General features: G+C 39.8%; 1 protein-coding gene across 3 annotated transcripts; it reads left to right on the top strand.

The window, feature by feature from the left end:
* The first annotated feature begins 250 nt into the window (after positions 1 to 250).
* Positions 251 to 37,408, top strand: LOC139750226 (uncharacterized Golgi apparatus membrane protein-like protein CG5021). Of its 3 annotated transcripts, XM_071664718.1 has the most exons (8): positions 279 to 326; positions 5,913 to 5,945; positions 12,839 to 12,906; positions 27,700 to 27,854; positions 29,959 to 30,038; positions 33,336 to 33,461; positions 33,821 to 33,961; positions 36,325 to 37,408. In XM_071664718.1, exons 1-8 carry the CDS (start codon positions 315 to 317, stop codon positions 36,379 to 36,381), a joined length of 672 nt encoding a protein of 223 aa, XP_071520819.1. In that variant the 5' UTR covers positions 279 to 314; the 3' UTR covers positions 36,382 to 37,408. The 3 variants fall into 3 exon arrangements, with proteins under 3 accessions (XP_071520817.1, XP_071520818.1, XP_071520819.1); XM_071664716.1 differs by lacking the exon at positions 5,913 to 5,945 and having other exon boundaries at positions 251 to 326; XM_071664717.1 differs by lacking the exon at positions 5,913 to 5,945 and having other exon boundaries at positions 252 to 326; positions 33,348 to 33,461.
* Positions 37,409 to 72,089: the final 34,681 nt, after the last annotated feature.

The following is a 72,089-nucleotide window of genomic DNA, read 5'->3' on the forward strand; positions in this document are numbered from 1 at the left end:
CACAAATGTAATACACTTTAATGGGTAAGAAGAAAAATATGAAAGGCCTAATTTTTGTTTGTCAGACGTTGCTGAAACATTTCCCGTAAGTGGTAGATAAATAGATTTAATGGTACCATGCCATTTAGTCAGGAAAAAAATATAATACCTAAGTTACAGAAATTATGGCTTAAATCGAATAAAGCTGCGGTAGTATGATTCTATTCTGCAAAGCAGTCTTCTTTGACGAGCGTTTTAATAAATCTATAATGTCTAGTAGTAGATGGCATTACCTTTGCCATGTTGTGTTGACATCAGCAGCTGACACACCAGCCATGGCCAACAACGTAAGCAAGTAAACATTGTCCTACGATAATCTTAAGGTTTTCGATAAATGTTAATACAAAGGAGGTTTCAAGACAAGGTAGTTAGGTAAATTATTAGCTCAGCTCCACCACGTGTAGATTTGAAATGTGAATGAATTGTTTTTCATTGTTTATTGGACAGCATGATAAGAGCGGGGTGTTATATGGAACATATTTTGGTAATATGCAATGTAAATCATAGAGGGGACGTGTGTTAGGCATAGCGAAATAATGGGATTGAATAAAATTTATAATATCAGTTTAGCTTTGTATCGAAACGAGTTTTGGAAAATGTCTTCATATGTTGTATATGCATTATATACCGGTAGTTCGTTAACAGAAGTACCTGGGGAGCATTGTATTGCATTAAAGGATAAGCAAAGTGGTAATATTATACATGGGTAAATGAAAGTAAAAGTTGTCAATACACTTGTGAAAAAGAAAATCATGAGACCTTGTGAAAACCTCTTATAACCACCAAAGTATTCAAGGTTTAATTTCTCGTAATTTTCAAAATTCTAGTTGAAATGTACCAGTCTCACATGAAAGTGCAATGTCAAAGCGTAATTCACAGCAGAAGACAAATATTTAGGTGGTATATTGCCACTGTCGTTTTGACAACTAGATAGACGTAAAGTAAGGTTTTGTAGGTTCTTATGAAATTATACACATATTTCTTACTTTAAGTTAAATACCTCACATTTTTCTAGATATACGTAACTATTAGTTATCACTGATTTGATGTCAGTCTGATGTAGTGCTTCGTACCATACAGATTTTTCTCTAATTACTACGAAACGTCTAAAGCACCAAAATATAAGTAGCCATTTACAAAAACTGGGTTTGATGTAAAGCTAGAGAAATAGTTTACCTCTATGATATAGATGAAATAGTATATACCAGTGATATACTCTTCTACAATGACAGCTACAGTTATCTGCTCCATTAGTTATGATATAATGCATTTGTCATTGGAATCCATCTGTGCTAAGAAATGAATACATGGCAGGTGTGACAAGACCCAGAAATATGCCAATTTGCACCAAAATTAGCTAAAGTATACCAGACTAACATTGCAGATGCCATCCAAATTGCCAAAATTGTGTTTGAAGTAGCTGGTAAAACAATGTTTGATATGATAAAAGATTCATAAAAAAGGAAAAAGTAATTATACTGCATCAGCACTTTCACCAGATCATATTCCCAAACACCTGACATCTTAGATAGTGCAGTAATAAAGTTAGAATACCATTTTGTTTGAAATGAATTTTTTTTAATGTTGGAGGCTCTAGTCATGGACAAAAGGCCATATCGAGAATGGGCCTCAATTGAAGTATGAAGAGATTAATAAAAGGGAAAAAGAAGAGACAAAGGAAATAGTTAATGAATTTTAAAGGATTTGAAAAGCCTATCTTTTAAAAACTCCTAGTTAATGGGAAAGACATTAGAGGCTACAGTTTCAAAGCTTCAAGGTGTAGGGAAAGAAAAACAGTTATCGAAATGGCCCACCCTTAAGTTGCCAATGGCTGTACAGTAAGCATGTGACACAGCAGCTTGCTGAGTGATGTGTGGTGTAGCTAGTGATGGGGGCACACAAGCAGACAGTTCTCAGATTCAAAAACCAAAGTAATGCTTATAGAAGAGGGAAAGTTAACCAACAGTGTAGCACAGGACAAGTGAGGCAAATTTTGAAGTTGCCCTGGGACTGGGAGAGTTGATAAGTCAGACCATTTTCAGAAACTAGGTTTTGGAGGCATTAAACTTAACCAGGTTTAAGACTGCCTCTCTGAAATATCCTGTCCAAGTCAGAGTTTATTGAAGTTGTGTTAAGACGAGATGCAGATTGTCAGATAATGAGCAGAATTGAAGGATGTAGGGAAATGCAGTATTGAGTCATCAGCATATGAGTGCATTTGGTTATTTATAGAAGAAAGGAAATTGTTGATCAAAAGGAGAAAAAGTGCAGGAGACAGGACAGGACCTTGAGTGATACCCCTGAAGATTGAGAAAGGTGGAGAGGCTGATTTATCAATGAGCACAGAGATGGATCAGCCAAAGAGGAAGCTAGATATGAGGGAGCAAAATGAAGAAGGGAAGGCAAAGACATGAGACCCTGATGCCACACCCTATCAAGAGCTTTGGATAAGTCAAGGGCAACTTCATTAGATTCCCCAAAGTCTTAATGGGATGATGGCCAGACGTTAGTAAAATAGATCTTGCCTTACAGACAGAAGTCTGTGAGATTCAAGATGTATGATGGAATGGGAGTTGAGTAGGGATGGAAAGACTTTGGAAGTGGTAGATGCCAAAGCAACAGGGCAACAGTGAAAGGGGTTAGAGTGGTCACCCATCTTAGGGATGGAAGGTACCAATGTATGCTTCCAAGAATAAGGATTTGTTTTGGTTTTTAAACGTGAATTGAGCATACTAGCAAGAACAGGTACAAGTTCATGATGATAAAACAACCAAGAAACAGTTGATAAATGCTTTAACTAAACCAGGAAGAAAAAAATTATGGTAGAAGCAAGTTCTATAAACATCATGGTGTTGACATGTCTCCCCAGATGGTGGTGTTACCTCCTTGTTTCTATAGTGTTTTGGTGCACTTACTTTTTTATTAGAATAAAGTTCACTTTGTTCCACATATCTCCAGTGCTTCTGATGATGGCCTGATAGTTTCATTATGACATTTGTTGTGATATGAAATGTATTTACCTGTTTATTATTACTGATCTCAGCTCATCATTACTATAATCTTATTTGAGTGAAGATTGATTGAAGTGATCGATTTTTCATACTTGATTGCCATTTCCTGCATCAACAAGGTAGTGCCAGGAGCAGACAAAGGAAGACTGCATCCACTTGCATCCATTCTTCAGCTGTCATGTGTATTGCACTGAAACCACAGCTTCCTATCTGCAACCTGTCTCCACAGATCTTTCCATGGTCTACCCTAGAGGCTTCACATGACCTGGTTATCCCTGGGAGAGGGGAGAAAGAATTTTGACTGTTGTCTCTGCTTGACATAGAAGGTAGCTAAAGGGGGCAGGAGTCGGGGGCTGGAAACCCTTCCCTCTTTGTATTTCAGTTTCTAAAATATGGAACAGAAAAAGGAGCCAGCTGGGACTGCTCTTCTTCCTTGAAATGATCTTTATGCTAGTTGAGATGGCACAGGCAACTGAGACCCTAATCAAGGCAGTATCATGACCAATGATGGTCTGAGGTGCTGCTACTGTGGAAAGTAAAGTAAAGCTCAAAATTTAGAAACGTATTGAGTTTCACCACCTTGAGGGGATACTCTAGTTTTACTGGAGCAGCCAAGTCTCACCCCGCCTTTTCGTGGTGACCTTGTAAGTACACCCCTTAGGGATGAAACTAGATAGGGAGGCACTGCCCATTTAGGGCAATACTTTTATGTTTGGACAAACACCTGAGGTGTACTGTTACTTTTAGTTTTTGACAATTTTAGAGCCTTGCTGCCTCTGGGAACACTGTGCTGGAGTTGCCCTCTGCCAGTGACCTGTCAAGGGTGAGGCACAAAAGGCTAAGAAACGGCACTGGAGTCTACTAGATATTCCGAGGGTTAAAAGAGACGAGCAATTGAGGGTGATGGTGCTGAATGTGAATGGGATGACTGGTGAGAGTAAAAGGAAAGAGATTGTGAAGAGGTTTAAAAGTTGTAGCATGGATGTGCTGGGGATTTGGGAAACCCATATCCTTGGGTAGGGTGTGTGGAGTGAAAATGGAAATGATGAATGATTGTTATGGGAGGGCATGGAAGGAGGTGTTATGGGAGGGCATGGAAGGGGGTGTTGTATGGATGGGAATGAGTGAAAATTATCAGGGAAGAGGAAAAGAAGGACATGCAATTCTGCTATCACCAAGAGTATGGGAGGGTGTTATAGAGCATGGGTGAAATGGATCAAGAATAGTGTGGGTGGAAGGAAAGATTGGGTTTGTGAAGTATGCATGGGTATGTGTATAGGCACCTGTGAATACGAAGACTCTACTTGATAAGGATGAAATGAAGTTTTTCTGAAGAAATTTGAATGACTGTATGAATGGTTCTGAGAATGAGAGAAACGTGTAGTATTCGGTGATATGAATGTAAGTGGAATGTAATGAAATTGGTGAGATGGTTAATGGAGATGCCTTGGTAAATGGGGAGTGCCTGAAGTAAATGAGAATGGAAGCTATCTTGTGGATGTTTATGCTGATAGGGTGTTATAGAGCATGGATGAAATGGATCAAGAATAGTGTGGGTGGAAGGAAAGATTGGGTTTGTGAAGTATGCATGGGTATGTGTATAGGCACCTGTGAACATGAAGACTGTACTTGATAAGGATGAAATGAAGTTTTTCTGAAGAAATTTGAATGACTGTATGAATGGTTCTGAGAATGAGAGAAACGTGTGAATGGTTCTGAGAATGAGAGAAACGTGTTGTATTGGGTGATATGAATGTAAGTGGAATGTAATGAAATTGGTGAGATAGTTAATGGTGATGCCTTGGTGAATGGGGAGTGCCTGAAGTAAATGAGAATGGAAGGTATCTTGTGGATGTTTATGCTGATAGGAGTTTATTCCATGCAAACACCTTTTTACTTAATAGTTTTCTTCATTCTTACACTAAATAGAAAGTTGTAGATTGGTTGATCGTGTTAAATGTCCCTCTAGTGATGTTATTTATTTTCTTTTGAGATGTATCATAGACTGATTTTTTAATTACTTTTATACAATTAGGGAATTTTCGTTCCTGAATAATTTGTTGGGTTTCAAAATTGTGAAGATACAGGGACTGTACACTAGGTGTAAATTAGTAGAGTGGTACATGTAGGCATGTATCCTGGATATGGTCAAGGTTGAAGGTAACCAATTATGAAATTGACAAGATGATGAAGAAAAGTTCAGAATGCAAGTGGTATGTAATATGCACTGTATCTTAGAGAGCTTAGCATTTCCGAGGTACTCGGAGTTATTTGATTCAATCACTGATCTTCGCTAAATTCACACAAAATTGGCTTCTGTTTTACTGACTCTGGCAACCCAGTTTGAATGAAAATGAATATGTGTTATTTGATAACATGAAACAAGTAATAGCAATAATTAAGGAGGTTTGTCCAATGAAATTATTTAATTTGCTTATGCAGGTCAAGAAAATCTTATCTTAAACTTGTCAGAGTTTTGGGAAGTTGGTGAAACTTACGATTGTTTGTTTGGTCTCTAGTATGAATCACTGAAACATTCATTTGAAAATAGATGTACATATGATTTTCCTTTGGAGAAACCAGAAGTGTAGCATATATATTGATTGTCATTATTACTGTATAAGTGTATTTTAGATTCTTAGCTTAAGGGAGGGTGACTTCCGTGTCGCTCCACCCTCCAACCTTTGGATATGCTCTTGGGTGCATGATGTGACTTTTTTTGTCCCTGTTTTAAAGCTTAGATTAGCTAGCACTTACTTTTCATACAATAAACAAATGTAAGTAGATATCAGTTAACTATGTATATGGATGATTGTTATGAGAAGCCTTTACTAATACATTCCCATTTTCTTCCATTGTTAGAGTTCTATTATGTATGGTGAAGATCTTGACCAGGTAATTATTTCACTTGATTAGTACTTAAAAAGAGTTGTAGCATGCTGTTTCTTTATGCAGTGCTTCCATTTTATTCATTTCAGTCTTCCTCTGCAAGATGTATACTGCGAAAAATGAAGCAAAGTAAGGTTCTGGTTTCATTACAGATACAGCATGATATTGGTCATTTTATGAATCTAATGCTCATTTCTTATACTGTGTTTTATAGTTAACCAGATATTTCTAGAGTGAATTGTCATCACTTTTTGCTTTTATATTTTTTAATGGCACTTTAAATCTTGTCAATTATATTCATGCATCATAAAGTAGACACAGTGACTTATTGTTATTTTTTGATGGAAGTAATGTGTATCAGATCAGTGGTTGTACAGGAAAATCATAGAATTATTTCAAAATGTAAAGTTTTAGTTGATGTTAAACATTTCATTAGAGAATCATTGAGATTAAGAACTGAATAGTTCTCCTTATCTGTAATGTTGCAATGACCGAACTTTAGTTATATGATTTAGAGTATGTGCATATAAAGGTATCCTTCATTGTCATTCCCATAATATAAAAATTAAAAGAAGGCTGTATCCAAAGTGAATGCTTTTTTTTCTTTCTTTTGCACAATTAAGACAATCAGTATCATTCATGCCTTCTGCTGAGCAAGAGGATAACTCTAGCAAAATCTGTCACACACCCAACAGTTCATCATTTAAGTACTCACACAGTCAGTTTGCATCCATTCTCTCCTTGGTAATCCTTTATTTGTGTTAATCATCACTCCTTTCAAAGTACTGTCTCTTTATCTGATTTCTCATTCCTTACTCCACCATATCCTAATTCTACATGTAGTTTAAAAAGAACACATTTCATATTTTGTTCTAGTAGTCAGACCCAGCTTTCATAAGTACAATACAAGTATCTGAAAATGTACCACTTCTAAGAAGTCTCCTCACTCTTGAAGGCTCTTTTTTTCTCAATATTTTCTCTGACGCCCCATTAACTATCATGCCATTTGAAATGTACTTTGTTATCTTGGCTTCCATTCAGTCATCATTGCCAAACATACTACTGTACTTATATATTCATTTATATTTATTATACTTTGTTGCTGACTCCCGTGTTAGCAGGGTAGCGCATGGAAACAGACGAAAGAACGGCCCAACCCACCCACATACACATTTATATACATACACATCCACACATGCACATATACATACCTATACATTTCAACATACACAGACATTTACATATATACACATGTACATAATTCATACTTGCTACCTTTATTCATTCCCATTGCCACCCCATCACTTATGACATAACAACCCCCTCCCCCCGCATGTGTGGGAGGTAGCGCTAGGAAAAGACAACAAAGGCCACATTTGTTCACACTCAGTCTCTAGCTGTCATGTATAATGCACTGAAACCACAGCTCCCTTTCCACATCCAGGCCCCACAAAACTTTCCATGGTTTACCCCAGACGCTTTACAAGCCCAGGTTCAATCCATTGACAGCACATCAACCCCGGTATACCACATCATTCCAATTCGCTCTATTCCTTACATGCCTTTCACCCTCCCGTGTGTTCAGGGCCCAGTCACTCAAAATCTTTTTCGCTCCATCCTTCCACTTCCAGTTTGGTTTCCCACTTCTCCTCGTTCCCTCATCCTCTGACACATATGTCCTCTTTGTCAATCTTTCCTCACTCATTCTCTCCATGTGACCAAACCATTTCAAAACACCCTCTTCTGCTTTCTCAACCACACTCTTTTATTACCACACATGTCTCTTACCCTTTCATTACTTACTCGATCAAACCACCTCACACCACATATTATCCTCAGACATCTCATTTCCAACACATCTACCCTCCTCCACACAACCCTATCTATAGCCCACGCCTCGCAACCATATAACATTGTTGGAACCACAATTCCTTCAAACATACCCATTTTTGCTTTCTGAGATAATGTTCTCTCCTTCCTCACACTTTTCAACGCTCCTAGAACTTTTGCCCCCTCCCCCACCCTGTGACTCACTTCCGCTTCCATGGTTCCATCCGCTGCCAAATCCACTCCCAGATATCTAAAACACTTCACTTCCTCCAGTTTTTCTTCATTCATACTTACCTCCCAATTGACTTGTCCCTCAACCCTACTCTACCTAATAAGCTTGCTCTTATTCACATTTACTCTCAGCTTTCTTCTTTCACATACTGTACCAAACCCAGTCACCAGCTTCTGCAGTTTCTCACATGAATCAGCCACCAGCGCTGTATCATCAGCGAACAACACTTAACTCACTTCCCAAGCCTTCTCATCCACAACAGACTGCATACTTGCCCCTCTTTCCAAAACTCTTGCATTCACCTCCCTAACAACCCCATCCATAAACAAATTAAACAACCATGGAGACATTAGGCACCCCTGCCACAAACTGGCATTCACTGAGAACCAATCACTTTCCTCTCTTCCTACTTGTACCCATACCTTACATCCTCGATAAAAACTTTTCACTGCTTCTAGCAGCTTGCCTCCCACACCATATATTCTTAATCCTTATATTTTAATTTCCTATGCATCCATGTTTGACACTTTAAAACCCCTTTTCCAAAAACAGTTACATTACTGTTGATGGTTATCCTTTCAAACTTATGCATTTCATCACCTTTGTTTCTGAATCTGCTGTTGTGTACTGTGTGTCCTTCCAATCCCAGCCACTCTAAGTCCTCCAGAATGTGGACAATTTTGAAAGCCTGCCAGTTTTCAGGCTTTGTCTAGGTTGTAGGAGCCAAATAGATGCCATTCCAGGCAGTGGACATTCTATATGTGTTGTGATTACTGTTATGTGAATTTTCTTCTCAGAGTTGGAATACAACCCAACCCTAGGCCAAATAGCATGAGTCTGGGATAATATTATCCAAGTTTTGAAGGATATAGGTTTTTCTCAGAAAACTTTGAGTACATAGTAATCCTTACACCACCTATCTGCATTTAGGATGTTATGCAATATTTTTCACACAGCTACATCCCTAGAATTTGTATTTTTTTGCATTTTTTGTTTCATAATAGATTCCTCACTTGCCCTTGATCCACATGAGTAGTTCTTATGTAAAGCTGGTGGGTTCAAATCCTAGGTGCACAGGAGCAAAGGATGTGCATTGATTCACATAATAGGACAGGCTAGTGCCCAAGAATTTGATTCATAGCATTCTATAGCCTGAGTGGGTCAGGTTTCTATATGCTATTCAGGTCACGAGAATTGATGAGGTATCTCGTGGACCATAGAAAACAGTCTGAGATAGCTGAACAGATATACTTATGGAATGTCAAGTATTTGACCAGGGTTTGAGTCTTGAGCACATAGGGGTGAGTAGTTTATCAATTTTATGTGATAGTACATACTAGAGATTTGAATAGGTATATATATCCCTGTAGTGCCCAAGGAGTTGATTCAGAGTGTCCTGTGGCCTCAGCACATCAGGATTTCCTGTAACCTCCAGGTCAGGAGAGGTAGTTAGGGAACTCATGGACCATAGAAGATGGTTTGAGAATGGAAACTTTTATACCATCATGGCTGAAAGAGTATGCTCACAGGTTATCAAATATTTGACCCAGGTTTGAATCCTGGATGAGTAGGGATAAAGATAGGCTATAGATAGGGTTGTGTAGAGGAGGGTGGATATGTTGGAAATGAAATATTTGAGGATAATATGTGGTGTGCGGTGGTTTGAAAGTAATGAAAGGGTAAGAGAGATGTGTGGTAATAAATAGAGCATGATTGAGAGAGCAGAAGAGGGTGTATTGAAATGGTTTGGTCACATGGAGAGAATGAATGAGGAAAGATTGACAAAGAGGATGTGTGTGTCAGAGGTGAAGGGAACGAGGAGAAATGGGAGACCAAATTGGAGGTGGAAGAATGGAGTGAAAAAGATCTTGAGTGATCGGGGCCTGAACATACAGGAGGGTGAAAGGCGTGCAAGGAATAGAGTGAATTGGAATGATGTGGTATACCGGGGTTGACATGCTGTCAGTGGATTGAATCAAGGCATTTGAAGTGTCTGGGGTAAACCATGGAAAGCTGTGTAGGTATGTATATCTGCGTGTGTGGATGTATGTATATACATGTGTATGGGGGTGGGTTGGGCCATTTCTTTCGTCTGTTTCCTTGCGCTACCTCGCAAATGCGGGAGACAGCGACAAAAAAAAAAAAAAATGTATATGTTTGTGTATGTATATGTTGAAATGTATAGGTATGTATATGTGCATGTGTGGGTGTGTATGTATATACATGTGTATGTGGATGGGTTGAGCCATCCTTTCATCTGTTTCTTTGTGCTACCTCACTAACGCGGAAGACAGCGACTAAGTATGATAATGATATAATAATATATTTTTATACATTCGCCATTTCCCACAGCGAGGTAGTGTTAAGAACAGTGGACTGGGCCTAAGAGAGGAAATCCTCACTTTTGGTAATATCACACAAGGTTGGAGTGTTTAATCACAGTGTGTTTCATTGGTGGAATGATGGAAACATTAAGATGAAGCAGTAAACAAAGGGACTTTATCACTTTGGCCATGTTGTCTCCTGATTGGCCAAAATGCACATCCAGCCTTATTCCTGTTGTAGACAACTAATCTTGCATTTACCCTAGCAGCTACCTTCGACCATGTCAGGAAGCCCATCTAGATATTTAAGGAATCTTCAAGAGGGATGTATGCTACCTCAGTGGCCTTTCTTTTGCACCTATCTATGTTCTGATGCAATACATGAGCATTAATCGTTTCATGGGGATGTGAAATATCATTGGTATGTATTAATGTGGGGTTAGATGTCTTGTGTCGTTAGATGTCCATCTTTTGTTAACCCCTTTGCACCAGTCTTCGACCAGTCTCTCCAGAGTAAGTTTTTTCACATCTGCACAGTATCCTATTTATTATGCTGAGTTTTTCTTGTGCAATGCTGTTTATTACTTTCTTAATACTTGTTAGTTCACTGATCTCCCGTGATACCAACAGAGTAGGGGTGGTCATGTCCTGTAAATAATTGCTAATGACAGATGCCGTTCATGAGTTGGGAACTACCAGGAATTTCATCCTTTTTCATTGCTTTGTTGTGCATCTCAACTGCTTCTTTCCATAATTCTAATGGTCTTGTTTTTAAGGTGCATCAATATCCCCAGTGATAAGCCAGCTTTCAAAACTCCTTAATTATTTACTCAATTTCTTTGCTCAAACACTCATAATCACAGGTACTCAGCACTCTCAAGGAAGAATCCTATTACCACTCCAGACTTCACTTTCTCACTCTACATGGACAGAAATGCACACAATATCATAATTTTTCATTGTTTTTCTGTATACTGCAGATTTCACTAGTTTGCAGTACACAGTAAACCTACAAAAAATGATTTTATGCATTTTCTATTGACATGTAGTGAGAAAATAAAGTTTGAATGGTATTAGGATTTTTTTCTTAGAGCACTGAGGATCAGTAATTGTGAGGATCTGGATGAAGAAATTAGGTACATAATTGAGGCATTTCAAAAGCTGAAGGATTTCTGATGCAATTTAAAAAGAAGGCCAACAGAATTATGAAAAGAAGCAGGTTAGGTGAAGAACAAAGCACTGAAAGAGAGAAATTTATGGTAGTTCCCAGCTCACAGGGGCCAGCCAACATAAAGAACACGGACACCGATATTATTTCAGCATTAGGGAAGAAGATTGATGAGATTGGTGAATTGACAAGTATGCAAAAAGTAATGAACAGGAAGAACTTTGCATAATATACTGTGTAGCATACTTTGTTGTATATGTGATAAAAAATTGCTGGTCATGGATTGGAGCAAGAGGTAATGAGCAAAAATATCAAGGTCCAACAACACAGGACTTATAAAACTGTGGTAATACATATTGATGACGGTCCACATCTCCCTGGATGGGTTGGTACTCAGTTATTACAGTACACCATGAGAAAAGCTAATGGAGCAGTGTGCTTCCTTCTCAGAGATTCCTTAAATACCTGGATGGGCTTCCTGATATAGTTGAAGATAGTTACACAGGTAGCACTACAATGTTGTCTAGTGTGGGAACAAAGGCAAGTGTGAAGCTATGTAGATGAGGAAACACGTGATGCCTGATGGTTGAATTCTCATTGTTTACTGCTCAATCTTAATGCTTATGTCAGTCCACTGATTAAGTCCATTGTGATGAAACATTTGGATTAAAGCTACTCTCCAACCCTGTGTTTTATTACCACCCTAACTCTAACATATATCATCATGGAAGTTCCTCGGCTTTCCTTTTTGCAATAGGAATAGGTTTCTTATATGTAGCACTTCTTTCATTTCATGTTTGTGCAATATATGCTATTTAATCTGCTTTTGTGCTTGATGCTATGTGTAATGTATAACAAAAGCAATTACTCTATTTTTGCTTCATCCTTAAATTCAGGTATGCTTGATTTTTTCTTTATAGTGAAGGGTAGGAAGAAACTGCGATCATTTTCTTTTAGAAGAAACTTTTATTTTGAGAAGACTTTGATTATTATCTGTCTGTAGTTTATGAGCAGAATTTTGTAATATCCATGCACATTTTCTAATGCAAAGCTACCACACACAAAATGTTGAATATAACTAAATCTTTTTTTTTTTACAAATTATTTGCTGTTAGTAGTAAATTACTGAATGTAACAATCATTAGGGTCTTGAATTAATGACTTTCAATATGGGTTTTAACACTGTTACCCCTGCTTAAATTTGTATTTGTCAGATTTTTCATTATCTTAAAATGTATGTTTTTTTCTTTTTAAGTCTGTGTTAACTGCTTTGTATAGTACACCGAAATGTTAAACTGATATGTATGTATGCAGTTCATATTTCTGAAGCTCTGTTCTTTTGCAGGTACCTTTACTTGATAATGATGACACACTTGGTTTTGGAGAAGAAGATGAACCCAAAGGGAAGCTGAAGTTAGTATATCTTATTTGATTTTGCAGCATGTTAAATGATATATTTCATCTACGATCTGGACCAATATTCAGCTTGAATGACATCTTAACCCTTTATCTATGTAATTAGATTTCAGGCTAGTTCCCAAAAGTGTTGGTATTCTCCCAAAAAATTAAATTATAAATCTGACCTTTTCTCTTACTTTTTTGTTTTTAAGAGAAGACATATTTTCTAGACCTGACTAAAATTTCTTGAAATCCTTACTGGACAGAAAAAGATTATTTCAAAATATTCAAAAATGTGAAAATTATTCTCTCATGAATGGTATAAATGGTATAAGTCAGTAACAAGCTAAGATTATCATTTATTGTGAACAGTAGATTTGGATACCAATATGCATTATAAATACCCTCCCTAAAAAATTATTTGGCACCCTTGGCTCTGATACACCACACAGCAATCACTGGTGGGGTTGCTACCTCTCTCACTGGAAGTGTGTGTGTGTGTGTGTGTGTGATAGTAATATGATGTTTTCTGAAACCATGTTTTGTATTTAGCGGTTGATAAATGGGAATACATAGGGTGTTAGTACGAAAACCTTTGAATAGCGTAGCATTACCCTCTGTAATATAATGATCAGACCCACAGTTTGTATTACTGTATACATGACAACCAACAAATTAGGATGCCATTTATGGATTTCTTACATTATGAGATGCATTGAAATAAACCCTCATTATTGCAAAGTGTAGATGATGGAAACTGTGTAAACGTCCAAGAATATAAGACCACATGCACAAAAAACAAAGAATATTTGTGTATCATGATACTGATATAACATTGAGCACAGGTTTGGCATGATTATGAAGCAGGGAGTGAGTCATGCAATGAGATATTATATTTATTTAGTATACCACCCATGATAAGATTAGTAGGTCCCCGAGGGCGCGATTAATAGGGAAATTCACGAGATAAACAATGTTAGTGTTAGCATAAACTTTTACTACAGGAAGTTTGTTATCTGAAAACAATGTATTGAATATGTTGGAAATGGAACTGGTTTAACCTGCATTGAGTTGAACTTCGTAGCACACAGAAGGAATCATAATATTTGTTTTTGAATTATTTATTTTTATTTATTTTGCTTTGTCGCTGTCTCCCGCGTTAGCGAGGTAATGCAAGGAAACAGACGAAAGAATGGCCCAACCCACCCTCATACACATGTATATACATACACGTCCACACACGCAAATATACATACCTATACATCTCAATGTACACATATATATACACACACAGACATATAATACATATATACACATGTACATAATTCATACTGTCTACCTTTATTTATTCCCATCGCCACCTCACCACACATGGAATAACAACCCCCTCCCCCTCATGTGTGCGAGGTAGCGCTAGAAAAAGACAACAAAGGCCCCATTCGTTCACACTCAGTCTCTAGCTGTCATGTAATAATGCACCGAAACCACAGCTCCCTTTCCACATCCAGGCCCCACAGAACTTTCCATGGTTTACCCCAGACGCTTCACATGCCCTGGTTCAATCCATTGACAGCACGTCGACCCCGGTATACCACATCGATCCAATTCACTCTTATTCCTTGCACGCCTTTCACCCTCCTGCATGTTCAGGCCCCGATCACTCAAAGTCTTTTTAACTCCATCTTTCCACCTCCAATTTGGTCTCCCACTTCTCCTCGTTCCCTCCACCTCTGACACATATACCCTCTTGGTCAATCTTTCCTCACTCATCCTCTCCATGTGAACAAACCATTTCAAAACACCCTCTTCTGCTCTCTCAACCACACTTTTTATTTCCACACATCTCTCTTACCCTTACATTACTTACTCGATCAAACCACCTTACACCACATATTGCCCTCAAACATCTCATTTCCAGCACATCCACCCTCCTGCACACAACGCTATCCATAGCCCACGCCTCACAGCCATACAACATTGTTGGAACCACTATTCCTTCAAACATACCCATTTTTGCTTTCCGAGATAATGTTCTCGACTTCCACACATTCTTCAAGGCTCCCAGAACTTTCGCCCCCTCCCCCACCCTATGATTCACTTCTGCTTCCATGGTTCCATCCGCTGCCAGATCCACTCCCAGATATCTAAAACCCTTTACTTCCTCCAGTTTTTCTCCATTCAAACTTACCTTCCAATTGACTTGACCCTCAACCCTACTGTACCTAATAACCTTGCTCTTATTCACATTTACTCTTAACTTTCTTCTTTCATACACTTTACCAAACTTAGTCACCAGTTTCTGCAGTTTCTCACATGAATCAGCCACCAGCGCCGTATCATCAGCGAACAACAACTGACTCACTTCCCAAGCTCTCTCATCCACAACAGACTGCATACTTGCCCCTCTTTCCAAAACTCTTGCATTCACCTCCCTAACAACCTCATCCATAAACAAATTAAACAACCATGGAGACATCACACACCCCTGCCGCAAACCTACATTCACTGAGAACCAATCACTTTCCTCTCTTCCTACACGTACACATGCCTTACATCCTCGATAAAAACTTTTCACTGCTTCTAACAACTTGCCTCCCACACCATATATTCTAAATACCTTCCACAGAGTATCTCTATCAACTCTATCATATGCCCTCTCCAGATCCATAAATGCTACATACAAATCCATTTGCTTTTCTATGTATTTCTCACATACATTCTTCAAAGCAAACACCTGATCCACACATCCTCTACCACTTCTGAAACCACACTGCTCTTCCCCAATCTGATGCTCTGTACATGCCTTCACCCTCTCAATCAATACCCTCCCATATAATTTACCAGGAACATTCAACAAACTTATACATCTGTAATTTGAGGACTCACTCTTATCCCCTTTGCCTTTGTACAATGGCACTGTGCAAACATTCCGCCAATCCTCAGGCACCTCACCATGAATCATACTCACATTAAATAACCTTACCAACCAGTCAACAATACGGTCACCCCCTTTTTTAATAAATTCCACTGCAATACCATCCAAACCTGTTGCCTTGCCGGCTTTCATCTTCCGCAAAGCTTTTACTACCTCTTCTCTGTTTACCAAATCATTTTCCCTAACCCTCTCACTTTGCACACCACCTCGACCAAAACACCCTACATCTGCCACTCTATAATCAAACACATTCAACAAACCTTCAAAATACTCACTCCATCTCCTTCTCACATCACCACTACTTGTTATCACCTCCCCATTAGCCCCCTTCACTGAAGTTCCCATTTGCTCCCTCATCTTACGCACTTTATTTACCTCCTTCCAAAACATCTTTGCCCTCTTTTTCACCTCATGCACCTTTCTCATGACCTCCTGCCTCTTTCTTTTATACATCTCTCACTCATTTGCATTGTTACCCTGCAAAAATCGTCCTAATGCCTCTCTCTTCTCTTTCACTAATACTCTTACTTCTTCATCACACCACTCACTACCCTTTCTAATCAACCCACCTCCCACGCTTCTCATGCCACAAGCATCTTTTGCGCAAGCCATAACTGCTTCCCTAAATACATCCCATTCCTCCCCCACTCCCCTTACCTCCTTTGCTCTCACCTTTTTCCATTCTGTACTCAGTCTCTCCTGGTACTTCCTCACACAAGTCTCCTTCCCAAGCTCACTTACTCTCACTACTCTCTTCACCCCAACATTCTCTCTTCTTTTCTGAAAACCCCTACAAATCTTCACCTTTTCCTCCACAAGGTAATGATCAGACATCCATCCAGTTGCACCTCTCAGCACATTAACATCCAAAAGTCTCTCTTTCGTGCGTCTGTCAATTAAGACGTAATCCAATAACACTCTCTGGCCATCTCTCCTACTTACATACGTATACTTATGTATATCTCGCTTTTTAAACCAGGTATTCCCAATCACCAGTCCTTTTTCAGCACATAAATCTACAAGCTCTTCACCATTTCCATTTACAACACTGAACACCCCATGTATACCAATTATTCCCTCAACTGCCACATTACTCACCTTTGCATTCAAATCACCCATCACTATAACCCGGTTTTGTGCATGAAAACCACTAACACACTCATTCAGCTGCTCCCAAAACACTTGCCTCTCATGATCTTTCTTCTCATGCCCAGGTGCATATGCACCAATAATCACCCATCTCTCTCCATCAACTTTCAGTTTTACCCATATCAATCTAGAATTTACTTTCTTACACTCTATCACATACTCCCACAACTCCTGTTTCAGGAGTAGTGCTACTCCTTCCCTTGCTCCTGTCCTCTCACTAACCCCTGACTTTACTCCCAAGACATTCCCAAACCACTCTTCCCCTTTACCCTTGAGCTTCGTTTCACTCAGAGCCAAAGCATCCAGGTTCCTTTCCTCAAACATACTACCTATCTCTCCTTTTTTCTCATCTTGGTTACATCCATACACATTTAGACACCCCAATCTGAGCCTTCGAGGAGGATGAGCGCTTCCTGCGTGACTCCTTCTTCTGTTTCCCCTTTTAGAAAGTTAAAATACAAGGAGGGGAGGGTTTCTGGCCCCCCGCTCCCATCCCCTTAAGTCGCCTTCTATGACACGTGAGGAATGCGTGGAAGATGAAAACTGTGCCAGATAGGTTAAACTGTGTTTGAGCAGCAGGTGGTTCCTGCACTAACTGTTGATAGAATTAAAAGTAAAGTACTTTTGGTGAGACATGTTTATCTTTCCTATCAAACAGTTAACCTGCCTGACATATGACTGGTCAACTCTGTGACTGCAAGTCTGTTGGTAGAAAGAATAGATGCTATGGTGGTGTTACTGTGAACATTGCTGTCATGGTTAATTTGTATCATGAAGCATAATTTGGTTTGTAAAGCACGGTCTGCATGTAGAGCTGCTCTAAAATGGTATACCAATCACAAGCTACAGTTTAACAAGCAACTCAGCAGGCCAGAGATACCAGTCATGCACTGTACCTCAGGAGTCTTTTCAGTAATTGTCATGTGGTGTGTCATATCATGCCATAAGGGTGCTGAATAATTTTTCATTAAGTGCATTTCCATTGTTAGTATAAGAAGTGAAGAATGTTACAGGGAGAGTGACAAATTTCCAGTGAAAAATAAAACATGTTATTTTGCCATGTTTTGTATTCTTTAACTTATACTTTAGTGTAACTCATGGTAATGAAATTACAAAATACATTATTATGTACATTATGAATTATCACTTCTAGAATTAATCATAAACATGAACAGAAAAACACTGTTTACCTGCTTATTCCTTAATCTCACCTAAATTGGCATAAAAGAGAATGTACAGCATTATTTTAACATGTACGATGAAAGTAAAGCTTTTCATGACATCTGTCTAGATTTTCAAAAAGTATACGATAAGCTTGTTCATCAAAGGGTACTAGCAGAAACTGTCTTACGATATTGATGGGGTTTTACTTCGGTAGATAGGAGTTTGGTTAACTGGCTGTGAAGAAAAAGTTGTGATTAATGGTCGAGCCTCAGAATGGTTAGGTGTAACAAGTGATGTGACACAGGGATCAATCATGGGACCAGTTCTTTTATACATTAACGATATTGGTAATGGTCTGCATTGTACAGTACCAAAATTTGTAGATGCTACTAAGCTGGGAAGTGAATTTACAGATTAACTTGAATGTCTGCAGCTTCAAACTGACATAGGGCACATAGATGACAAATGAATTTCGATATCAATGAGTGTATAGTTTTATACCAATTGCTGTTTCCTGCGTCAGCGAGGCAGCGCCAGGAAACAGATGAATAATGGCCCATCCACTCATGTACACACACATATATATACATAAATGCCCATATGTGTAACAAGTGATGTGACACGGGGATCAATCATGGGACCAGTTCTTTTATACATTAATGATATTGGTAATGGTCTACATTGTACATTACCAAAATTTGCAGATACTACTAAGCTGGAAGTGAATTGACATTAACTTGAATGTCTGCAGCTTCAAACTGATATAGGGCTCATAGATGACAAAGGAATTTTGATATCAATGAGTGCATAGTTTTATACCAATTGCTGTTTCCTGCATCTGCGAGGCAGCACCAGGAAACAGACGAAGAATGGCCCATCCACTCATGTACACACATATATATGCATAAATGCTCATACGTGCACATACATGCATGTACACATACATATCAACATAATACATATACATACACATACACAGATATGTACATATATGCACAGGTACATATTCATACTTGCTTGCCTTCATCCATTCCTGGCACTTCCCTGCCCCACAGGAAACAGCATTGCTACTTAATCACTGTTTCCTGCATGAGTGAGATAGCGCTAGGAAACAGACAAAGAATGGCCCATCCACTCATATATACACACACACACATATATATATATATATATATATATATATATATATATATATATATATATATATATATATATATATATATATATATATTTTTTTTTTTTTTTTTTGCTGTCTCCCGCGTTTGCGAGGTAGCGCAAGGAAACAGACGAAAGAAATGGCCCAACCCCCCCCCCCATACACATGTATATACATACGTCCACACACGCAAATATACATACCTACACAGCTTTCCATGGTTTACCCCAGACGCTTCACATGCCTTGCTTCAATCCACTGACAGCACGTCAACCCCTGTATACCACATCGACTCCAATTCACTCTATTCCTTGCCCTCCTTTCACCCTCCTGCATGTTCAGGCCCCGATCACACAAAATCTTTTTCACTCCATCTTTCCACCTCCAATTTGGTCTCCCTCTTCTCCTCGTTCCCTCCACCTCCGACACATATATCCTCTTGGTCAGTCTTTCCTCACTCATTCTCTCCATGTGACCAAACCATTTCAAAACACCCTCTTCTGCTCTCTCAACCACGCTCTTTTTATTTCCACACATCTCTCTTACCCTTACGTTACTTACTCGATCAAACCACCTCACACCACACATTGTCCTCAAACATCTCATTTCCAGCACATCCATCCTCCTGCGCACAACTCTATCCATAGTCCACGCCTCGCAACCATACAACATTGTTGGAACCACTATTCCTTCAAACATACCCATTTTTGCTTTCCGAGATAATGTTCTCGACTTCCACACATTCTTCAAGGCTCCCAGAATTTTCGCCCCCTCCCCCACCCTATGATCCACTTCCGCTTCCATGTTTCCATCCGCTGCCAGATCCACTCCCAGATATCTAAAACACTTCACTTCCTCCAGTTTTTCTCCATTCAAACTCACCTCCCAGTTGACTTGACCCTCAACCCTACTGTACCTAATAACCTTGCTCTTATTCACATTTACTCTTAACTTTCTTCTTTCACACACTTTACCAAACTCAGTCACCAGCTTCTGCAGTTTCTCACATGAATCAGCCACCAGCGCTGTATCATCAGCAAACAACAACTGACTCACTTCCCAAGCTCTCTCATCCCCAACAGACTGCATACTTGCCCCTCTTTCCAAAACTCTTGCATTCACCTCCCTAACAACCCCATCCATAAACAAATTAAACAACCATGGAGACATCACACACCCCTGCTGCAAACCTACATTCACTGAAAACCAATCACTTTCCTCTCTTCCTACACGTACACATGCCTTACATCCTCGATAAAAACTTTTCACTGCTTCTAACAACTTGCCTCCCCCACCATATATTCTTAGTACCTTCCACAGAGCATCTCTTTCAACTCTATCATATGCGTTCTCCTGATCCATAAATGCTACATACAAATCCATTTGCTTTTCTGAGTATTTCTCACATACATTCTTCAAAGCAAACACCTGATCCACACATCCTCTACCACTTCTGAAACCACACTGCTCTTCTCCAATCTGATGCTCTGTACATATATACACAGGTACATATTCATATTTGCTTACCTTCATCCATTCCTGGCACTACCCTGCCCCACAGGAAACAGCATTGCTACCCTCTGCTTCAACAGGGTAGTGCCAGGAATTCAGACAGAAAATTGCCGCATTTGTTCACTCAGTCTACTCCCGACATTTTATGTATTAGTATGAAAAATGGAATGGTAAGCTGCGGTATGAATATTGTTGAACTGTAGAAGGTAAATGAGGAAGACTAGGATGTAACAATCTCTGGAGACCTACAATCAAGTAAGCAGTGCTGTGGATAGAGTTTTTGCATGTAAGCCTAGGAAAATCATCTTTACTCTTTACAATTCAATTTTACATTTTGTGTTCATTTTTGGTCATCCTACAGGTTCATGACTGACATTATTTGTACATCAGCAAGAAGACATTTTACTTTTCTCAGTTTACAATTTTTAAGTCCTTTATTTTTGGTCTTCAGATATGTCAGATGTGTATCATGTTCTTTTGATTTTTTATTGATTTGCATGCACTTTAATCTATTTTTTGGTGATCATAGGCTAACTATGCTAATCAAGAACTGTCTTGTTAACATTTTGTAGGTTTTTCTCTTTAGATTATATGTTTGCCTTCCTACATTTACCACTGTAATCTGTGAGATTCTGATATCTTTCACAATCACAAACAATCTGGAAGGGACCGAGTGGTCTGTTTCTATTTAAATTCCTGTGTATTATAGTTACATATTAGGTAATAGATAGTTGACAAATAAAGGCCTTTTAGCAGCTTATTGCAAGATGACAGAATATAACTTTATATCAGACAATAGCTACTTCAATACCGATTATACCTCTAACATAGGACTGATAACACTTGCTAATAAATCATTAAAATCAACCTCAATATATGAAAAGTGACATCAACTTGCTGCATGGTCAATCAGCTGGCTATAACATACAGACATTAAGAGTGGTATTATTCCTAGATTGTAGCATGCATTGAGGTTTGGCAACATCATCAGAAATGTAGGGAGTGTTGTTGTTTGTAGGAAAAAGGTTTTCTGAAGTCATTAGATAAGTCTGATTGTTGTTATTAATGATGTTAATTGTGCTATCAGGTATGTCTGCTTGACTCACTACAAGGTTTAAATTCATGTTCAGCCCTTTTGTTTTCTGGGAAATTTTCTTTTTTAAGCAATTCTTTCACAGAAACACTTAAAAAGTAGAAAAATTCTTGGATTTTTAGGTAGGAGTAATGGGTGATTTAAATGCAAAAGCGAGTGATGTGGCAGTTGATATAATTAGGGGGATGGGGTATTCAGTACTGTGAATGGAAGTGGTGAAGAGCTTGTGGAGTTGTGTGCTGAAAAAGAACCAGTTTTAAGAAGAGGGACATACAAAGTTATACGTATATGAATAGGAGAGATGATCATTGGGCAATATTGCATTTCAAATTAACTGATAGATGTGTGAAAGGGAACCTTTTGGATGTTAGTGTTCTGAAAGGGGCCGCTAGCGGGATGTCTGATCACTGTTTTGAGGAGGCAAGGGTGAAGATTTGTAGAGTTTTTGGGAAAGAGGAAGCAGTCTAAGTGAAAAGAGAGTAAGTGAGCTTGGAAAAGAGAGTTGTGTGAAGAAATACCAGGAAGATTGAATATGGAATGGCAAAAAGTGAGAGTGAATGAAGCAAAGGAAGTGGGTGAGAAATGGGAAATGTTCAGGAAGGCAATGCTGGCATGTGCGAGAGATGTGCAAGTGGTGGGATGAAGAAGTAAAGCTGCTAGTGAAGTAGATAGTAATTAAGTGAGGAGAAGATGGAGTGTGCATTTTGAAGGATTGTTGAATATGTTTGATCACAGGGTGGCAGATGTAGGGTGTTTGGGTTGGGATGTTATGCAAAATGAGGGTCATGGAGAGTGGTTTGGTAGAGAAAGAAAATGTGCTGAAAGCTTTACTTAAGTTGAAGAGTGGCAAGGCAGCTAGTGTATGGTACTGTAGTTGAATTTATTAAGAAAGTGGATTAGTTGGTAAAGATTTTCAGTGTATGAATGGCTCATGTTGAGGACCCTCAAGAGTAGCAGAATGCCTGTATAGTGCCAGCACATAAAGGTAAGGAGGATAAATGTGAATGTTCAAACTATAGAGGTGTAAGTATGTTGAGTGTACCTGGTAAATTGTATGGGAGGGTTTTGATTGGGAGGTGAAGGCATATTCAGAACATTATATTAGGGAGGAGCGTTGTGGTTGCAAAAGTGATAGTACTTATGTATCAGGTGTTTCTTGTAAAGAATGTGTGTGAAATATACTTAGAGAAACAGATGGATCTGTATGTGGCATTATTGGATATAGAGAAAGCACTCAGTAGGACTGATAGAGGTGCTTTGTGGAAGGTCTTAAGAGTATATGGTGTGGGAGGAAAGCTGATGCATTAAGAAGTTTTTATCAGGATATAAGGCCTGTGTATGAATAGGAAGAGTGGAGAGTAAGTGGTTCCAGGTGAAGTTTAGTCTGCAGCAGTGGTGTGTGATAGTAATTACCATGGCTGTTCAGGTAAATGTGTGGAGAAAGGGGTGAGTATGCAGTCAGTAGGGGATGAGAGGGCCTGAGAAGTGTCAGTTCTTATTTGTTGATGATGTTGCATGGGTTGCAGATTCAAGAGAAAGAAACTACAGAAGTTGTTACTGAGTTTGAAAGTGTGGGAAAGGAGGAAATTCAGAGTAGGTGTGAATGAAGGCAAGGTTATTAGGTTTATTCATACTTGCTGCCTTCATCCATTCGTGTCACCAACCAGCCACACATGAAATGGCACCCCCCTCCCCCTACGCACTAGGAAAAGACAACAAAGGCCACATTCATTCTAATTCACTCTAGCTGTCATGTGTAATGCACCGAAACCAAGCTCCCTTTCCACATCTACGCCCCACAAAACTTTCCATGGTTTACCCCAGATGCCTCACATGCCCCAGTTCAATCCATTTACATCACTTCCACCCCAGTATACCACATCGTTCCAATTCACTTTATTCCCTCCACGCCTTTCACCCTCCTATATGTTCAGGCCCCGATCGCTCAAAATCTTTCTCACTCCATCCTTCCACCTCCAATTTGGTCTCCCACTTCTCCTCGTTCTTTCCACCTCTGACACATATATCCTCTTTGTCAATCTCTCCTGACTCATTCTCTCCATGTGACCAAACCATTTCAATACACCCACTTCTGCTCTCTCAACCGCACTCTTTTTATTACCACACACCTTTCTTACCCTTTCATTAGTTACTTGATCAAACCACCTCACACCACATATTGTCCTCATACATCTCATTTCCAACACATCCACCCTCCTTTGCACAACCCTATCTATAGCCCATGCCTCACAACCATATAACATTGTTGGAACCACTATTCCTTCAAACATACCCATTTTTGCTCTCCGAGATAACATCCTTGCCTTCCACACATTCTTCAATGCTTCCAGAACCTTCACCCCCTCCCCCACCCTGTGACTCACTTCCACTTCCATGGTTCCATCCGTTGCTAAATCCACTCCCAGATATCTAAAACACTTCACTTCCTCCAGTTTTTCTCCATTAAAACTTACCTCCCAGTTGACTCATCCCTCCACCCTACTGAACCTAATAACCTTGCTCTTATTCACATTTACTCTCAGCTTTCTTCTTTCACACACTTTACCAAACTCAGTCACCAACGCCTGCAGTTTTTCACCTGAATCAGCCACCAGAGCTGTATCATCAGTGAACAACAACTGACTCACTTCCCAAGCCCTCTCATTAACAACAAACTGCATACTTGCCCCTCTCTCCAAAACTCTAGCATTCACCTCCTTCCCCATCCATAAACAAATTAAACAACCGTGGAGACATCACGCACCCCTGCCGCAAACCGACATTCACTGGGAACCAATCACTTTTCTCTCTTCCTACTCGTACAAATGCCTCACATCCTCGATAAAAACTTTTCACTGCTTCTAGCAACTTACCTCCCACACCATATACTCTTAATACCTTCCACAGGGCATCTCTATCAACTCTATCATATACCTTTTCCAGTTCCATAAATGCTACATACAAATCCATTTGTTTTTCTAAGTATTTCTCGCATACATTCTTCAAAGCAAATGCCTGATCCACACATCCTCTACCACTTCTGAAACCACACTGCTCTTCCCCAATCTGATGCTCTGTACATGCCTTCACCCTCTCAATCAGTACTCTCCCATATAATTTCCCAGGAATACTTAGCAAACTTATACCTCTGTAATTTGAATACTCACCTTTATCCCCTTTGCCTTTGTACAATGGCACTGTGCATGGATCTTGCCAATCCTCAGGCACTTCAACATGAACCATACATATATTGAATGTCCTCACCAACCAGTCAGCAACACAGTCACCCCCTATTTTAATAAATTCCACAGCAATACCATCCAAACCCGCTGCCTTGCCCGGCTTTCATCTTCTGCAAAGCTTTCACTACCTCTTCTCTGTTTACCAAACCATTCTCCCTACCCTCTCACTTCGCACACCATCTTGACCAAAACATCATTTATATGCCACTCTATCATCAAACTTTCAGCAAACCTTCAAAGTACTCACTCCATCTTCTCACTTCACCACTACTTGTTAGTACCTCCCCATTAGGCCCCTTCACCAATGTTACCATTTGTTCTCTTGACTTACACACTTTATTTACTTCTTTCTGTAACATCTTTTTACTCTCCCTAAAATTTAACGATACTCTCTCACCCCAACTCTCATTTGCCCTCTTTTTCACCTCTTGCACCTTTCTCTTGACCTCCTGCCTCTTTCTTTTATACATTTCCAGTCATCTGCACAATTTCCCTCCAAAAATTGTCCAAATGCCTCTCTCTTCTCTTTCATTAACAATCTTACTTCTTCATCCCACCACTCACTACCCTTTTTAATCTCCTCACCTCCCACCTTTCTTATGCCACAGGCATCTTTTGCACAAGCCATCACTGCTTCCCTAAGTACATCCCACTACTCCCCCACTCCCCTTACGTCATTTGCTTTCACCTTTTTCCATTCTACGCTCAATCTCTCCTGGTACTTCCTCACACAAGTCACTTGCTCTCACCACTCTTCTCACCCCAATATTCTCTCTTCTTTTCTGAAAACCTCTACAAATCTTCACTTTCACCTCCACAAGATAATGGTCAGACATCCCTCCAGTTGCCCCTCTCAGCACATTAACATCCAAAAGTCTCTTTCGTGCGCCTATCAATCAACACATAATCCAATAAAGCTCTCTGGCCATCTTTCCTACTTACATACGTATACTTACGTATATCTCTCTTTTTAAACCAGGTATTCCCAATCACCAGACCATTTTTAGCACACAAAGATTTAAGTTGTTTAATTACTTCCCCTGGGATTTGTTTCTTAGTCTGGGAATCATCTTGGTAGCTTGTCTCTGTACTCTCCCCATTCTGTTTATGTCTTTCCTCAAGTAGGGTGAACAAAATTGAACACAATATTTGAGATGGAGACACTTGAGTAAGGATGACCTCCCTGGACTTGAATTCCATTGCCTTACCCATAAATCCAAGAATTTTGTTTGCCTTAAACTGCCTCTGTGCACTGTTTACTTGCCTTCAGATCACCTGAGGTTTGCTTCCAAGTCTTTTTCCTCATTTACCCTTTGCAGCTCAACAGAATTCATGCTGTAGCATGCCTTCTCAGTTGACTACTGACATGTAAAACTTCGCACTTATCGATATTAGAATTCATTTGCCACTTATGAGACTGGTCCATCGGTTTTTCTGTTTGTTTGAAGCTATAAATGTTCAGTTTCTGTTGTAGATTTGTTTCCCAACTTAGTAACATCTGCTAATTTTGATACAGGTTCTTAAAATTATCAAAGGCTTCAATAATCTTGATCTGACGAACTACTTGGGGATAGATTCATCTGATTTCACTTGTAGTAATAGTTGCAGACTCATCGGCAGACTTATAACCTAATATTAGATAAGATACTATTTCTTCAACAGGATTGTTAACATATGGAATGAAATACAAATTAAGAGTGGTTGAAAGTAGGCAGTACCATAGATTCATTTAAGAATTGACTTGATGAATATTTCTCTTCAAATTCTTGACTAACTTATTGCACCTTCTTACCCACATGAAAAGGTGTAATATATTCCCATTTTTGATTTGTACATATACTCTTACAAACTGATCTATGATTTTCATATTTGTTCTGCTTTCACAAACAGCCTCAAAGGGATCCAGTGATCTATTGCTGTTTGAGTTCTTTTGTATTCCTTTTCATTCAACTTGTTACTTATTCTGTAGTTCTGAGATTTGAATTTTAGACATATTCAAATGATTATTTATGAAAGTGAGAAACAAAGGGTATGATAAAACTCAAAGTTTGACAACATAGTCATGCAGACAGTAGCTCAGATTAGGAAGGAAATTTGCCAGGATGCTCTCCAGCATAAATCTCTAGATCAGGATCTGCTGGTTATTTATATTTTATTTATTATACTTTGTCGCTGTCTCCCGCGTTTGCGAGGTAGCGCAAGGAAACAGACGAAAGAAATGGCCCAACCCCCCCCCCCATACACATGTATATACATACGTCCACACACGCAAATATACATACCTACACAGCTTTCCATGGTTTACCCCAGACGCTTCACATGCCTTGATTCTGCTGGTATATGCCGTTTTTCACTTTTCTCTCTGATTGATGTAAATTGTTGTGTTAATCAGTATGAAAAAGTTCATCTCTTCAGGTCATTGTATTCCATTTATATGTTCAAGCAGCTAGTTCACACTCATGTAATCAGCTGTTTGTGTTTAAAAGGTTGAAACACAGAATTTAGTTTAAAAGGTGAATGGAAAACACTTGAAAGTGAAAATTTCTTTGATTCGTAGGCATCCAGTGGTTACATTGTTCCATCTTCTGTTCCGTACGGCTGCATTAGTAGTTTATGAGTTGTGTGGGTGGTTCAGCAGTGGCTTCATCGGTTCCTTCATAACCATTGTCATACTTCTGTCAATGGACTTTTGGACTGTCAAGAATGTCACAGGTAAGAGCATATCATTTAGTGTGAAATTCTTGAAAGCTATATTTGCTTCAAGATTTGATTTAATTGGTGTAAGATGTAACTTTTTTACTTTTTTGGTACCTGTCATTATTTCCTTTCCCCAGATTGAGCCCTATAAGCATTAAAAAGAGCTGTTGTTCCATAGGGGGTCAAAACACTGTATTACCAGAAATTCACCCTCTTTGACCATCTTGTTAGATATGAGGCTAATTAAAACTCATTCATAGAGACCCAACAACCATACAGCAACCTCCTGATGACTATGATATCATTAGTTTCCAATTATGCGGTGTGGTACTGTTTTTTGTTCCTGCTTTCCTCAGTTTACAGTTTTTAAGTCCTTTGCTTTAAGTGTATCATGTTTTTTGATTTTCTTATTGATTTACATGCACTTTGATCTTATTTTTGGTGATCATAGGCAAACTAACTAAAAAGTAGTTCTGTGTTTTGGTACAGGGAATGACATAAATGCTTGTTCTACACCCTTGGTATCATTTATAATGGTACTGTATATAGATTTTTGCATAAGAATTGTTCTTTTATGTGTTTTGAGTGGAATTTTGATTAATTGTTTTCCTGTTGAATGTTTTATTATCAGTAGTTTTAGCTAGATTGGCTTGAGATTTTTTCAGTGTAATAGTAGCCATAACTCTTGTGTATGGCCCATTGGCCTCCCATTCTTACATAGCACAGGAGATACAAAGGAAGACAGACCCTGAGCCCTAAGGCTCCCGTCCCTGTATAGGTATACCCATATTACCAAAGTAGGATTGTTTGGGAAATCTGCTCAGGGAGAATCCTTGCAGTTCTTTATGGAACTGTTCCTTGTAGAATCTTGGTGGTGGTGGTGGGGGGCCACTTTGGTTATGAATAATACACAGACTCTTGGCTCACATTTTGACCAAATTTTAGAGACCCTTCGATAAATTGCCATGTACTATATAGAATTGATGGTTAAGATTGGTTCCTGAGAAACCCAGGGTAAACAGCTGTGGAACATATGAGATGGTAGAGGACATTTTATTCTAAACAAGCAGTATATGTAGTGAGTGTTGTGTACCAGCCCCACCCCATGGCAGATTAAAGCACCTACCTACTAACTGGTACCTGCAAGGTTTTCGCTGAATGTTAGGGCCAGGCTCTTTACATCAATCATGGGTTCATTTGAAGACACCTCACCTCAAATCGAGTTTCATATAAAAAAAATTTGTAGTTGTTCTATGCAGATTTATTTCTCCGGGCAGTTTATAGAACAGTTTTCTCGTATATTCTTTGTGATATCTTTTTGGTATATCCTGTAGTGCTCCACACTTTTCTCAAGGTTGTGGCATCTAAGAAGTTAAGTGGATAGTGAGTAATGAGGGTTGATGGGCATTGGTTGTCACCCACACCTCCACACCAGTGATGTTTCTGTATGCCTGTTTGGTGTCATCAAAGATAGACTCACCCTGTTTAACGGAATATAATGGTGTTTTACCCCCCGCGAGCAAATACTCTTATTTTTCCAGTAGGGCTTTGTTTTCAATAGATAACTTTTTTTGTACTTCTTCATATACATTTCTGTTTTGTGTTCCAGTAGAGTTACACAAGTAATGATTGTTAAATTGGCCTATTTATAATGAAAATTAATTAATTTTTTTCTTTTTCTCACATGACTGAGGGAAATGTACATATTTTAAGTGGTAAATTACAGATCATAAAGGGATTTATCTTTTTTTCTTCTCTCCAAGGATCCATGAACAGTCATGATGTTGTATTAGAGGCACATAAGTCACATATCTAATGCAGATGAGAGTAGATTTAGCTGAGATGTTTTAAGGATACCATCATTTACAGTTTGATTGTAAATAGCACAGTAATGTTCACCATACCATTATTAAAGAACTGGATTAGGTGCACAGAAATACTGTATACATATCAGAGCTTAATGATCTTGTTAAACTAAAGCTCTCATTCTACGCTTTACATAGGGCATCAGTCTTATTTCTGTGGGAAAAAATTTAAGAATGTATTGTGCCACATAAAAAGGCAATATAGTTTTGTAAGATTCAAGAATTAATGCTGGTCTGTACTGTTTCTATGTGAGGACGCCTGATGGTTGGGCTTCGTTGGTGGAATTACATAGATGATGAAGGCAAGAGCCATTGGGTGTTTGAAGCCCGAAAAGTAAGTAACTAGTAACTGTATGTTTTTCTCCGCAACCGTTTTAGCTAACCAGATTTAAATAGATATACATATAAAAAGGAAACTATATTTTTTTCATAACTGAGTGCCTCCTAATGCAACACCAGAAACACCAGGGCTGCATTCACTCCTTCACATCCGTTCCCTAGGTGTCATATATTCATAAATCCATTCCCAGCACCACCCCATCCCACAGGAAATAGCATCATCACCCCATAGCATCAGGAAACAGACAAAAAAAAGGCTACATCTGCTTACACTCATTCTTTAGCTGTCATGTGTAATGCGCCAAAACTGCAGCTTCCTATCTTGATTCAGGCTCCACAGAACTTTCCATGGTTTATCCCAGGCATTTTACATGGCCTGGTTCAGTCCATTGACAGCATGTTGACCCCAGTCACCACACCATGATCCACACATACCGAAAATCCTTACCAGCTGATCAACAATGCACTCGTCCCCTTTCATAAGAAATTCAACCGCAGTACCGTCCACTCCAACCACCTTGCCACATTTTATCTTACATAGGGCTTTGATCACCTCTTCTCTCTTTACCAAACCACTCTCCATGACTCTCTTACTCTGTCTGCATACCACCCCAACCCAAACACCCTACATCTGCCACCCTATTATCAAACATATTCAACAGTACTTAAGAATTCTCACTCCATCTCCTCTTAACTTCATCATTACCTGTTACCACTTCTCCGTTTGCCCCCCTTCTCTGATCCTATTTGTTCTCTTGTTCTTTGCACATTATTATCCTTCTCCCAAAAAAGAAATCTGTATTATTAATCTTATATCTGACTGCATTCAGACCTCAAAACATGTAGTGTTATCTGAGATCTCAGGAATTGCTTTTTCTTAGCAAGAAAGTGAACACCTAGAAAAATTAGGAATGTTAAAATCATTCTTGCAAAATTTAGATTTGAGTCATATGCAGAAAAATGCCATATTTTGTCCCAAAAAATTCTTATTTTGTTTCAGAATTTTTGAGAAATGAATAATTAAACTTTACCCCGAAAAGTTTATTTGAACTATATGGCAAATTAACACTCAAGTCTTGTCACCAATGCAATTCTTATGTATGTGTTAATATCTCATCTTTTATCCAGATTTTTTTTCATGCTTGCTAATCTTTTCCACTTCAGGAAAGTGATATTAGGGAAAGAAACAAAAAGAAGGTACTAATACCCCAAACCTTTCCAACTGGTCTAGAATATCAAAATTTTACTTGTGGCAGCTTACTCACAAGAGTAGATTATTAGCAGTTGCATTAGTGTCTACATCTTCTTGCATTATAAGAGCAAATTTTTACACCTATGGATAGAGATGAGTTTTGTCATTATGGATAACCTGTATTTTATGACTAACCCCTTCTTTTTCTCTACCTTTATATCCATTGGTTGGCTTAATTATTAAGGAACCTTTCTTATTCAAGTATTTTATATTATTCTTTTTTCTGTGGAAGTAAATTTTGTAAGCAGATTGTTGAGCGCAGTTATTTCATCTGTTACATTAGACTATGTTGACATGTATATTAAACATCAAGGAGACTCTGTTTCAACCAGATTCATGCACGAGAGACAGTAATTGGATTAAATAAACGATGTTATTGGCAAAAATGTTTTGTATGCTGTTGCCTTTTCATAGTCAAAAATTAATGATGGGTTGATTGAATTACTTTTAACACATTTTATTCTTAATACATGCCAAATCAGTATGCAGAATTTCTCTCAGATATGTTGAGTATTATTACTGGTTCTCAAACACTAAAAGGTATGGGTATGATTGATATGTAGGGAGATTCCACCTTTGTCTCTAACCACTTAATGTTGGAGGAGTAGCTTCTATGAAATAGGTTAATAAGTATTTCATCAAGTGCTTATTTACAAATATTATGGGTTAATTTTGTAAGCCTTTGCAAAGAAAAATAATTTGAAATAAACCTATTTAGTCATACTGGCTAAACAGTAAGAGAACCGTTCTTGGATTTATTGGCCTGGGATCAAACCCTTGTCAGGATTATTTCCTGATCATGGTTATGGTAGATATTAACCCATTCATTGCAACCTGCTGTAGATATAAAGATACACCTGTGTGAGTGGAGAGATTTCAATAAATTATAAGGGTAATTATTTCATATCTTAACTAGATATTGGTAGAGTACTTATCTTTGAGTTAAAAAAAGACATATTTCAGTAACTTCCCCAACCTGGAGGAAGGGTCAAAGCTAGCTTGTGTATGAGGGAAATTCCCATTAACGTCGCTAGACATGATTGTTCTGAGGTTTCCCTTTCCTCATATTAATTTGTTTTACTTTTATTATACTAATACATTTTGGCTCTTTAGTGTTTGCATTAATACAAATTGTTTGTATGAATACCTGTTTTTCATGCATATACATTACCATTAAAATGGAGTTTAATGAAACATCTTTCTGAGAAAATTATTTCAGACATTTACTTGTATGTCAGTTTTATATCTAGTATGATTATATTATATAGAATATGTAACCATGGGAAAAAAGTATATGTCAGAAAAATGAAAAGGCTGTACTTATTTCATAAACACTGTACACTGTTTCTATCTTCTGACAACACCAGAATCAGCTATGTTAAGCTATTTCTTTGTCTGTTTAATGCCTTTCTTCAGAGGCTTAGTTTCAGTTAAAAATTTATTTTGATTACATATGTATCCATTTCATTTTTCAGTAATTTCTTGGATAGCCACTACCAGCTGATCTCCCAAGTCCATTTTTGTTTTCTATATACATCAGGATCATGTTTCACTTTCCTCTGTTTATTCTTCACTTTGTAGCTCACTGAATTCATCAGGATCTCAAGTTCGTAAATTACCTATACCCTCGGTTTAAAGTGGGCAGACAGTGGCCAAAGCTGATTTGGCAACAAGCGGATATCGTACTCTCTCCTCCAACATTTTGATGGCTTCGAACCCTATGCTCAGAAACAATTGGCACATTGTTTGGCATCACTTTCATGTGTTGCCATTTCATAATACTATCACCATTTTACTCCTGCCAATATCTCAGGTGCAAAATTTAAGAGGGTGTTGCTATTGCTGCACCCCACAGTCAGTGTAAAAGTTATTTTGGTATTGCTCTTGTAGCACCCTGCAGTGAATGGGTTAATAGAAGGAAGCATGCCATGATTTGGAATTTTTCCAAGATAAATATTACTTTAGTAATAGTTAGGATAAGACTTTGTGAATGAGCTAGATAGAGAAGTGTATCCATAACATGACTTTGCCTGATGCTAGGGTGGTCTTCAGGGCCGAGTGTCACAAACTGAAGTGCGTACATTTTGGGTCTCCCTGGTTGCCTTCCCAGTTATCTGGTCCATGCTTCTCCTAGTTGCATTGTTTTTCTTGCAATTCAAATGGGCTGTGAGTATACTTTTCCATAGTTAGTCAAGTGCATTTTACCATATTTGTGTATTTTTCCTTAATTCTCCTTCCATGATATATCATATGTGAGTTTAACTCATCAGTGGTAGATTTTGTTATTGAAGATAACTCCCTGCAAAATGTAGATTTCTTAAGTTTATATTTCAAAGTCTACAGAATTAATAGTAAGAACATCCTTTCATTTTTTCTTTTTATGTAAAGATCATACATTATGGCAAAGTGATTGCGCAAATTCATTTTGATAGTCTTTTTATGCATGGATTCATATTGACTGCCATGTCATCATATAAATTTGTGTGCCTTCTTATATCCCTTACATTATATGGTTCATGTTTCAGATGGTTGTACTGATTGCACTTACCTTAACTGGTAGCAATTTGTATGGTTACATCCGTTGTAAGATTGGAAAGTCTGAGAGCATTACACAGTCTTTTAAGAATATGGCAACAGGAATAGTTCAGAAGCAGATGGTGAGCAATGTAAGTGCATATCATTACGTGGACCATTCAAAGAAGTGCTGAAACAACTAAATTTGTTTATGATATGTCTATTTAAAGGTAAATTTAAGGTCAAATTTATTAATTTATGTTTAGTGTTCCATTTTTCCTTCATCTATCAGTGTGTCAACAGAAGTTGGTGACTGAGTTTTGAAAAGTGTGTGAAAGGAGGGTTGAGGAACAAGTTAATTAGGATGTAAGTTTGAATGGAGAAAAATTGTAGGAAGTGAAGTGTATTATATATCTGAAAGTGGACTTAGCAGCAAATGGAACCATGGAAGCAGAAGTGATCACAGCGTGAGGGAGGGAGTGAAGGTTCTAGGAGCAATGAAGAATGTGGAAGGTGAGAATATTATCTCGGGGAGCAAAAATGGATGTTTGAAGTAATAGTAGTTCTAACAATGCTATATGGTTGCAAGGCATGGGCTTGTATGGAGGAGGGTGGATGTGTTGGAAATGAAATGGTTGAGGACAGTATGTGGTGTGAGGTGGTGTGATTGAGTAAGTAATAAAAGGATAAGAGAGATGTGTGGAAATAAAGAGAGTGTGGTTAAGAGAGCAGAGAGGGTGTTGGAATGGTTTGGACATATGTAGAGGCTGAGTGAAGAAAAATTGACAATGAGGATATATGTGTCAGAGGTAGAGGGAACAAGAAGAAGCAGGAGACCAAATTGGAGGTGGAAAGATGGAGTGAAAAAGATTTTGAGGAATCAGGGCCTCAGCATACAGGAGGGTGAGAGGCATGCAAGAATAGAGTGAATTGGAACGATGTGGTATATTGGGGTCGATGTGCTGTCAGTGGACTGAACCAGGGCATGTGAAACATCTGGGGTAAACCATGGAAAGGTCTGTGGGGCCTGGATGTGGATAGGTAGTTGTGGTTTCAGTGCATTACACATGACGTGTGTATATATATGTATACGTTGAGATGTATGGGTATGTATATTTGCGTGTGTGGACATGTATGTATATACATGTGCATGTGGGTGGGTTGGGCCATTCTTTTGTCTGTTTCCTTGCACAACCTGGCTAATGTGGGAGACATATTGCTCTTATTCACATTTACTCTCAGCTTTCTTCTTAAACACACTTTACTGAAGTCAGTCACCAGCTTTTGCAGTTTCTCTCCTGAATCAGCCACCAGCATTGTATCATCAGCGAACAACAACTGACTCACTTCCCAAGCCCACTCATCCACAACAGACTGCATACTTGCCCCTCTCTTCAAAACTCTTGCATTCACCTCCCTAACAACCCCATCCATAAACAAATTAAACAGCCATGGAGGAATCACACACCCCTGCTGCAAACCAACATTCACTGGGAACGAATCACTTTCCTCTTTTCCTACTCATACACATGCCTTACATCCTCAGTAAAAACTTTTCACTGCTTCTAGCAACTTACCTCCCACACCATATACTCTTAATACCTTCCACTTAGCATCTCTATCAACTCCATCATATGCCTTCTCCTGCTCTATAAATGCTACATACAAACCCATTTGCTTTTCTAAGTATGTCTCACATACATTCTTCAAAGCAAACACCTGATCCACACATCTACCACTTCTGAAACCACACTGCTCTTCCCCAATCTGATGCTGTGTACATGCCTTCACCCTCTCAATTAATACTGCTGAGTCAACAGTCAGAAAGGGTGCAGTTGCCATGTTTGACAGTTCCCAATGAGAATATGGAAGTGTTTCTCTTATTGAACTTGAACTTTGTGTCATACCTTTCACAAGCATAGTTTTGCAAGTAAAATAACACAAATATATTTAGAAATACCTCAATCCACTACATATTCTAAAAATAATTGTGAGGAGGGGTATGGCTGGGTTGGCATGTATAGGCTTATCCTTCCTCACCTTCAGATACAAAGGGAACAATTTGGAGGTTTGTAACACACTTAACTAATAGATTTCTTACACAGGCGCAATATTGCTGGTGAACAACATGGATGTATGCAAAATTATGCTACACACACTAAATTATACACTATGTATTACTGTAGTTTCTATATGTGATATTTTACATGCATGAGTGCCAGGAACATACAAAGAATGGCCTGGCTCTGTAACATCCACTCTTTAGCAATCATGTATAAATGCATCAAAACCAGAGTCCTTTCTCCCCTATTACTCTTGTCTTTTCCTGTGCACTCATTAGAATATGTGATGCATAAAATATTTTCCTTACATTGTAGGCAGACATTTGTTGGTTATCTTTTTTAACAAATCCATACCCCTTCTTTCTCATGTTTAGAATATTATGTTTATTTTTGAGCTGCAGTAGTTGGATGTAATTGGATCAGGATGTTAGTAAGATTTTGCCATTTTTCAGGTCACCAACATGTTCACACGAACACCACCGACGACAGCTTCAGGTAGCACAGTGTGAAGGCTTAGAAATCATAGAAGTTATGAAGAGTTACGAGAGTCTTAAATTTTAAGTGCTTACATGTTCATCAACTTTAGTGTACTTTTTTGATATTGTGCAAAGCCAACAATTAGTATTGTTTCATTTTGCTATTGTAGGTCTAGTTGTTGAACCATATTCTTGCTAATGGAACTTGGAGCAAGATGCCAATGATGTGTAAAGAGGGAGAATGTAATTATATACGTATCATCTTCAAGCATTATATAATGTAACATGTTGAAGTTAGAAATTTGGACCATGCATAACTTGGTTTAATGGAGTACATGGCTGATGTACTGTCATATATGTACATACAAACACATTACGGCTACCATTTATATCTTATGTAGTTAGTTATATGGTGGGAAAATGAAGCACAATGTTTTGATATGTTTATTGTTGCCCGTTTGCTTGCTATATGTCAGAAGAGTGTTAAAAAATGTATATGTGAACATTATAAGAATTGTTCGTTTATTTTCATTACTGTTTTCCAATATTGCACTAGAGTTAAATTTTTAATCTTTCTTTTGTTCAAAGTTATTTAGTAAATTATAAGGAAACCTTTCATGGAAGATAGGGTTGCTAGTCAGGCCTACAATAGGTTTATACAGTTTCTGGCATTTTATTCAGCTGGTACAAGTTTCTTTATAAATGTTGTGTGCTAATAGTTGACCACGGAGAAAACCAAATATTTTCTATTGTGTGTGCTTGAATGGGTTACTGTTCTCCTTAGAGTGATAACTTTGCTGGTCTGGTCTAGGATTGCCATATGACAAATTCTGCACATACTCGCAACAGTAACATGCCATGTGTAGTCGTTTGATTTATTGCATTCCATATTTAATTAGAAAACATTTCTTCATGCCCATATCTTCAGTTTCATACATCTAAAATAGGATGGTTTGATAGGTTGATGTTATATATATTTATATATATATATATTTTAAGAAATTTTGTATGTTTGAAAAAGTTACAGTCTTGTGTAACTAATGTAAAAATTTCTTTAAAAGACCTCTTTCATTTGTTTTCCTAAAATTATATCTAAAATAGATATTCTTTGATAACACAGTGTTGGATAGTAGAGGTACTCTTAGGAGCAGAAAGTCTTATTATGCTGTATGAAAGTTATTGACATGACAATTTTTTTTTTTTTTTTTTTTTCCCCCCTCCCGCGTTTGCGAGGTAGCGCAAGGAAACAGACGAAAGAAATGGCCCAACCCACCCCCATACACATGTATATACATACGTCCACACACGCAACTATACATACCTACACAGCTTTCCATGGTTTACCCCAGACGCTTCACATGCCTTGATTCAATCCACTGACAGCACGTCAACCCCGGTATACCACATCGCTCCAATTCACTCTATTCCTTGCCCTCCTTTCACCCTCCTGCATGTTCAGGCCCCGATCACACAAAATCTTTTTCACTCCATCTTTCCACCTCCAATTTGGTCTCCCTCTTCTCCTCATTCCCTCCACCTCCGGCACATATATCCTCTTGGTCAATCTTTCCTCACTCATTCTCTCCATGTGCCCAAACCATTTCAAAACACCCTCTTCTGCTCTCTCAACCATGCTCTTTTTATTTCCACACATCTCTCTTACCCTTACGTTACTTACTCGATCAAACCACCTCACACCACACATTGTCCTCAAACATCTCATTTCCAGCACATCCATCCTCCTGCGCACAACTCTATCCATAGCCCACGCCTCGCAACCATACAACATTGTTGGAACCACTATTCCTTCAAACATACCCATTTTTGCTTTCCGAGATAATGTTCTCGACTTCCACACATTCTTCAAGGCTCCCAGAATTTTCACCCCCTCCCCCACCCTATGATCCACTTCCGCTTCCATCTGCTGCCAGATCCACTCCCAGATATCTAAAACACTTCACTTCCTCCAGTTTTTCTCCATTCAAACTCACCTCCCAATTGACTTGACCCTCAACCCTACTGTACCTAATAACCTTGCTCTTATTCACATTTACTCTTAACTTTCTTCTTCCACACACTTTACCAAACTCAGTCACCAGCTTCTGCAGTTTCTCACATGAATCAGCCACCAGCGCTGTATCATCAGCGAACAACAACTGACTCACTTCCCAAGCTCTCTCATCCACAACAGACTTCATACTTGCCCCTCTTTCCAAAACTCTTGCATTCACCTCCCTAACAACCCCATCCATAAACAAATTAAACAACCATGGAGACATCACACACCCCTGCCGCAAACCTACATTCACTGAGAACCAATCACTTTCCTCTCTTCCTACACGTACACATGCCTTACATCCTCGATAAAAACTTTTCACTGCTTCTAACAACTTGCCTCCCACACCATATATTCTTAATACCTTCCACAGAGCATCTCTATCAACTCTTATCATATGCCTTCTCCAGATCCATAAATGCTACATACAAATCCATTTGCTTTTCTAAGTATTTCTCACATACATTCTTCAAAGCAAACACCTGATCCACACATCCTCTACCACTTCTGAAACCACACTGCTCTTCCCCAATCTGATGCTCTGTACATGCCTTCACCCTCTCAATCAATACCCTCCCATATAATTTACCTCTGTAATTTGAGCACTCACTCTTATCCCCTTTGCCTTTGTACAATGGTACTATGCACGCATTCCGCCAATCCTCAGGCACCTCACCATGATTGAATTACAAAGATAAAATGGGAAGGTAAATGTCTTGGTCTTGGATATAACACAGAAAAGAGTAGCTGTTTTTTAAAAGACACTGATGTGTAAAAATATTTAAATTTTGCTTTGAAGGGAGCAAGACCGAAAATATGAAAATGAAGTATATATTTATTTTGCTTTGTCGCTGTCTCCCGCGTTAGCGAGGTAGCGCAAGGAAACAGACGAAAGAATGGCCCAACCCACCCACATACACGTCCACACACGCAAATATACATACCTATACATCTAAATGTACACATATATATACACACACAGACATATACATATATGCACTTGTACATACTTCATACTGTCTGCCTTTATTTATTCCCATCGCCACCCCACCACACATGGAATAACAACCCCCTCCCCCCTCATGTGTGCGAGGTAGTGCTAGGAAAAGACAACAAAGGCCCCATTCGTTCACACTCAGTCTCTAGCTGTCATGTAATAATGCACCGAAACCACAGCTCCCTTTCCACATCCAGGCCCCACAGAACTTTCCATGGTTTACCCCAGACGCTTAACATGCCGTGGTTCAATCCATTGACAGCACGTCGACCCCAGTATACCACATCGTTCTAATTCACTCTATTCCTTGCACGCCTTTCACCCTCCTGCATGTTCAGGCCCCGATCACTCAAAATCTTTTTCATTACATCTTTCCACCTCCAATTTGGTCTCCCACTTCTCCTTGTTCCCCCACCTCTGACACATATATCCTCTTGGTCAATCTTTCCTCACTTATTCTCTCCATGTGACCAAACCATTTCAAAACACCCTCTTCTGCTCTCTCAACCACACTCTTTTTATTTCCACACATCTCTCTTACCCTTACATTACTCACTCGATCAAACCACCTCAAACCACATATTGTCCTCAAAAATCTCATTTCAAGCACATCCACCCTCCTGCACACAACTCTATCCATAGCCCACGCCTCGCAACCATACAACATTGTTGGAACCACTATTCCTTCAAACATACCCATTTTTGCTTTCCGAGATAATGTTCTCGACTTCCAAACATTCTACAAGGCTCCCAGAATTTTCGCCCCCTCCCCACCCTATGATTCACTTCCACTTCCATGGTTCCATCCGCTGCCAGATCCACTCCCAGATATCTAAAACACTTTACTTCAGTTTTTTTCCATTCAAACTAACCTCCCAATTGACTTGACCCTCAACCACACTGTACCTAATAACCTTGCTTTTATTCACATTTACTCTTAACTTTCTTCTTTCACACACTTTACCAAACTCAGTCAGCAGCTTCTGCAGTTTCTCACATGAATCAGCCACCAGCGCTGTATCATCAGTGAACAACAACTGACTCACTTCCCAAGCTCTCTCATCCACAACAGACTGCATACTTGCCCCTCTTTCCAAAACTCTTGCATTCACTTCCCTAACAACCCCATCCATAAACAAATTAAACCATGGAGACATCACACACCCCTGATGCAAACCTACATTCACTGAGAACCAATCACTTTCCTCTCTTCCTACACGTACACATGCCTTACATCCTCGATAAAAACTTTTCACTGCTTCTAACAACTTGCCTCCCACACCATATATTCTTAATACCTTCCACAGAGCATCTCTATCAACTCTATCATATGCCTTCTCCAGATCCATAAATGCTACATACAAATCCATTTGCTTTAATAAGTATTTCTCGCATACATTCTTCAAAGCAAACACCTGATCCACACATCCTCTACCACTTCTGAAACCACACTGCTCTTCCCCAATCTGATGCTCTGAAAATAAAGTAATATTGCTAAATTTAGTAAGTGAAGTAAAATAACAAAATGCCAATATAATTAAGAGTAAGGTAGAAAAATACAATGTTTTTTTTTTTTGGTAATCTTTTGAAACTATGTTAACCTTTCCCATCTGCACTCTGGACACAGCCCAACACATCACAAAACCCCTTCATGCCCAAGGCTGGTTAATTATTTAGAATTTTCTGCTGTCAATAGCAACATGCTCATTTACTACTTCTACTATAAAAACATTAAACATTCACTAAACAGTTGCCCTTCAACCAAAGACTGTGTTTTGTAAAACTTCCATTTATTTCACCCATCCTCCATATTTTTCAGAATATGTAGATAATTAATATCGGCACTAGATAACAATATTCTGAACTGTGTAGAAAAAGTTTATGACAAATTACCATAATTTATAATAATTTATATTTTATTGATTACCAGTCACATGTTTACAAACAAAGCCAGGTGAAACCTAGGTAAGGATTCCACCTCCTTTAGCTACTTTTTTATATAGTTTCATAAAAGGGGAAGGGGAAGAGTGGTTTGGGAATGTTTTGGGAGTAAAGTCAGGGGTTAGTGAGAGGACAAGAGCAAAGGAAGAAGTAGCACTCCTCCTGAAGCAGAAGTTGTGGGAATATGTGATGATAAGAGTGTAAGAAAGTAAACTCTAGATTGATATGGGTAAAACTGAAAGTGGATGGAGAGAGATGGGTGATAAGTGGTGCCTATGCACCTGGTTATGAGAAGAAAGATCATGAGGCAAATGTTTTGGGATCAGCTTAGTGAGTGTTTTAGCAGCTTTGATGCACGAGACCAGGTTTACAGTGATGGGTGATTTGAATGCAAAGGTGAGTAATGTGGCAGTTGAGGGTATAATTGGTGTACATGGGGTGTTCAGTGTTGTAAATGTTAATGGTGAAGAGCTTGTGGATTTGTATGCTGAAAAAGTACTGGCGACTGGGAATACCTGGTTTAAAAAGAGAGATATACATATGTGAGTAGGAGAGATGGCCAAAGGGCATTATTGGATTACGTGTTAATTGATAGGCGTGTTTGAGAGACTTCTGGATGCTAATGTGCTGAGAGGGGCAGCTGGAGGGATGTCTGATCACTATCTTGTGAAGGCGAAGGTGAAGATTTGTACAGGTTTTCAGAAAAGAAGAGAGTGGCGAGAGTAAGTGAGCTTGGAAAGGAGACATGAGGAAATACCAGGAGAGGTTGAGTGCAGAATGGAAAAAGGTGAGAGCAAATGATGTAAGGGGAGTGGGGGAGGAAGGGATGTATTTAGGGAAGCAGTGATGGTTTGTGCAAAAGATGCATGTGGTATGAGAAGCATGGGAGGTGGGCAGATTAGAAAGGGTAGAGAATGGTGGGATGAAGAAGTAAGACTGTTATTGAAAGAGAAGAGAGAGGTGTTTGGACAATTTTTGCAGGGAAATAGTGCAAATGACTGGGAGATGTATAAAAGAAAGCACCAGGAGGTTAAGAGAAAGGTGCAAGAGTGAAAAAGAGGGCAAATTAGTTGGGGTGAGAGAGTATTATTACATTTTAGGGAAAATAAAAAGATGTTTTGGAAGGAGGTAAATAAAGTGCGTAAGGCAAGAGAACAAATGGGAACATCGGTGAAGGGGGCAAATGGGGAGGTAATAACAAGTAGTGAAGTGAGAAGGAGATGGGATGAATATTTTGAAGCTTTGTTGAATGTTTGATAACAGAGTGGCAGATATAGGGTGTTTTGGTTGGGGTGGTGTGCAAAGTGAGAGGGTCAGGGAGAATGGTTTGGTGAACAGAGAAGAGGTAGCGAAAGCTTTGCGGAAGATGAAAGCTGGCAAGGTAGTGGGTTTGGATGGTATTGCAGTGGAATTTACAAAAAAAAAAAGGGGTTGACTGTGTTGTTGATTGTTTGGTAAGGATATACAATGTATGTATGGATCAAGGTGAAGTGCCTGAGGATTCGTGCCATTGTACAAAGGCAGAGGGGATAATGGCGAGTGTTCAAATTACAGAGGCATACGTTTGTTGTTGCGTATTCCTGGGAAATTATATGGGAGGAGACTGATTGAGAGGATGAAGGCATGTACAGAGCATCAGATTGGGGAAGATCAGTGTGGTTTCAGAAGTGGTAGAGGATGTGTGGATCAGGTGTTTGCTTTGAAGAATGTATGTGAAAAATACTTAGAAAACAGATGGATTTCTATGTAGCATTTATGGATCTGGAGAAGGCATATGATAGAGTGGATAGAGATGCTTTGTGGAAGGTTTTGAGAGTATATGGTGTGGGAGCTAAGTTGCTAGAAGCAGTGAAAAGTTTTTACCAAGGATGTAAGGCATGTGTACGAGTAGGAAGAGAGGAAAGTGATTGGTTCCCAGTGAATGTCGGTTTGCAGCAGGGGTGGGTGATGTCTTCATGTTTATTTAATTTGTTTATGGATGGGGTGGTTAGGGAGGTAAATGCAAGAGTTTTGGAGAGAGGGACAAGTATGCAGTCTGTTGTGGATGAGAGGTCTTGGGAAGTGAGTCAGTTGTTGTTTGCTGATGATACAGTGCTGCTGGCTGATTCGGGTGAGAAACTGCAGAAGTTGGGGACTGAGTTTGGTAAACTGTGTGAAAAACGAAAGTTGAGAGTAAATGTGAATAAGAGCAAGGTTATTAGGTTCAGTAGGGTAGAGGGACAAGTTAATTGAGAGGTAAGTTTGAATGGAAAAAAACTGGAGGGAGTGAAGTGTTTTAGATATCTGGAAGTAGATTTGGCAGTGGATGGGACCGTGGAAGCGGAGGTAAGTCACAGAGTGGGGAGGAAGCGAACGTTCTGGGAGCGTTGAAAAATAAGTGGAAGGCAAGAACATCTTGAAGAGCAAAAATGCGTATGTTTGAAAGCAAAGGTGAGTAATGTGGCAGTTGAGGGAATAATTGGTGTACATGGGGTGTTCAGTGTTGTAAATGGAAATGGTGAAGAGCTTGTAGATTTATGTGCTGAAAAAGGACTGGTGATTGGGAATACCTGGTTTAAAAAGAGATATACATAAGTATACGTATGTAAGTAGGAGAGATGGCCAGAGAGCGTTACTGGATTATGTTTTAATTGATAGGCGTGCGAGAGAGACTTTTGGATATTAATGTGCTGAGAGGTGCAACTGGAGGGATGTCTGATCATTATCTTGTGGAGGCGAAGGTGAAGATTTGTAGAGGATTTCAGAAGAGAAGAGAGAATGTTGGGGTGAAGAGAGTGGTGAGAGTAAGTGAGCTTGGGAAGGAGACGTGTGTGAGGAAGTACCAGGAGAGACCGAGTACAGAATGGAAAAAGGTGAGAATAAAGGACATAAGGGGAGTGGGGGTTGGAATGGGACGCATTTAGGGAAGCAGTGATGGCTTGTGTAAAAGATGCTTGTGGCATGAGAAGTGTGGGAAGTGGGCAGATTAGAAAGGGTAGTGAGTGGTGGGATGAAGAAGTAAGATTATTAGTGAAAGAGAAGAGAGAGGCATTTGGATGATTTTTGCAGGGAAATAATGCAAATGACTGGGAGATGTATAAATGAAAGAGGCAGGAGGTCAAGAGAAAGGTGCAAGAGGTGAAAAAGAGGGCAAATGAGAGTTGGGGTGAGAGAGTATCATTGAATATTAGGGCGAATAAAAAATTTTTTTGTAAGGAGGTAAATAAAGTGCGTAAGACAAGGGAACAAATGGGAACTTCAGTGAAGGGGGCTAATGGGGAGGTGATAACAAGTAGTGGTGATGTGAGGAGATGGAGTGAGTATTTTGAAGGTTTGTTGAATATGTTTGATGACAGAGTGGCAGATATAGGGTGTTTTGGTCAAGGTGGTGTGCAAAGTGAGAGGGTTAGGGAGAATGATTTGGTAAACAGAGAAGAGGTAGTAAAAGCTTTGCGGAAGATGAAAGCCGGGAAGGCAGTGGGTTTGGATGATATTGCAGTGGGATTTATTAAAAAGGGGGTGACTGTATTGTTGACTGGTTGGTAAGGTTATTTAATGTATGTATGACTCATGGTGAGGTGCCTGAGGATTGGCGGAATGCTTGCATAGTGCCATTGTACAAAGGCAAAGGGGATAAAGAGGTATAAGTTTGTTGAGTATTCCAGGGAAATTATATGGGAAGGTATTGATTGAGAGGGTGAAAGCATGTACAGAGCATCAGACTGGGGAAGATCAGTGTGGTTTCAGAAGTGGTAGAGGATGTGTGGATCAGGTGTTTGCTTTGAAGAATGTATGTGAGAAATACTTAGAAAAGCAAATGGATTTGTATGTAACATTTATGGATATTGAGAAGGCAAAGATGGAGATGCTCTGTGGAAGGTATTAAGAATATATGGTGTGGGAGGCAAGTTGTTAGAAGCAGTGAAAAGTTTTTATCGATGATGTAAGGCATGTGTACGAGTAGGAAGAGAGAAAAGTGATTGGTTCTCAGTGAATGTTGGTTTGCGGCAGGGGTGTGTGATATCTCCATGGTTGTTTAATTTGTTTATGGATGGGGTTGTTTGGGAAGTGAATGCAAGAGTTTTGGAAAGAGGGGCAAGTAGAATTGAGGGCCAAGTCAACTGGGAGGTACGTTTGAATGGAGAAAGACTGGAGGAAGTGAAGTGTTTTAGATATCTGGGAGTGGATTTGACAGCAGGTGGAACCATGGAAGCGGAAGTGAATCATAGGGTGGGGGAGGGGGCGAAAGTCCTGGGAGCGTTGAAAAATGTGTGGAAGTTGAGAACGTTATCTTGGAAAGCACAAATGGGTATGTTTGAAGGAATAGTGGTTCCAACAATGTTATACGGTTGCGAGGCGTGGGCTATGGATAGAGTTGTGTGGAGGAGGGTGGATGTGCTGGAAATGAGATGTGGTGTGAGGTGGTTTGATCGAGTAAGTAATGAAAGGGTAAGAGTGATGTGTGGTAATAAAAAGAGTGTGGTTGAGAGAGCAGAAGAGGGTGTTTTGAAATGGTTTGGTCACATGGAGAGAATGAGTGAGGAAAGATTGACAAAGAGGATATATGTGTCAGAGGTGGAGGGAACGAGGAGAAGTGGGAGACCAAATTGGAGGTGGAAAGATGGAGTGAAAAAGGTTTTGAGTGATCGGGGCCTGAACATGCAGGAGGGTGAAAGGCATGCAAGGAATAGAGTGAATTGGAACGATGTGGTATACCAGGGTCGACGTGCTGTCAATGGATTGAACCAGGGCATGTGAAGCGTCTGGGGTAAATTATGGAAAGTTTTGTGGGGCCTGGATGTGGAAAGGGAGCTGTGGTTTCGTTGCATTATACATGACAGCTAGAGATTGAGTGTGAACGAATGTGGCCTTTGTTGTCTTTTCCTAGTGCTACCTCGCACACATGAGGGGGGAGGGGGTTGTCATTTCTTTCTTTCTTTCTTTCATACTATTCGCCATTTCCCGCATTAGCGAGGTAGTGTTAAGAACAGAGGACTGGGCCTTTGAGGGAATATCCTCATCTGGCCCCCTTCTCTGTTCCTCCTTTGGGGAAAAAAAAAAAAAAACAAGAGGGGAGGATTCCCAGCCCCCCGCTCCCTTCCCTTTTAGTCGCCTTCTACGACACGCAGGGAATACGTGGGAAGTATTCTTTCCCCCCTATCCCCAGGGTATTCCCTCAAAGGCTCAGTTCTCTGTTCTTAACGCTACCTTGCTAACGCGGGAAATGGCGAATAGTTTGAAAGAAAGAAAGATATATATATATATTTTTTTTTTCTATTTTGCTTTGTTGCTGTCTCGCGTGTTTGCAAGGTAGCGCAAGGAAACAGACGAAAAAAATGGCCAAACCCACCCCCATACACATGTATATACATACACGTCTACACACGCAAATATACATACCCATACATCTCAATGTACACATATATATACACACACAAACACATACATATATACCCATGCACACAATTCACACCGTCTGCCTTTATTCGTTCACGTCGCCACCTCGCCACACATGGAATAACATCCCCCCCCCCTCATGTGTGCGAGGTAGCACTAGGAAAAGACAACAAAGGCCCCATTCATTCACACTCAGTCTCCAGCTGTCATGCAATAATGCCCGCAACCACAGCTCCCTTTCCACATCCAGGCCCCACAGAATTTTCCATGGTTTACCCCAGATGCTTCACATGCCCTGATTCAATCCATTGACAGCACGTCGACCCCGGTATACCACATCGATCCAATTCACTCTATTCCTTGCCCGCCTTTCACCCTCTTGCATGTTCAGGCCCCGATCACTCAAAATCTTTTTCATTCCATCTTTCCACCTCCAATTTGGTCTCCCTCTTCTCCTCGTTCCCTCCACCTCCGACACGTATATCCTCTTGGTCAATCTTTCCTCACTCATTCTCTCTATGTGCCCAAACCATTTCAAAACACCCTCTTCTGCTCTCTCAACCTCGCTCTTTTTATTTCCACACATCTATCTTACCCTTACGTTACTTACTCGATCAAACCACCTCACACCACACATTGTCCTCAAACATCTCATTTCCAGCACATCCATCCTCCTGCGCAAAACTCTATCCATAGCCCACGCCTCGCAACCATACAACATTGTTGGAACCACTATTCCTTCAAACATACCCATTTTTGCTTTCCGAGATAATGTTCTCGACTTCCACACATTCTTCAAGGCTCCCAGAATTTTCGCCCCCTCCCCTACCCTATGATCCACTTCCGCTTCCATGGTTCCATCCGCTGCCAGATCCACTCCCAGATATCTAAAACACTTCACTTCCTCCAGTTTTTCTCCATTCAAACTCACCTCCCAATTGACTTGACCCTCAACCCTACTGTACCTAATAACCTTGCTCTTATTCACATTTACTCTTAACTTTCTTCTTTCACACACTTTACCAAACTCAGTCACCAGCTTCTGCAGTTTCTCACATGAATCAGCCTACCAGCGCTGTATCATCAGCGAACAACAACTGACTCACTTCCCAAGCTCTCTCATCCCCAACAGACTTCATACTTGCCCCTCTTTCCAAAACTCTTGCATTCACCTCCCTAACCACCCCATCCATAAACAAATTAAACAACCATGGAGACATCACACACCCCTGCCGCAAACCTACATTCACTGAGAACCAATCACTTTCCTCTCTTCCTACACGTACACATGCCTTACATCCTCGATAAAAACTTTTCACTGCTTCTAACAACTTGCCTCCCACACCATATATTCTTAATACCTTCCACAGAGCATCTCTATCAACTCTATCATATGCCTTCTCCAGATCCATAAATGCTACATACAAATCTATTTGCTTTTCTAAGTATTTCTCACATACATTCTTCAAAGCAAACACCTGATCCACACATCCTCTACCACTTCTGAAGCCACACTGCTCTTCCCCAATCTGATGCTCTGAAAATAAAGTAATATTGCTAAATTTAGTAAGTGAAGTAAAATAACAAAATGCCAATATAATTAAGAGTAAGGTAGAAAAATACAATGTTTTTTTTTTTGGTAATCTTTTGAAACTATGTTAACCTTTCCCATCTGCACTCTGGACACAGCCCAACACATCACAAAACCCCTTCATGCCCAAGGCTGGTTAATTATTTAGAATTTTCTGCTGTCAATAGCAACATGCTCATTTACTACTTCTACTATAAAAACATTAAACATTCACTAAACAGTTGCCCTTCAACCAAAGACTGTGTTTTGTAAAACTTCCATTTATTTCACCCATCCTCCATATTTTTCAGAATATGTAGATAATTAATATCAGCACTAGATAACAATATTCTGAACTGTGTAGAAAAAGTTTATGACAAATTACCATAATTTATAATAATTTATATTTTATTGATTACCAGTCACATGTTTACAAACAAAGCCAGGTGAAACCTAGGTAAGGATTCCACCTCCTTTAGCTACTTTTTTATATAGTTTCATAAAAGGGGAAGGGGAAGAGTGGTTTGGGAATGTTTTGGGAGTAAAGTCAGGGGTTAGTGAGAGGACAAGAGCAAAGGAAGAAGTAGCACTCCTCCTGAAGCAGAAGTTGTGGGAATATGTGATGATAAGAGTGTAAGAAAGTAAACTCTAGATTGATATGGGTAAAACTGAAAGTGGATGGAGAGAGATGGGTGATAAGTGGTGCCTATGCACCTGGTTATGAGAAGAAAGATCATGAGGCAAATGTTTTGGGATCAGCTTAGTGAGTGTTTTAGCAGCTTTGATGCACGAGACCAGGTTTACAGTGATGGGTGATTTGAATGCAAAGGTGAGTAATGTGGCAGTTGAGGGTATAATTGGTGTACATGGGGTGTTCAGTGTTGTAAATGTTAATGGTGAAGAGCTTGTGGATTTGTATGCTGAAAAAGTACTGGCGACTGGGAATACCTGGTTTAAAAAGAGAGATATACATATGTGAGTAGGAGAGATGGCCAAAGGGCATTATTGGATTACGTGTTAATTGATAGGCGTGTTTGAGAGACTTCTGGATGCTAATGTGCTGAGAGGGGCAGCTGGAGGGATGTCTGATCACTATCTTGTGAAGGCGAAGGTGAAGATTTGTACAGGTTTTCAGAAAAGAAGAGAGTGGCGAGAGTAAGTGAGCTTGGAAAGGAGACATGAGGAAATACCAGGAGAGGTTGAGTGCAGAATGGAAAAAGGTGAGAGCAAATGATGTAAGGGGAGTGGGGGAGGAAGGGATGTATTTAGGGAAGCAGTGATGGTTTGTGCAAAAGATGCATGTGGTATGAGAAGCATGGGAGGTGGGCAGATTAGAAAGGGTAGAGAATGGTGGGATGAAGAAGTAAGACTGTTATTGAAAGAGAAGAGAGAGGTGTTTGGACAATTTTTGCAGGGAAATAGTGCAAATGACTGGGAGATGTATAAAAGAAAGCACCAGGAGGTTAAGAGAAAGGTGCAAGAGTGAAAAAGAGGGCAAATTAGTTGGGGTGAGAGAGTATTATTACATTTTAGGGAAAATAAAAAGATGTTTTGGAAGGAGGTAAATAAAGTGCGTAAGGCAAGAGAACAAATGGGAACATCGGTGAAGGGGGCAAATGGGGAGGTAATAACAAGTAGTGAAGTGAGAAGGAGATGGGATGAATATTTTGAAGCTTTGTTGAATGTGTTTGATAACAGAGTGGCAGATATAGGGTGTTTTGGTTGGGGTGGTGTGCAAAGTGAGAGGGTCAGGGAGAATGGTTTGGTGAACAGAGAAGAGGTAGCGAAAGCTTTGCGGAAGATGAAAGCTGGCAAGGTAGTGGGTTTGGATGGTATTGCAGTGGAATTTACAAAAAAAAAAAGGGGTTGACTGTGTTGTTGATTGTTTGGTAAGGATATACAATGTATGTATGGATCAAGGTGAAGTGCCTGAGGATTCGTGGAATGCATGCATAGTGCCATTGTACAAAGGCAGAGGGGATAATGGCGAGTGTTCAAATTACAGAGGCATACGTTTGTTGTTGCGTATTCCTGGGAAATTATATGGGAGGAGACTGATTGAGAGGATGAAGGCATGTACAGAGCATCAGATTGGGGAAGATCAGTGTGGTTTCAGAAGTGGTAGAGGATGTGTGGATCAGGTGTTTGCTTTGAAGAATGTATGTGAAAAATACTTAGAAAACAGATGGATTTCTATGTAGCATTTATGGATCTGGAGAAGGCATATGATAGAGTGGATAGAGATGCTTTGTGGAAGGTTTTGAGAGTATATGGTGTGGGAGCTAAGTTGCTAGAAGCAGTGAAAAGTTTTTACCAAGGATGTAAGGCATGTGTACGAGTAGGAAGAGAGGAAAGTGATTGGTTCCCAGTGAATGTCGGTTTGCAGCAGGGGTGGGTGATGTCTTCATGTTTATTTAATTTGTTTATGGATGGGGTGGTTAGGGAGGTAAATGCAAGAGTTTTGGAGAGAGGGACAAGTATGCAGTCTGTTGTGGATGAGAGGTCTTGGGAAGTGAGTCAGTTGTTGTTTGCTGATGATACAGTGCTGCTGGCTGATTCGGGTGAGAAACTGCAGAAGTTGGGGACTGAGTTTGGTAAACTGTGTGAAAAACGAAAGTTGAGAGTAAATGTGAATAAGAGCAAGGTTATTAGGTTCAGTAGGGTAGAGGGACAAGTTAATTGAGAGGTAAGTTTGAATGGAAAAAAACTGGAGGGAGTGAAGTGTTTTAGATATCTGGAAGTAGATTTGGCAGTGGATGGGACCGTGGAAGCGGAGGTAAGTCACAGAGTGGGGAGGAAGCGAACGTTCTGGGAGCGTTGAAAAATAAGTGGAAGGCAAGAACATCTTGAAGAGCAAAAATGCGTATGTTTGAAAGCAAAGGTGAGTAATGTGGCAGTTGAGGGAATAATTGGTGTACATGGGGTGTTCAGTGTTGTAAATGGAAATGGTGAAGAGCTTGTAGATTTATGTGCTAAAAAAGGACTGGTGATTGGGAATACCTGGTTTAAAAAGAGATATACATAAGTATACGTATGTAAGTAGGAGAGATGGCCAGAGAGCGTTACTGGATTATGTTTTAATTGATAGGCGTGCGAGAGAGACTTTTGGATATTAATGTGCTGAGAGGTGCAACTGGAGGGATGTCTGATCATTATCTTGTGGAGGCGAAGGTGAAGATTTGTAGAGGATTTCAGAAGAGAAGAGAGAATGTTGGGGTGAAGAGAGTGGTGAGAGTAAGTGAGCTTGGGAAGGAGACGTGTGTGAGGAAGTACCAGGAGAGACCGAGTACAGAATGGAAAAAGGTGAGAATAAAGGACATAAGGGGAGTGGGGGTTGGAATGGGACGCATTTAGGGAAGCAGTGATGGCTTGTGTAAAAGATGCTTGTGGCATGAGAAGTGTGGGAAGTGGGCAGATTAGAAAGGGTAGTGAGTGGTGGGATGAAGAAGTAAGATTATTAGTGAAAGAGAAGAGAGAGGCATTTGGATGATTTTTGCAGGGAAATAATGCAAATGACTGGGAGATGTATAAATGAAAGAGGCAGGAGGTCAAGAGAAAGGTGCAAGAGGTGAAAAAGAGGGCAAATGAGAGTTGGGGTGAGAGAGTATCATTGAATATTAGGGCGAATAAAAAATTTTTTTGTAAGGAGGTAAATAAAGTGCGTAAGACAAGGGAACAAATGGGAACTTCAGTGAAGGAGGCTAATGGGGAGGTGATAACAAGTAGTGGTGATGTGAGGAGATGGAGTGAGTATTTTGAAGGTTTGTTGAATATGTTTGATGACAGAGTGGCAGATATAGGGTGTTTTGGTCAAGGTGGTGTGCAAAGTGAGAGGGTTAGGGAGAATGATTTGGTAAACAGAGAAGAGGTAGTAAAAGCTTTGCGGAAGATGAAAGCCGGCAAGGCAGTGGGTTTGGATGATATTGCAGTGGGATTTATTAAAAAGGGGGTGACTGTATTGTTGACTGGTTGGTAAGGTTATTTAATGTATGTATGACTCATGGTGAGGTGCCTGAGGATTGGCGGAATGCTTGCATAGTGCCATTGTACAAAGGCAAAGGGGATAAAGAGGTATAAGTTTGTTGAGTATTCCAGGGAAATTATATGGGAAGGTATTGATTGAGAGGGTGAAAGCATGTACAGAGCATCAGACTGGGGAAGATCAGTGTGGTTTCAGAAGTGGTAGAGGATGTGTGGATCAGGTGTTTGCTTTGAAGAATGTATGTGAGAAATACTTAGAAAAGCAAATGGATTTGTATGTAACATTTATGGATATTGAGAAGGCAAAGATGGAGATGCTCTGTGGAAGGTATTAAGAATATATGGTGTGGGAGGCAAGTTGTTAGAAGCAGTGAAAAGTTTTTATCGATGATGTAAGGCATGTGTACGAGTAGGAAGAGAGAAAAGTGATTGGTTCTCAGTGAATGTTGGTTTGCGGCAGGGGTGTGTGATATCTCCATGGTTGTTTAATTTGTTTATGGATGGGGTTGTTTGGGAAGTGAATGCAAGAGTTTTGGAAAGAGGGGCAAGTAGAATTGAGGGCCAAGTCAACTGGGAGGTACGTTTGAATGGAGAAAGACTGGAGGAAGTGAAGTGTTTTAGATATCTGGGAGTGGATTTGACAGCAGGTGGAACCATGGAAGCGGAAGTGAATCATAGGGTGGGGGAGGGGGCGAAAGTCCTGGGAGCGTTGAAAAATGTGTGGAAGTTGAGAACGTTATCTTGGAAAGCACAAATGGGTATGTTTGAAGGAATAGTGGTTCCAACAATGTTATACGGTTGCGAGGCGTCGGCTATGGATAGAGTTGTGTGGAGGAGGGTGGATGTGCTGGAAATGAGATGTGGTGTGAGGTGGTTTGATCGAGTAAGTAATGAAAGGGTAAGAGTGATGTGTGGTAATAAAAAGAGTGTGGTTGAGAGAGCAGAAGAGGGTGCTTTGAAATGGTTTGGTCACATGGAGAGAATGAGTGAGGAAAGATTGACAAAGAGGATATATGTGTCAGAGGTGGAGGGAACGAGGAGAAGTGGGAGACCAAATTGGAGGTGGAAAGATGGAGTGAAAAAGGTTTTGAGTGATCGGGGCCTGAACATGCAGGAGGGTGAAAGGCATGCAAGGAATAGAGTGAATTGGAACGATGTGGTATACCAGGGTCGACGTGCTGTCAATGGATTGAACCAGGGCATGTGAAGCGTCTGGGGTAAATTATGGAAAGTTTTGTGGGGCCTGGATGTGGAAAGGGAGCTGTGGTTTCGTTGCATTATACATGACAGCTAGAGATTGAGTGTGAACGAATGTGGCCTTTGTTGTCTTTTCCTAGTGCTACCTCGCACACATGAGGGGGGAGGGGGTTGTCATTTCTTTCTTTCTTTCTTTCATACTATTCGCCATTTCCCGCATTAGCGAGGTAGTGTTAAGAACAGAGGACTGGGCCTTTGAGGGAATATCCTCATCTGGCCCCCTTCTCTGTTCCTTCTTTGGGGAAAAAAAAAAACAAACAAGAGGGGAGGATTCCCAGCCCCCCGCTCCCTTCCCTTTTAGTCGCCTTCTACGACACGCAGGGAATACGTGGGAAGTATTCTTTCCCCCCTATCCCCAGGGTATTCCCTCAAAGGCTCAGTTCTCTGTTCTTAACGCTACCTTGCTAACGCGGGAAATGGCGAATAGTTTGAAAGAAAGAAAGATATATATATATATTTTTTTTTTCTATTTTGCTTTGTTGCTGTCTCGTGTGTTTGCAAGGTAGCGCAAGGAAACAGACGAAAAAAATGGCCCAACCCACCCCCATACACATGTATATACATACACGTCTACACACGCAAATATACATACCCATACATCTCAATGTACACATATATATACACACACAAACACATACATATATACCCATGCACACAATTCACACCGTCTGCCTTTATTCGTTCACGTCGCCACCTCGCCACACATGGAATAACATCCCCCCCCCTCATGTGTGCGAGGTAGCACTAGGAAAAGACAACAAAGGCCCCATTCATTCACACTCAGTCTCCAGCTGTCATGCAATAATGCCCGCAACCACAGCTCCCTTTCCACATCCAGGCCCCACAGAATTTTCCATGGTTTACCCCAGATGCTTCACATGCCCTGATTCAATCCATTGACAGCACGTCGACCCCGGTATACCACATCGATCCAATTCACTCTATTCCTTGCCCGCCTTTCACCCTCTTGCATGTTCAGGCCCCGATCACTCAAAATCTTTTTCATTCCATCTTTCCACCTCCAATTTGGTCTCCCTCTTCTCCTCGTTCCCTCCACCTCCGACACGTATATCCTCTTGGTCAATCTTTCCTCACTCATTCTCTCTATGTGCCCAAACCATTTCAAAACACCCTCTTCTGCTCTCTCAACCTCGCTCTTTTTATTTCCACACATCTATCTTACCCTTACGTTACTTACTCGATCAAACCACCTCACACCACACATTGTCCTCAAACATCTCATTTCCAGCACATCCATCCTCCTGCGCAAAACTCTATCCATAGCCCACGCCTCGCAACCATACAACATTGTTGGAACCACTATTCCTTCAAACATACCCATTTTTGCTTTCCGAGATAATGTTCTCGACTTCCACACATTCTTCAAGGCTCCCAGAATTTTCGCCCCCTCCCCTACCCTATGATCCACTTCCGCTTCCATGGTTCCATCCGCTGCCAGATCCACTCCCAGATATCTAAAACACTTCACTTCCTCCAGTTTTTCTCCATTCAAACTCACCTCCCAATTGACTTGACCCTCAACCCTACTGTACCTAATAACCTTGCTCTTATTCACATTTACTCTTAACTTTCTTCTTTCACACACTTTACCAAACTCAGTCACCAGCTTCTGCAGTTTCTCACATGAATCAGCCACCAGCGCTGTATCATCAGCGAACAACAACTGACTCACTTCCCAAGCTCTCTCATCCCCAACAGACTTCATACTTGCCCCTCTTTCCAAAACTCTTGCATTCACCTCCCTAACCACCCCATCCATAAACAAATTAAACAACCATGGAGACATCACACACCCCTGCCGCAAACCTACATTCACTGAGAACCAATCACTTTCCTCTCTTCCTACACGTACACATGCCTTACATCCTCGATAAAAACTTTTCACTGCTTCTAACAACTTGCCTCCCACACCATATATTCTTAATACCTTCCACAGAGCATCTCTATCAACTCTATCATATGCCTTCTCCAGATCCATAAATGCTACATACAAATCTATTTGCTTTTCTAAGTATTTCTCACATACATTCTTCAAAGCAAACACCTGATCCACACATCCTCTACCACTTCTGAAGCCACACTGCTCTTCCCCAATCTGATGCTCTGTACATACCTTCACCCTCTCAATCAATATCCTCCCATATAATTTACCAGGAATACTCAACAAACTTATACCTCTGTAATTTGAGCACTCACTCTTATCCCCTTTGCCTTTGTACAATGGCACTATGCACGCATTCCGCCAATCCTCAGGCACCTCACCATGAGTCATACATACATTAAATAACCTTACCAACCAGTCAACAATACAGTCACCCCCTTTTTTAATAAATTCCACTGCAATACCATCCAAACCTGCTGCCTTGCCGGCTTTCATCTTCCGCAAAGCTTTTACTACCTCTTCTCTGTTTACCAAATCATTTTCCCTAACCCTCTCACTTTGCACACCACCTCGACCAAAACACCCTATATCTGCCACTCTATCATCAAACACATTCAACAAACCTTCAAAATACTCACTCCATCTCCTTCTCACATCACCACTACTTGTTATCACCTCCCCATTTGCGCCCTTCACTGAAGTTCCCATTTGCTCCCTTGTCTTACGCACTTTATTTACCTCCTTCCAGAACATCTTTTTATTCTCCCTAAAATTTAATGATACTCTCTCACCCCAACTCTTATTTGCCCTTTTTTTCACCTCTTGCACCTTTCTCTTGACCTCCTGTCTCTTTCTTTTATACATCTCCCACTCAATTTCATTTTTTCCCTGCAAAAATCGTCCAAATGCCTCTCTCTTCTCTTTCACTAATACTCTTACTTCTTCATCCCACCACTCACTACCCTTTCTAATCAACCCACCTCCCACTCTTCTCATGCCACAAGCATCTTTTGCGCAATCCATCACTGATTCCCTAAATACATCCCATTCCTCCCCCACTCCCCTTACTTCCATTGTTCTCACCTTTTTCCATTCTGTACTCAGTCTCTCCTGGTACTTCCTCACACAAGTCTCCTTCCCAAGCTCACTTACTCTCACTACCCTCTTCACCCCAACATTCACTCTTCTTTTCTGAAAACCCATACAACCCATATATATATATATATATATATATATATATATATATATATATATATATATATATATATATATAAATATATATATATATATATATATATATAAACACGGGAGACAGCGACAAAGTATAATAAAAAAAAATATAAATATATATATATATATTTCTTTTTTTTTTTTTTTGCTTTGTCGCTGTCTCCTGCGTTTGCGAGGTAGCGCAAGGAAACAGACGAAAGAAATGGCCCAACCCACCCCCATACACATGTATATACATATGTCCACACACGCAAATATACATACCTACACAGCTTTCCATGGTTTACCCCAGACGCTTCACATGCCTTGATACAATCCACTGACAGCACGTCAACCCCGGTATACCACATCGCTCCAATTCACTCTATTCCTTGCCCTCCTTTCACCCTCCTGCATGTTCAGGCCCCGATCACACAAAATCTTTTTCACTCCATCTTTCCACCTCCAATTTGGTCTCCCTCTTCTCCTCGTTCCCTCCACCTCCGGCACATATATCCTCTTGGTCAATCTTTCCTCACTCATTCTCTCCATGTGCCCAGACCATTTCAAAACACCCTCTTCTGCTCTCTCAACCACGCTCTTTTTATTTCCACACATCTCTCTTACCCTTACGTTACTTACTTGATCAAACCACCTCAAACCACACATTGTCCTCAAACATCTCATTTCCAGCACATCCATCCTCCTGCGCACAACTCTATCCATAGCCCACACCTCGCAACCATACAACATTGTTGGAACCACTATTCCTTCAAACATACCCATTTTTGCTTTCCGAGATAATGTTCTTGACTTCCACACATTCTTCAAGGCTCCCAGAATTTTCGCCCCCTCCCCCACCCTATGATCCACTTCCGCTTCCATGGTTCCATCCGCTGCCAGATCCACTCCCAGATATCTAAAACACTTCACTTCCTCCAGTTTTTCTCCATTCAAACTCACCTCCCAATTGACTTGACCCTCAACCCTACTGTAGCTAATAACCTTGCTCTTATTCACATTTACTCTTAACTTTCTTCTTTCACACACTTTACCAAACTCAGTCACCAGCTTCTGCAGTTTCTCACATGAATCAGCCACCAGCGCTGTATCATCAGCGAACAACAACTGACTCACTTCCCAAGCTCTCTCATCCCCAACAGACTTCATACTTGCCCCTCTTTCCAAAACTCTTGCATTCACCTCCCTAACAACCCCATCCATAAACAAATTAAACAACCATGGAGACATCACAAACCCCTGCCGCAAACCTACATTCACTGAGAACCAATCACTTTCCTCTCTTCCTACACATACACATGCCTTACATCCTCGATAAAAACTTTTCACTGCTTCTAACAACTTGCCTCCCACACCATATATTCTTAATATATATATATATATATATATATATATATATATATATATATATTTTTTTTTTTTTTATTATACTTTGTCGCTGTCTCCTGCGTTTGCGAGGTAGCGCAAGGAAACAGATGAAAGAAATGGCCCCCCCCATACACATGTATATACATACGTCCACACACGCAAATATACATACCTACACAGCTTTCCATGGTTTACCCCAGACGCTTCACATGGCCTGCTTCAATCCACTGACAGCACGTCAACCCCGGTATACCACATCGCTCCAATTCACTCTATTCCTTGCCCTCCTCTCACCCTCCTGCATGTTCAGGCCCCGATCACACAAAATCTTTTTCACTCCATCTTTCCACCTCCAATTTGGTCTCCCTCTTCTCCTTGTTCCCTCCACCTCCGACACATATATCCTCTTGGTCAATCTTTCCTCACTCATCCTCTCCATGTGCCCAAACCACTTCAAAACACCCTCTTCTGCTCTCTCAACCACGCTCTTTTTATTTCCACACATCTCTCTTACCCTTACGTTACTCACTCGATCAAACCACCCCACACCACACATTGTCCTCAAACATCTCACTTCCAGCACATCCATCCTCCTGCGCACAACTCTATCCATAGCCCACGCCTCGCAACCATACAACATTGTTGGAACCACTATTCCTTCAAACATACCCATTTTTGCTTTCCGAGATAATGTTCTCGACTTCCACACATTCTTCAAGGCCCCCAGGATTTTCGCCCCCTCCCCCACCCTATGATCCACTTCCGCTTCCATGGTTCCATCCGCTGCCAGATCCACTCCCAGATATCTAAAAAACTTCACTTCCTCCAGTTTTTCTCCATTCAAACTCACCTCCCAATTGACTTGACCCTCAACCCTACTGTACCTAATAACCTTGCTCTTATTCACATTTACTCTTAACTTTCTTCTTCCACACACTTTTCCAAACTCAGTCACCAGCTTCTGCAGTTTCTCACATGAATCAGCCACCAGCGCTGTATCATCAGCGAACAACAACTGACTCACTTCCCAAGCTCTCTCATCCCCAACAGACTTCATACTTGCCCCTCTTTCCAAAACTCTTGCATTTACCTCCCTAACAACCCCATCCATAAACAAATTAAACAACCATGGAGACATCACACACCCCTGCCGCAAACCTACATTCACTGAGAACCAATCACTTTCCTCTCTTCCTACACGTACACATGCCTTACATCCTCGATAAAAACTTTTCACTGCTTCTAACAACTTTCCTCCCACACCATATATATATATATATATATATATATATATATATGTGTGTGTGTGTGTGTGTGTATACGTTGAGATATATAGGTATGTATATGTGCGTGTGTGGACGTGTATGTATATACATACTCTTGCATTCACCTCCCTAACAACCCCATCCATAAACAAATTAAACAACCATGGAGACTTCACACACCTCTGCCGCAAACCTACATTTACTGAGAACCAATCACTTTCCTCTCTTCCTACATGTACACATGCCTTACATCCTCGATAAAAACTTTTCACTGCTTCTAACAACTTGCCTCCCACACCATATATTCTTAATACCTTCCACAGAGCATCTCTATCAACTCTATCATATGCCTTCTCCAGATCCATAAATGCTACATACAAATCCATTTGTTTTTCTAAGTATTTCTCGCATACATTCTTCAAAGCAAACACCTGATCCACACATCCTCTACCACTTCTGAAACCACACTGCTCTTCCCCAATCTGATGCTCTGTACATGCCTTCACCTTCTCAATCAATACCCTCCCATATAATTTACCAGGAATACTCAACAAACTTATACCTCTGTAATTTGAGCACTCACTCTTATCCCCTTTGCCTTTGTACAATGGCACTATGCAAGCATTCCGCCAATCCTCAGGCACCTCACCATGAATCAAACATACATTAAATAACCTTACCAACCAGTCAACAATACAGTCACCCCCTTTTTTAATAAATTCCACTGCAATGCCATCCATATATATATATAAATGTGTGGAAGTCGAGAACATTATCCCGGAAAGCAAAAATGGGTATGTTTGAAGGAATAGTGGTTCCAACAATGTTGTATGGTTGCGAGGCGTGGGCTATGGATAGAGTTGTGCGCAGGAGGATGGATGTGCTGGAAATGAGATGTTTGAGGACAATGTGTGGTGTGAGGTGGTTTGATCGAGTAAGTAACGTAAGGGTAAGAGAGATGTGTGGAAATAAAAAGAGCGTGGTTGAGAGAGCAGAAGAGGGTGTTTTGAAGTGGTTTGGGCACATGGAGAGAATGAGTGAGGAAAGATTGACCAAGAGGATATATGTGTCGGAGGTGGAGGGAACGAGGAGAAGAGGGAGACCAAATTGGAGGTGGAAAGATGGAGTGAAAAGGATTTTGTGTGATCGGGGCCTGAACATGCAGGAGGGTGAAAGGAGGGCAAGGAATAGAGTGAATTGGAGCGATGTGGTATACAGGGGTTGACGTGCTGTCAGTGGATTGAATCAAGGCATGTGAAGCGTCCGGGGTAAACCATGGAAAGCTGTGTAGGTATGTATATTTGCGTGTGTGGACGTATGTATGTACATGTGTATGGGGGGGGTTGGGCCATTTCTTTCGTCTGTTTCCTTGCGCTACCTCGCAAACGCGGGAGACAGCGACGAGGTATAAAAAAAAAAAAAAAAAAAAAAAAAAAATATATATATATATATATATATATATATATATATATATATATATATATATATATATATATATATATATATATATATGCATGTGAGATGTGCTTTTCTGGGAGTGCTGAAGAATGTGTGGAAAGAGAGAATATGGTCAGGGAGGGCAAAAATGGGTATGTTTACAGGAATAGTAGTCCCGACAGTATTACATGGATGCAAAGCATGGACTATAGATAAAGCTGTGCGGAAGAGGGTGAATGTTTTAGGAATGAATTTTTGACAATATTTGGTGTGAGGTGGTTTGACTGATTAATTAATGAAAGGTTAAGAGTGAGGTAATGAAAAGTCTGGTTGAGAGTGCTGAAAATGTTTGGAAATTTGGAAAGAACGAGTGAAGTTTGAAAAGGAGGAACGTGTCAAAAGTGGAGGGAACAAAGAGAATGGGGAGACCAAACTGTAGAAGGATGGAGTAAAAAAGATCAGAGTCTGAACATGCAGGAGTGTGAAAGGCATGCATGGGATAGTGTGAACTGGGACAAAGTAATATAATGGGGTCTATGTTCTGTCAGAAGACTGAATTAAGGCATGTGAAGTTTCCTGAGTAAACCATTTTCCATTCATAACACTGAATACCCTATGCACTCCAATTATACCCTCAACAGTCATATTACTCACCTTCGCATTTATATCACCCATCACTGGTACCCAGTGTTTTACCTAAAACCGCTGACACACTGACTTACCTGTTCCCAAAACATTTGCCTCTCTTGATCTTTCTTCTCATGGCCAGGTGCATAAGCACTAATAATCACCCATCTTTTGCCATCCACCTTCAGTTTTACCCAAACCATCTAAAATTTACTTTTTTACATTCTATCACACACCCCCACAACTCCTGCTTCAGAAGTGCTACTCCTCCCTTTGTTCTTGTCCTCTCACCAACTCCTGACTTTACTCCTAAGGCATTTCCAAACCATTCTTTCCCTTTACCCTACAGCTTTGTTTCACTCAGAGCTAGAACATCCAGGTTTTATTCCTCAAATGTGATACGTATCTCTTGTCTTCTTATTTTGGTTACATCCACATACATTCAGACGGCCCAGCTTAAGCCTTCAAGGAGGATGAGCACTCCCTGCTTAGCTCCTTCATTCAGTTCATTCTTTTAGAAAGTGAAATACAATATACACTTCACCTTTCTGCTGTAGGAGTCCCTTTTATCCTGATGAGACTAGTGAAGCACTCAGGAAGCTGGCCACGTCCACAGGTCATGACATTTCATAGTGTTGTGATGTTGTGGGTGCATCTACGTGGAGACAATGCAGGATAATTGAACAGTAAGTGCTCAGCGTATTCTTTATAGTAGTTGCATCGATGACATGAAGGGTCTTGGGATATTATGAAATGGTGTTTTTTATTGTTGTAATGATGTGATGTGCAGAGCATAAGCAAAATAGTATGACTCATGTTTGTCTAAGCAATGTGGTTTCTAATGGGAATGTATATATAGAGAAGGTTGAAAGGTGAGATGTTTAGTGCTTGTCAGTTTATTTTCGTGTGTACGTGTTTTGTCAGTGTTCTCTTTGTTGAAGGCAGGGGTATCTGTGAGCCTGGATTACTGAAGTGTGAGGTAAGGGTAAGCTTTATATTTCTACTTAGGGTTGGTGGTTGGTTATAGAGTTGTTAGGGTGGGACAGGTCTAGGTGCTGCTGCATACAAATGAGGGCATTTCATTTTGAAGGGAGATTGTATTGGGAAGATCTCTGTTTCATTGTGAAGGTGTTGAGTGTTTATAGTTGCAAGGCAACAGTGACTGTTCTGAATACACTATTTTGTGTGGTCTGCAGTTTAGTGATATTTGCCTTTTGAGAGGGAGGAAGACCAGGCAGGTGAAACATATTTTAGGTGAAGTAGATAGACTTCGTGTAAGATATTGAGGGATTCTTTTTCATCTTCAAATCTGATGCCACATAGTGCTCTGAGGACATTTAATTTAGGTGTTGCTTTTGTATTAACGTTATTGATGTGGGGAATGAATGTGTTGTGTGACTTTTTTCTATATGAATACTCAAACAATGAAATTTTACTGAATACCATGAGCCTGAACTAAACTCTGAGCTGATTTCACTCAAGTTACAGCCTATTCAACTGAGGGAAAATAAATAACATCATGATTACAAAAAAGTTGCATTTAGAATTAACATAAATGATAATCACATGAGATTGTTCAAGCTGTAATAATCACAGCTGTAAACTTAATAATACAAAAGCTTTTCTCCTTTACAACGAAATATCACACTTGCTGAAACCAAGTAGCTGTAAAATCTTGAAGAAGAAAACTCAAGATACCTGGAGTCTTTAGCCAGCTGAACAGAGCATTGTAATGATGAAACCGTGTTCTAAAACTAGAAAAATCATTAGTGTGACATGTTCCCTCACATTACAATTTGTCAGCTAACTGTCACCAGATAATTCAACACTTCATATGCTGTAAGGATTGATTTAACAAAATCCACTCTTTTTCTTTAAGTAACTCCTCTAGTAACATCAGTCAATTTAAGTAAAAAATTTCTAGATTCAGCCTTATGTTCAAAAAGTATTTCCTCCAAATCTGTTTGATACTGAAGGTTAATTACTTATACCCTCAAAAAAAAAAAAAAAATGAAATAGCAAGACTTATTTCAGCACTCTGACAGGAAACAGGTATGGCAACTTTAGAAAAGACTGCAAATCACTGATTGTTCTTTGAGAACCAATTATGATCCCTGTATGCATAAACAAAGCGGTTACTCTAAAAACATTACATGACAGAACCACTCATATATCCTTCCCTGTCAAGCCTGCTCTCAGATATGATGCATCTAAAATGCAACAGGCAAAAAGGATGGTCAAGGTAGTACATCGTAACATGTTCTCGTGAGTTATGCCTGTCAAAGTGCAGAAACAACACTCAGCGAGGCAGAGCAATTGAAAGGAAAGGGTGAGGCAAAAAACTTCCATTAAGTACGCTGTGTTCCTATCATAGCACAAAAATTAACCTCTGATAGGCATACGAACTCTCTATATTTGACTTTTTGCAGGCTGTTGAGGACTCAGAATAATCAACAAGCAAGCTGGTGATTATAAGTGGGTTACAGATACTAACTGCCAAAACACTGTCTATCTAAATATCACAGGTTATTACGCAGAACATGAACTTGTGTATAAGAGAAATGCAAATAAATCTAATGAACTATAAAATGTACAAAGTGAATACTTCAGTAGGCTGAATGACAACCATTTCAACACACTGGGAAGAAGCTGAGGATACGTATGAAAAAATCAAAAGGCTGTACACATCTGATTCAACAATGCACATGGCATGTAAGTTAAAGATAACAGATAGACTGACATATCCATTTACAGTTTTCCTGCAGTGAAATAGGTCCTACTGGTGATAAACAAGGAGCTTTCAATCCCCAGATATTTTTTCGACAAGATTCTAAACCCCATACTACACAAATTCAAAGCTAATGGTTAAACTGCCTATACTTCAAACAAGGCAGCCATATTCCACTGCTGATGCTCCTAACCCTCACAGAAAATGGAAAACAGAAATAGTAAATTCACTTGGTATGTGACCTGCATATTACCTGTCTCAAGTATGAAACATTGAGGGCCACATTGGATATTCCTATGATAACTATATAACATGATATCAGAAAACTTAGCAATGCTCTGTAAATGGGCAATGAATGTTTTAACACTAATTTGGCAGTGCCTAATGCATATATATCACTAATTTGCCTAGCTGATGCTAAACATCAAAAATAGCACATTGTTAATACAACCTTTAATCTTGAATTGAGTCTCAAAATACCAGTCTTTCAGCTCTAAGTAAATTTTTTATGACTACAAACACTTCAATCTGGAAGAATCAATTATAACATTCTAATATAGAGGTTACTAAAATACCACAATTTCCTACATGATCATGAACTTGTTGAAAATATACCATAAACACTCATTGCTTCTTAGGTCCTTCTTTATAAGTACCTGGTCTACTTTCACGAAATCATACACACCGAGGAACAAGGCATCTTTGCTTCATACACTACCCAAAGTAAATTCATGTTCATAATCATTTAATTCTTTTTTTAAAATCCAGTCAAGCAAATATGATCTCACTGAGACTAGGTTCAGAATGAAGATAGGGAAAATAAAACGTACGAATGGGTGCCAAAATGCCATACCTGTCTGCCTTGGGAGAAAAAGTGTATGGTGCAAACACATTGTAGATGGTGTAAAATGAATTTGGTCACAAGAATGATAATTGTACACTGTAATGTTTCAAATCTGGCAGCCTTATGGATGATGAGATGCCAAATACCATATTTTGCCAAATTACAAGCATCTACAGTCTGTGACAAAAGTTAAGTTACAAGCTGAAAAAAAAAGATTGTTTTTATGATTAAGTGGCCAAAAAAGAATTAAACACTTACCAACATAATTAATGCTTTCTTGCATTCTCCTTCCTCTTGATAGAGTCTTATAGTCTGCTGGGAATGCTGTCAGCAGGATTCTTGAGTTGGTCTGGGAAAAAATTGCCCCAAAGCTGCTTAACTGCCATCTCAAGCTTTAGTGCAGAGACAATGTCCATATTACACAGTTGATGCTTCACAATGGACCACAGGTTTTCAACTGAGTTTAAGTCATGGCTCTTTCCTTACCATATTTCATCTCTATGTAACAGAACTAGCAATGTGGTAGGGAACCTTATCTTGCATAAATATTTTTGACTAAACTTTCAAATAAATGAGGTTAACGATCAATACTTTATTCACTTTATTCTTGGACAACATTACCAAACCACTACCACAGTAGCTAAAATAGCTCCAAACATAAGAGAAGGATGGTTCCTAATAGTCTTTTCTGCTTACTGTGGCAGGTGCAGGTCTGAGTGGTATGGCCTGTACTATGGCCTCAGTAATAGTAAATGTCAACTCGTTAGTCCAAAAAAAGATTCTCCATGTTTCCTGGTCCCAAACAATGTATTTCTTGCAACTTTTCTATTCTTTATCCATCTGGGTGGGCAGTCGGTTGAGGTTTGCAATGGGCACAAAAACTTAGAAATCTCAACTCATTATGAAGTAACTTTTGAGCACAACACTCCGTAGCAAGGTATGTTCGAGCAAGTTATGGTTCTTACACTTGATTTCTTCCATTGTCATGGATCGGCAGGCCTTAATTTGTCTAACAATCACTTAATGGGTCTTAAGAGACATTAATCTCAGCATTCCAGGCTTGGAAAGAAGAGCTGGTATAATATAATTTCCTAAATCCTTAAACCACTTCACCAACGTTTGGACACTTCAAAGGCCGACATCTGTTTGCTCTAAGATATATTTCAAATTGTGCTCTGCTTTGTATAAAGCTATCACTGCTGTGATGTCCTTCCCTCTTTATAACACTTCTGGGCATAACAGGATATCACAAGAGTGAGGTAATTATGGACAAATATGAAGAAAAATACCCACCACATAAAGACAAAACGTAGACATGAACCTCATGGCTGCTAAATCCAGTGATGATAATGGCATTATCATGGTGTTGCAAGATGTGTGGGTAGTAGTGTCGATGCACAACACATTACACTGACCAAGGTCTCTATATAAGAGATATGAAATGATTTCCATGGTAATAAAAGTCGCCAGCGCTCTTGCTACTTAACTTTTGACGCAGGCTGTATACTGCCAAGGCAACACAGATTGCAGATCAAGTAAATTATATCTTAAATTTATGAGTTTTATTTTCCTATATATAAATGCTTTCCTATAAATAGTTCTAAATAACATTACAATTGTAGAGATTTAGGTAAATGTTAACTTTAGTGGAACTGTGAATTTAATTTATGGAAATTAATGAAAATCATATCAAAAGAATTGTTGCACTTGCTAAAATAGTATTAGACATACAGTTACCATGAGTAGAATATTGTGTAATCACAGAACAAACCCCTGCAAAGTGGGCCGGGCAGCAAAGCTAAAAAAAAAAAAAAAAAAAAAATTAGAAATACAATACGGAATATGAATGAATATGAGGAAAGTTAATGCCAACCCTAGAAACCTAGCCATAAAATTAAGGAATAATTATGTTTTCTTTACTGAAAAGAATCCAGGGCAGTTTTCTTAATTTGACACTTGAATTCCCTTGTTTCTCAACTTTCTTCAATGCCCCTACTTTGTCAAGTTAAATTTTCTCTGAAAGCTAATTCTGATTAGCATTTGAGACAAGTGAATGTACCAAGTATCAAATTATGGTGAATCAAAAATGATAGCAAGTATACTTCACATGACAATCTAAAATTATTGTTTTAGCAAGTGTTTTCATACGATATTCTAAAATTGTAATTATCTATCTTATCTTTGATGCCCATTCTTTCTGGGAACTTCCATTAAGGGGATGACCACAGCAGAGGAGTCTCCACTTATCCCTGTCCTTACATGCCACCCTCACACACGCAATTCCACACACTCTTCCACCATTTCTCCAGTACTCTTCCACTCTATTTCCTAATGTCACAGATGGTCTTCCCCTCACTAGCCCCTTTAATTGAGCTATCACACACTCCCTTTGCAAACTCACCGACTTGCATTCTTTCCACTTTCCCAAACCACCTCAAAGTATTATGTTTCATCCACTCTACCACTCCACAATTTGCATTCCCTGCCATACCACATCTCTCATACACTTCCTCATTTCTTTCTTCATTCCGTTAGTCATACACATGCTCCCCTCCCCTCTCATTCCCACAGTCTGGAATCTTAACCTCTGTGGCTCATTCCATATCCATATTTTGGGTGCATAGGTCAAGGTTGGGAAAACTATGAGGTCTGTTAATCCTTTCTTTACTTCCATACTTACACCTCTACCCTTCATTACTCAGAATGCTCCAATCACTTCTTATGTATGACTGATCCATGGCAAAATGCCAGTAAAGACATGCTAATCTGTTATAAACTGATTCTTTTAAATCTACAGTAATAATATGTCTGTCAAAAGGTTTATTTCAACCCTCTCAAAAGTACTACATATGGGCCACTTTAATATCAGCCTAGTTAAAGACATTTCACTTTAATGCCCTCTGTTAATGAAGGAACAGATTTGTACAAAGTCTTAATGTTCCACTATGAAGTTCATAAAACTATGCCATCAAAAGCTATATTTCATTGTTGTAATCCCTTAATCATGAGCAACAAAATCTAGCAAACAACAAAAGTATGTTCCGGTGAAAGAGAAGTGGACATTGGAAGAGTCCTCCGCTTATTCCTAATGACCATATGAACAATAGGAGGCAATTTCAAAATAAATGTCACAGACTTTCCAGCTTATCAAAGAAGCAATGGCTATTTTCAGCAAGGATGATCCTAAGAGAAACCAAAGTTCCCACAATGCTAAGGTGATGACCACTCACCCCGCCATCTCAACTCACTTCTGCAAGCACGATTCACACCATTTCTCTTATAAGTTCATTTTATCTATGCTGTACTCATATCAATATAATATCTGTATATGTACATGTATTACACTGTACAGGATATCAACTTACCTTGTCTTCTACAAGAGAAAAACATGAAAAATACTCCAAGGAACAAAACTAGCCCTTATACACAGGTTCCTATTGGAAAAATGGATTCACTTAAAATGTTTCACTTTAAGTCACAATTTCCAGGAACATAACCCACCACCCCTTTTACAGAAGATTCAATACCAACTTGTCTGGAGTAAACCATGTAAAGGTCTGTGGGGCCTGGATATGGATAGGGAGCTGTGGTTTTGCTAAGTTACATATGACAGCTAGAGACTGAGTGGGAATGAATGTGGCCTTTTTTTTTTTTGTCTGTTTTCCCGGCACTACCTCGCTGACACGGGGTGGCAATGCTATTTCCTGTGGGGTGGGGTGGTGCCAGGAATGGATGAAAGCAAGCATGAATATATACATGTGTGTATATATATATATATTTTTTCTTTTTTTCATACTATTCGCCATTTCCCACCTCAGCAAGGTAGCGTTAAGAACAGAGGACTGGGCCTCTGAGGAAACATCCTCACCCGGCCCCCTTCTCTGTTCCTTCCTTTGGAAAAAAAAAAAAAGAGAGGGGAAGTTTTCCAACCTCCCGCTCCCTTCCCTTTTAGTCGCCTTCTACGACATGCAGGGAATACGTGGGAAGTATTCTTGCTCCCCTATCCCCAGGGATATATATATATATATATATATATATACAGTATATATATATATATATATATATATATATATATATATATATATATATATATATATATATACAATATATATATATATATATATATATATATATATATATATATATATATATATATATATACAATATATATATATATATATATATATATATATATATATATATATATATATATATATACAATATATATATATATATATATATTTTTTTTTTTTTTTTTTTTTTTTTTTTTTTACCTTGTCGCTGTCTCCCGCGTTTGCGAGGTAGCGCAAGGAAACAGACGAAAGAAATGGCCCAACCCCCCCCATACACATGTACATACATACGTCCACACACGCAAATATACATACCTACACAGCTTTCCATGGTTTACCCCGGACGCTTCACATGCCTTGATTCAATCCACTGACAGCACGTCAACCCCTGTATACCACATCGCTCCAATTCACTCTATTCCTTGCCCTCCTTTCACCCTCCTGCATGTTCAGGCCCCGATCACACAAAATCCTTTTCACTCCATCTTTCCACCTCCAATTTGGTCTCCCTCTTCTCCTCGTTCCCTCCACCTCCGACACATATATCCTCTTGGTCAATCTTTCCTCACTCATTCTCTCCATGTGCCCAAACCACTTCAAAACACCCTCTTCTGCTCTCTCAACCATGCTCTTTTTATTTCCACACATCTCTCTTACCCTTACGTTACTTACTCGATCAAACCACCTCTCACCACACATTGTCCTCAAACATCTCATTTCCAGCACATCCATCCTCCTGCGCACAACTCTATCCATAGCCCACGCCTCGCAACCATACAACATTGTTGGAACCACTATTCCTTCAAACATACCCATTTTTGCTTTCCGGGATAATGTTCTCGACTTCCACACATTTTTCAAGGCTCCCAAAATTTTTGCCCCCTCCCCCACCCTATGATCCACTTCCGCTTCCATGGTTCCATCCGCTGACAGATCCACTCCCAGATATCTAAAACACTTCACTTCCTCCAGTTTTTCTCCATTCAAACTCACCTCCCAATTGACTTGACCCTCAACCCTACTGTACCTAATAACCTTGCTCTTATTCACATTTACTCTTAACTTTCTTCTTCCACACACTTTACCAAACTCCGTCACCAGCTTCTGCAGTTTCTCACATGAATCAGCCACCAGCGCTGTATCATCAGCGAACAACAACTGACTCACTTCCCAAGCTCTCTCATCCCCAACAGACTTCATACTTGCCCCTCTTTCCAAGACTCTTGCATTTACCTCCCTAACAACCCCATCCATAAACAAATTAAACAACCATGGAGACATCACACACCCCTGCCGCAAACCTACATTCACTGAGAACCAATCACTTTCCTCTCTTCCTACACGTACACATGCCTTACATCCTCGATAAAAACTTTTCACTGCTTCTAACAACTTGCCTCCCACACCATATATTCTTAATACCTTCCACAGAGCATCTCTATCAACTCTATCATATGCCTTCTCCAGATCCATAAATGCTACATACAAATCCATTTGCTTTTCTAAGTATTTCTCACATACATTCTTCAAAGCAAACACCTGATCCACACATCCTCTACCACTTCTGAAACCACACTGCTCTTCCCCGGTATATATATATATATATATATATATATATATATATATATATTATCCCTGGGGATAGGGGATTAAAAATACTTCCCACGTATTCCCTGCGTGTCGTAGAAGGCGACTAAAAGGGGAGGGAGCGGGGGGCTGGAAATCCTCCCCTCCCGTTTTTTTTTAATTTTCCAAAAGAAGGAACAGGGGGGGCCAGGTGAGGATATTCCAAAAGAGGCCCAGTCCTCTTTTCTTAACGCTACCTCGCTGACGCGGGAAATGGCGAATAGTTTAAAAGAAAGAAATATATATATATATATATATATATATATATATATATATATATATATATATATATATATATATATATATATATATATTATTATTATTTTATTTTCTTTATTTTGCTTTGTCGCTGTCTCCCGCGTTTGCGAGGTAGCGCAAGGAAACAGACGAAAGAAATGGCCCAACCCACCCCATACACATGTATGTACACACACGTCCACACACGCAAATATACATACCTATACATCTCAATGTACACATATATATATATACACACAGACACATACATATATACCCATGCACACAATTCACACTGTCTGCCTTTATTCATTCCCATCGCCACCTCGCCACACATGGAATACCATCCCCCTCCCCCCTCATGTGTGCGAGGTAACGCTAGGAAAAGACAACAAAGGCCCCATTCGTTCACACTCAGTCTCTAGCTGTCATGCAATAATGCCCAAAACCACAGCTCCCTTTCCACATCCAGGCCCCACACAACATTCCATGGTTTACCCCAGACACTTCACATGCCCTGATTCAATCCACTGACAGCACGTCAACCCCGGTATACCACATCGATCCAATTTACTCTATTCCTTGCCCGCCTTTCACCCTCCTGCATGTTCAGGCCCCGATCACACAAAATCTTTTTCACTCCATCTTTCCACCTCCAATTTAGTCTCCCACTTTTCCTCGTTCCCTCCACCTCCGACACATATATCCTCTTGGTCAATCTTTCCTCACTCATTCTCTCCATGTGCCCAAATCATTTCAAAACACCCTCTTCTGCTCTCTCTACCACGCTCTTCTTATTTCCACACATCTCTCTTACCCTTACATTACTTACTTGATCAAACCACCTCACACCATATATTGTCCTCAAACATCTCATTTCCAGCACATCCACCCTCCTGCGCACTACTCTATACATAGCCCGCGACTCGCAACCATACAACATTGTTGGAACCACTATGTATGTATGCATGTGTATATATATATATATATATATATATATATATAATTTTTTTTTTTGCTTTGTCGCTGTCTCCCGCGTTTGCGAGGTAGCGCAAGGAAACAGACGAAAGAAATGGCCCAACCCACCCCCATACACATGTATATACATACGTCCACACACACAAATATACATACCTACACAGCTTTCCATGGTTTACCCCAGACGCTTCACATGCCTTGATTCAATCCACTGACAGCACGTCAACCCCGGTATACCACATCGCTC

Source organism: Panulirus ornatus, chromosome 9 (genome assembly GCF_036320965.1).
Source record: "Panulirus ornatus isolate Po-2019 chromosome 9, ASM3632096v1, whole genome shotgun sequence".
Taxonomy (NCBI): domain Eukaryota; kingdom Metazoa; phylum Arthropoda; class Malacostraca; order Decapoda; family Palinuridae; genus Panulirus; species Panulirus ornatus.

Excerpts from the sequence above, each read along its gene's own strand:
- LOC139750226 (XM_071664718.1), top strand. Across the intron at positions 5,946-12,838 it reads ATGGTGAAGATCTTGACCAG|GTACCTTTACTTGATAATGA; the intron begins GTAATTATTTCA and ends GTTCTTTTGCAG. Across the intron at positions 33,462-33,820 it reads TCTTGCAATTCAAATGGGCT|ATGGTTGTACTGATTGCACT; the intron begins GTGAGTATACTT and ends TTCATGTTTCAG.